This window comes from Alnus glutinosa, chromosome 4, assembly GCF_958979055.1.
Source record: "Alnus glutinosa chromosome 4, dhAlnGlut1.1, whole genome shotgun sequence".
Classification (NCBI taxonomy): domain Eukaryota; kingdom Viridiplantae; phylum Streptophyta; class Magnoliopsida; order Fagales; family Betulaceae; genus Alnus; species Alnus glutinosa.
Window position 1 is genome coordinate 34,792,755 of NC_084889.1, and position 72,089 is coordinate 34,864,843.

General features: G+C 35.1%; 5 protein-coding genes across 5 annotated transcripts; 2 read left to right on the forward strand and 3 right to left on the reverse strand.

The window, feature by feature from the left end:
* The first annotated feature begins 1,986 nt into the window (after positions 1 to 1,986).
* LOC133867369 (UPF0481 protein At3g47200-like) lies at positions 1,987 to 3,753 on the forward strand. The gene is made up of 2 exons (XM_062304107.1): positions 1,987 to 2,433; positions 2,538 to 3,753. The coding sequence occupies exons 1-2, from the start codon at positions 2,017 to 2,019 to the stop codon at positions 3,429 to 3,431; spliced, it is 1,311 nt and encodes a 436-aa protein (XP_062160091.1). The 5' UTR covers positions 1,987 to 2,016; the 3' UTR covers positions 3,432 to 3,753.
* A 25,492-nt stretch (positions 3,754 to 29,245) lies between these two features.
* Positions 29,246 to 32,874, reverse strand: LOC133866730 (putative UPF0481 protein At3g02645). The gene is made up of 3 exons (XM_062303352.1): positions 32,280 to 32,874; positions 30,400 to 30,749; positions 29,246 to 30,245 (listed from the first exon to the last, which is right to left on the reverse strand). The coding sequence occupies exons 1-3, from the start codon at positions 32,454 to 32,456 to the stop codon at positions 29,525 to 29,527; spliced, it is 1,248 nt and encodes a 415-aa protein (XP_062159336.1). The 5' UTR covers positions 32,457 to 32,874; the 3' UTR covers positions 29,246 to 29,524.
* Positions 32,875 to 40,562: 7,688 nt separating this feature from the next.
* On the reverse strand, positions 40,563 to 43,243 carry LOC133865559 (transmembrane 9 superfamily member 11). The gene is made up of 2 exons (XM_062301978.1): positions 43,100 to 43,243; positions 40,563 to 42,899 (listed from the first exon to the last, which is right to left on the reverse strand). Exon 2 carries the CDS (start codon positions 42,864 to 42,866, stop codon positions 40,893 to 40,895), a length of 1,974 nt encoding a protein of 657 aa, XP_062157962.1. The 5' UTR covers positions 42,867 to 42,899; positions 43,100 to 43,243; the 3' UTR covers positions 40,563 to 40,892.
* A 3,998-nt stretch (positions 43,244 to 47,241) lies between these two features.
* On the reverse strand, positions 47,242 to 52,380 carry LOC133866605 (uncharacterized). The gene is made up of 8 exons (XM_062303182.1): positions 52,042 to 52,380; positions 51,527 to 51,672; positions 50,188 to 51,118; positions 49,763 to 49,854; positions 49,216 to 49,290; positions 48,422 to 48,483; positions 48,201 to 48,270; positions 47,242 to 48,058 (listed from the first exon to the last, which is right to left on the reverse strand). Exons 1-8 carry the CDS (start codon positions 52,208 to 52,210, stop codon positions 47,378 to 47,380), a joined length of 2,226 nt encoding a protein of 741 aa, XP_062159166.1. The 5' UTR covers positions 52,211 to 52,380; the 3' UTR covers positions 47,242 to 47,377.
* A 6,135-nt stretch (positions 52,381 to 58,515) lies between these two features.
* On the forward strand, positions 58,516 to 59,170 carry LOC133867023 (uncharacterized). Its single transcript, XM_062303694.1, has one exon. The coding sequence runs from the start codon at positions 58,582 to 58,584 to the stop codon at positions 58,936 to 58,938; it is 357 nt and encodes a 118-aa protein (XP_062159678.1). The 5' UTR covers positions 58,516 to 58,581; the 3' UTR covers positions 58,939 to 59,170.
* Positions 59,171 to 72,089: the final 12,919 nt, after the last annotated feature.

Sequence of the window (72,089 nt, forward strand, 5' to 3'; positions counted from 1 at the left end):
AAGTTGTCATCATATATATATATATATATATATATATATATGCACGTTCCTCCAAAAGAATCTCGATCATGAGTTGGTAATAATACCGTAATATGTGTCCAAAATCATATTAATTCCAAGTTACCGAAATGCCAACCAAAATGCACCCCGGCCCCCACCCCACATCATTATTCACAGACACACTTCTCTCAATTATTCAACTAATTGAGACATTGATCAATTGGTCACAACCAACGGTCAACATCGCTTGTCCTTTTATATTTGAATGGTGTATAAGTGTTAAAGTATTGATTAAATAATTAAATTAATTTTTTTTATCAGCTTAAAATAAATAGTGATTTAATGTATATGTTATCAAAATTAAAAATTTAGAATTCAAATATTGACATTGTCATTTATTTCTTATTCTAATTAAATATTCCACGAGCCTACACTTGAGGGATAGTTTTCGATGTTAAATCGGGGGAAGACCCGCATCTGTAATTCCCTTTCTCCCTCTTCAATTTGAATAAAAAAAATTAAACAAATTAATATATATTACAACATGACCCATGCAATCAAGCTTTATTAACCCAAAATGCAAGAACTTACTTCTTTGCTTGTCCATTTTAAGATATTTATAAGATAAAAATGTAGTTTATAGAGTATTATTTTTTAACAATTGTTATTCTATTAACCATTCTGATTTTTTTTTTTTTTTTTGCTTATATTAGGTTCGTATTTGTAATATTTTAAATACATAATAATTTAAGTAAATAACAATAATTAAGATATGAAAAGAAATATAGACAGAATATATACTCTTAGTTATCATGTTTTGGGGACTGCATAGATATCGTGTGTTTTTTTTTTTTTTGTTTTTCTTTTCCAAAGCAGATTCTTTATCTTTAATGCTGATGTGTACATCTTCTATGGCCTATAAACGAGATTCCCCTTATCGTTATACGTACGTACGTCCTCTATTTTTTTTTTTTTTTTTTGGCTGCTGCCGCAGGAAAAAGATTCGGGACATGATTGGGGTACATTTCTATATGCGCGTATGGCCATACCATTATGAGTGGGTTGTGATAAAGTTGTGCAAAGAGGTTGGTTTTATCATTTCTCCAAAGATTCTCTTGATCGAATGGCTGTCAGGTGGATCGCATCAGGTAGATCTGACTCATTTATTTTTGTGATTTTTTTTTTTTTTTAAAAAAAAAAAAAGTATTTGTGCCTTTCAAATTACCGTCTAATTATTAATGCGTCACTAAACTATTAATTATCTTTCTAAATTATTAAACATTGTCAATATCCCCCAATCACAAAATATCATTTGTAAAATTATATAAAAACAAAATAAAAAAAAATGAAAAATGAAAAAAAAAAAAAAAAAAAACAAGGTTTTAAATTTTTTTGATTTTTTTTTTTTAAATTTTGTTTATATAATTTTCAGTTTGGGCCACCCTTAGATTTTCATTTTTCTTTTTTTAAAAAAAATATTTTTTTTTTTCAGTCTTTAAAAAAAAAAAAATTGTCTTTTTTATCAATTTTTTTTTTTTCGAATTTATTAGAATATATGTCTTATTGAAACTTTTTTACGGTTATTTTTGTCTTTCTATTGGCTTTAAAGGGGCATTGACATGTTTTGATAGTTTATGAGAGGATATTAACACATGCAGTTAATAGTTTGGAGAACAGATTGATAATGGAGTGATAATTTGAGATAGGTACGTGTACTTTTCTCAATTTTTTTTTTTTTTTTTTTTGTAAGATGTCTTTGCCTTCTCCAATAAACAAAAATTCTTTTGATTTTTCTTCAGAAGTTGCATTTAGAAAATCGTGATTTTCTCATAAATATGAAGAAAACCTTTTTCTTTTTTCAAAAGCAAAATCTTTACATATAGGCATATATGCATGGGTTTTTAATTGGTTCATTTTCCATGCATCTATTTATTTATGTATATATAGTACTGGTCTGAATCAAAGCAAAAAGTCTCAGAATTTACACAAGAAGAACTGAAAACAATATTAGGAGACATGGGTGGCGATACAACTGTTTCAGAATCTGCGGCGGCCCCAATCAAGAGGTCTGCTACACAAGAGGCTCTTATCGGCAGAGGATGGCCGATATTCAGGGTTCCACCACATGTACGTGAAGCTGAGAAGGGAGCCTACATCCCCAAGATCGTAAGCATTGGTCCATTACACTACCATGAACCCAGTCTCAGAGCCTTTGAAATTCAAAAAAACCGGTTTCTTACTCGCCTTCAAAACCGTATGAAGAACTGTGAAGTTCTTGAAAATGCCATAAAGGAAATGGAGGAAAAAACCAGAAAATGCTATTCGGATGACTTTCATGATCGTATAAACAGTGATGATTTTGTCCGGATGATGCTCCTCGACGGCTGCTTCGTTGTAGAGCTCCTCCGCCTGTACACCAAGAGTAATTACCAGGTACTAAGTTGCTCTCTCTGATCTCTATTTCAATTCTCTTTAGAAATCAGGAACATGCATGAAGACAATTATAATAATACTGCATGCTTGAATTTTTGGAGCAGGGAAATGATGTGAAGGAGCCCATTTTAGAAACACGTTGGATGGTGCCAAATATCGGTCGTGATTTACTTATGCTTGAGAACCAACTTCCTATGTTTCTGCTGCAGAAAATATTTGACATGACCACCGTCGAGAGCGAGGCAACTCCTCTCAACAAGCTTGCTCTCCGATTTTTTGAACCATTGAGACCCGGAAAGGACAAATTGGCAAAGAAAATATTGAACGCCGAAGGGGAGCATCCACATCTATTAGCTCAGTTTCAGTGTACCTTCATGAGTCCAAACGATAACCGGCGCCATTCATTTCCGAATTCTCCTGAAAGGGAGGACCAGAGCAGATATGAAAAAATTCCTGGCAAGGGTTGGATCCAAAATGCCACAACACTCACTTATGCTGGTATTCGATTCAAGAAAAAATCCGGCAAATTTCTTGACATAGTGTATAAGAACAAGAAATTGAAGATTCCTACACTATTCATCGATGATGGCACAAGCACTTTGTTGAGGAACTTGATAGCTTATGAGCAGAGCAATAGATGGGCAGCAGCGTATTTTTCTTGCCTTGCAGTATTCTTGGATAGCATAGTGGATACGGAGAATGATATCAACGTTCTTCGTCGGGCGGGGATAATCAAACAGGCAAAGGGTGGCGACCAGGAGGTGGTGACTCTTTTCAATAGTCTGACTAAAGGGCTTGAGATTGATATGGATGACTGCTACATAACAAAGCAAATAGAAGACATCAACCGTTGTTGTCGATCACATAAGGCCAGGGTTCGATTTCGCCGCATTCTCTCCAAGATAAACTTTAAGGGTTTGAACGACACATACGTATCCAGTATAATGACGTTGATCTATATCTGGTACTTCATTAAGGATAATGCCCCTGCTACTTAATTGATGTCATTCGATGATTTAATAAGCGGTGTGTTTGAGCATTCCGGCCAGTTTGTTTTTCAATTCCAGTTGACAAACGGTTGGATTTCCATGTCATAAATCTTCCTTTCAGAATGTGGATGCATGAATGCGGGATCAACCGACTGTCTTGTTCTGTTAATTAACTCTTTTTGTTTGTATTGCGTGTCCTAGTTGATTTAGTATTTTGTATTGTGTTAGTCTTTTTCTTTGTATTTTGTGTTAGCCATCTGCTCTTTCTTTTCCCCTCACGGGCCTCTGATTCGATCTGCTCTGTTCTTCGTAAAATCCTCCTGCATGGTGCTATGCCAAATTTTGGTATGAGAGACTAAAGATCCACTGCAAAAAAGAAAAAGAAAAAAGAAAAGGTTTTCTATAAACGCATTTTAAGAATTTTATTCAATTTCAGTGAAAACGTATATGCTTAATTGTTGTCAAACAAAAGAAAAGGAATGCATGGTAATTTCATTCTAATTAATTTCTTATATGTCCAGTAATACACATTTTTATTTATACCGATCTCATCGATTTTTCAAATTAAATCGCCATTAATCCACCCTTCACAAACAAAACAAATTACAAACTCTAGATCTGCAACAACTTCAGAGGGAACCCATGCATGCAGACAACCTCACACATGCATTATTTACAGAGAATATATACGATCCCTGCAAATTAAGTGCAAATTAATTAACCCCATTTGCAGCATAAAATTCTTGAACTTTCCTGCTCCCATAGCCCTAGTGCGTATCTCCCAATCAAGGGCCTCTTCAAAATCTGGTCTTCTGAACTGACCACATGCGCGCATTTACAGGTTGCTAAGTGGTACTTATCTCAGTATTTCTTTCTTTGTTCAAATTGATGAGTTGTCTTAAAGATCAGAATCATTAGGTGTTGTACACTATTTTTGATAAACTTCATGAGATGGTGACACGTTGCTTAAGAATCAACCTTTTAGAAAGAGAAAAAATTTGGAGGTGTATTATTTCATGTACACGCGCAACAACAGAACAAAAGAAAAGTTGGAGAGTGGAGGACCCCCAAAGGCATTAAAGGGGTCGATGATCTGCATGCATGGCCAAATATCTAGTTGATTTTGAACCACTTATATATATATATATATATGATCTATTTACCACAATATTGAACTTTTCAATTAATTGGGGCATATCATGACAATATCATAGGAGTGATAGAGGTCCGAGGAGAATGAAATGACCACATACCATGGGCAAAATTAAAGCAGCTAGACAGGATGATCTGAGTAGTGCGTTAATTAAACAGAAATGCAGTTCAGGATAAGTTCTGGTTTTGTCTGGGACAGATACGCACTTTTTTCAAGCGCTACACAACTCTTTTCATATGCGGTAGAATATGTGATGGTAGGCTCCACTTCATATAAGAGAGGTTATGTAAAAATATTGTGTTTGTATCATTACTCTTATCATTATTATTAGGGATAATTGCACCACTGATTCTTGAGGTTGACCTAAATTACGAATCATTCCCTGTGGTACTATAATTAAAACTCGTTTTTCGTCTACCAAGTAAATAAAGTCCGTTAGTAGACTACAATACAAATAATATTTAGAGATTGTCTCACTATTTATATAACGTAACAAACTAATAGATTCTGTTAACTTTGTTGACGAAAAACGACTTGATGGAGTGATTCGTAATTATAGTTTACCACAAGGACCCTCCATGAACTTTTTGTACCACATGGAGTAATTCGTAATTTAGGCCAATCTCAGAGACTAGTGGTGCAATTATCCTTTATTATTAGGGTTAGATTACACCCTAAATCAAAAGATCACCTTTTTTTTTTTTCTAAAAAAAATAAGTGTTACGGGTAGTACCTGTCTTTAATAAAAAAAAAAAATTAGTTGGTACTTTTGTTTGGTTTCCGTCTATTTTTTTAATGGTTGTCCATTCACCCCCACTAAAATGTTGATACATGTCCTGAATCTTACATGATGGTGTATCACATATGATACCCAACCCTCAATTGTTTTTCTGTCCATTGGTCTTTTGAGGGTGGTCGAGCCACCCCAGACCAGCCGGCATATAATTTTTTATTTTAAAAAAAAAATGTAACTTTTTAATAATTTCTTCGTCCTACGTGGCAATAAAGCATGTGTATCATTTGTGATACATTGCCACGTAGGATTTAGGACAAGTTTCAGCATTTTAAGGGGGTGAAGTGGACGATTATTAAAAAAATGGACAAAAGCCAGACAGAAGGATTAATTGAGTTTTTTCATTAAACCCAAGTACCAACCGAGACACTTTTTGAAATCGATGCGGCTTTTTTATTTCGGGTGTAGTCACAAATACCTGTGAGGTATTTAACCCTTATTATTATTTGCACTCTAATTATGTGATGTTGAAATTTGAATGCTCAAGCAACTCTATAATGTTTTCGTTTTTGCTAACGTACTCTAGAGAGAGAATGTCTACCTTCTCTCTAAGAGTAAGGCTTACCCCCTCCTAGTGAGCTTCTTTCTCAACTTCCAGTGGTTTTCCAAGGGATGAGTGATGGTTTTCTTTCCCTCACTCCTCCCTTCCCCCCCCCCCCCCCCCCTCTCCCTTTTTCCTTGTTTATTCTCTCTCCATGTGACTTCCCTCATTTTTTTGTTAGTTGCGATCTCTATTTTCTCCAAAAAAAACACTCTTGCAGCTCTGCCTCAACCATTGGCCTGTCGTGATGCTTTTCTCCTAAGCTTCTCTCCCCCAAACGACTTCAAAAGTTTGGAGTCGTTAACGACTCCAACAACTTGGAGAAGTTTTAAATGCAAAACTATTCAAAAAAAAAAAATCATTTTCTTCTTAGTAATACCTGACATAGCAAGAGTATTGTTTACATATTAATAAACTCATGAATGGTCACATACACTCATAATCTGAACAATATATACACACACTCATAAACGATCACTATGGCTTGATGTACACAAAGCCATAAAGAAAACAATACCAAATAAGATGACGTATCAACGTAACGTCACTCAACCCTAAACATATATAATACAAACCCTAAAGCATTCAAAGTAATTCCAAACATAATATATAAGTTATCTACAATCAAAAATCGATTAAGTCCAACCGATAAAACTATATAAACTATGTTTACATCATTTACAAACTTCGATATTCCACCTACATTCAAAAGAATACTAATACTATATGTTACGACTGCCAACATAACTTTATATCCTACGTACATAGTCACTCATGTGGATCATCGTCCTGGGATGATGGCGTGACACCTATATTAGTGATTCGGATGAAATGTGTTACGCATCTATATATGAGAAACTAGTAACGATGTACGTAACATTTTCAACCGTATAATGAAAAAAAATTACACTTTGTTAATTAGTTAATCATGTTGGGAGCTATCCTAGTCGACTGGCTACTAAAGATTTCTCCCTCACGGCACCAGGTGACTTAGTGTCTTGCTCAGCCAAAGTGTTGCTCGCTGCTACATTGGAGGCCACACTTTCGATAATCCTCTTGAAATCCATTATCATTTGCCTCAGTAAATACTTATATTATTTCAATATATATGGTAAATTCAACAACACACAAGCTAAATCATTAATTTAAGCACATACATTAACTGTCTCCAAAGATTGTTGAGTGATGGCCATCACATCCCTTCTTGTGTGGGTTGTCACAAAAACTTCAGTATGCATAGGTGGTGTCTATTTCAGTATCTTCTATGAAAACAAACAATATAAATTAACCGAAGTTAGCCATTAATGTTAGAAATTGAATATATATATATATATATATATATATATATATATATATATATATATATATATATATATATATATTCTTGTGAATGAAAGCAACATACAAGCTCTTTCGCAACTCTAGCGTACCTCTTCGAGCCAGATGTGTGAATGATCTTGTGACTTGTTTAGCATTATCTTCTTATTTTTTTATTTTTTTCCAGCCCTTGCCAACACAATTTTTGTTATAAACAAATAAAATATCATGCATTGCTGAAAGTTTAAAGATATACGATGTGTTGTACGTGACATTTGTTGATAAAATTACTTGATCTTCCACTGTCAATCATGTGTTGATGCTTGTATCTATGTCCTCAGCATCGAAAATCTCAATGTTTGACATCGCTTGTAGAATTGATTCGTAGTTATCATCGTCCTGTATATGAAGACCTCTCTTCACCCTATACTTTAAGTTTTTTCGCTTTACTCCGAAGTCCATGAATGCTATCCATTTGATCGCTTCTATTGGTGCATAAGGTAAGATGTAGAATTTTTTTTACAAATTAGTAAAAAAATAATTATATACTATGTGCATGTCGTAATATATGTTCAACGCAATAAACTCGTAACAAATTAAATTAATAACTTGTTTTACATACAATTAGTGTATTCCACAGATCTTCCTTTAGTTGAGATGATACATTTATCTAGTTTGGGGCGCTTATCCCCACTAACTTCTCGCTTCTGACATATTTCGCGTCTAGCCTTCAAAATCTCAGCTCGCTTGTGTCCGTGGACTGCTACGAGCATTATCTCTCCATGTAAACAGTGATGGAATTAGAGGGGCCCCTCTAGCAAATTTTTATTTTTATTTTTTGTCAAAAATATATTTTATTTTATTTTTTTAAGCTTTTAAATTTGTTTTAAAAAAAAACATATTTTGGGTCTTGTATTTCAACTTTGGCCCCCTAAGAAAATTTTACTACAATCTAGCCTCCCTAAAATCAATTTTCTAGTTCTGTTCCTATGAATCTATGATGTAAGTGAAATAGTAAAGCCATCGAATTGACTGTTCAAAATTTATTTTATTATTATTTTTATTATGTGACAATATATATCTGGACCATAAAATGCATCGTCTCCATTTAAGTAAAATTGAAAAGATCCTAATCCATATATAATGTTTAAAATTATAATTTATTTGTAATTTACTAATTTAGATATGTCATTCAATATCTGACATATAATGATTATAAAGAAAATTAAAGATCATAGGTGATGGATATTAAAATATCACAATAAGCTTTTTAATTAAAAAAAATTAGGAGTTTTTGTAAATTTATTTAAAATTATTTAAAAAACTTTAATTTTGACTTTTAAGAGCACTCTAGTGGGCTTCTCACTCTGTATATTTTTTTTTTTTGGGAGTCGACTCATTTGGGTTACAAATTGATTAATAAGATTGGTTTCATTTCAGATGGAAATGAAAATGAATAATTTTATGACTAAAATTTTATTTTGTTGTATCTATCGGGATATATGATTCGACTTGGTAAAGTTCGGCAGTTAAGTTGGAAAAAACCCATTAGCATATTTAGGATTTTTATTTATTTTTTAACTTTATTATGATGGCCCCTTTTTAAAAAAATAATAATAATACAGTCCAACCTCTTTAGAATTATCAGTGGCCTCCACCCTCTCCATGAGGGGTGGCCCTGGTGGGCTTGTGCTTCCCTTTTCTTTTCTCCGTAGCCAAGTAGGTGGGCTTGCGGCCCTTTTGCAGTTTTGTTTTCTTTATTTTTTATTTTTTCTGGCTCTCTATTCTCTATGTCAGCCTGTCAGGTGCCCTCTCTTTAGTTTTGTGGAGGCTTTCTCAACGGATGTTGTCCCTTGCACACCATCCTTTTAGGGGCCCTAGGCTTCAGCCCATTTCTAGTAAGCTTGTTTTTTTTTTTTTTTTTTTTTTTTTTTTTTTTTTTTTAAATTAATTAATTTATTTTAATAATAATAAAAAAAATTTGGTCATCAGCATTGGTTAGATTGGTTTGAGGAATTCTACCAGGCGAGTAGAAATTCATGAAGTGTTCATCTCCAACTGACGTGGCACCACACGTTAGCCGAATAATTCTATTAGGAGAAATGCTTGACATCCCAACCTGATGTGTCACGATCCTATAAAATTGTGGCACATTTCTCAAAATGATAGATTTGATGCGATTGTGACACATCAGGTTGGAATTAAATTATGAAAAAAAAAAAAAAATGTTTGGATGTCTAACATTCTTCTTTTATTCGTACATTAAGTGTACATCAAGTATCCATAAAAAAACGAGGTGGTTTTTAAAATCACCATTGGGTGTGTAATTGATCAAATAATGATTTTAAAAGCCACTTCATTTTTTGATAGACACTTAATGTACTAATAGAATTACTCACGTTGACCCTCATATAAAAAAAATAAAAAATAAAAAATTGATGGAGATGGATTTCTTCTTGCCAGATAGAATTACTTGGTTGGTCTAGTGTACGTCTTGTTAATGCAATTATAAGCAAGAAAAAACAAATCCTAACACCTTATTTTGCTATTTATTATTATTATTATTATTTAATTTTTAACTAGCCACCTATTATAGTAATTACACATTTGGAGAGAAACCTCTACTAGAGGATACTCAAGTTCGAAGTTCCCGAGATCTACTGATAACATACGCTAAAATTGGACAACTGAATTAAATAATTGTTTAAGAATGAGAGGCTGCAAAGAAAGGAAGAGAAGTACTTCAATATTGTTTCCCTAATATAACCTCTAATGAATGCATTATTTGTCTTTAAAGAATAATAGAAGGTTAACATAATAATTAATACATATATAAGAATATTTTATTCTATATTGTATGATTTACAAGTATACATTATGATTGTTTTATTCTATTTCAGATTTATACACAAATCCCAACATTCACTATCTCAACGGGATGCAGGCCAAGGTGGCCTGAACAGGAAGAAATCCACTCTCGTCGATAAACTCGTCCATGCAGGTGACGAACTTGTTATTCTCCCTCTAAATATTAATGGAGCTTCCCCTTGCCCAAAAGTTTGAGATGCCATTGGAGATGTACGATGTTATAATTTGACCATCTTTATGCTTACAAGGCCCTATGCACTTGTAGAAGGTTCTTGACAAAATTATGTGCAGGGCCTTCTTGACCACGCTAAAGGAATCTGCTTGGAGACAGATCAACATGACTGTCGACATAACTCTTGAGCGTTTAGTAGGGCACAAAATTCCTCTAAGCTAGGCTATATGACTCAGTTCAATTGGGAGGCGTTGTTTGTGGACAACTTAGATGAGAATGAGGCATTGATGGCCTTGATGGGAGGGCAACGACTGAGCTAACCTCACTAAGAATCCACACACATCTTGACGGAATTCATGACCAAGGCCCAAAGGTTCATGAACACAGAAAAAACCATGAGAGCCTTAAAGGCTCAATGGAAAGGGGAGAGTTGTATCATCCCCAACATAATAATTAACTGGTAATTAACAAGAGGTGTTACTATTATCTTTCCTTAGTGAGTTTTGCATTGAAAAACTGAAGTATATTTTTTTTTTGTGTAACTAGACAGCCAACACTCAACAGTATACACATCTCAAATATAAACCAAAACATGCATCTAGCAAATCCACCAACATATAAGTCTCACAATAAGCTAGCAAATCATAAATATAAGCTTACATAATAAGTCAATTAGGTCATAACTCAAGTACAGTTCCATTAAATATAGGAATTATTTGGCATGCTGGAGGACCCCCAAAGGCATCAAAGGGGTCGATGATCTGCACGGCCAAATATCGATCTAGTTGATTTTGAACCACTTTGATATATATATATATATATATATATATATATATATATATATATATATATATATATATATATATATATATATATATATATATATATATATATATATATGATCTATTTACCACAATATTGAACTTTTCAATTAATTGGGACATATCATGACAATGTCATAGGAGTGATAGAGGATCCGAGGAGAATGAAATGACCACATTCCTCAAAAAAAAGAAAGAAAAGAAAAGAAAGAAATGACCACATACCATGGGCAAAATTAAAGCAGCTAAACAGGATGATTCGAGTAGTACGTTAATTAAACAGAAAAGCAGTCCAGGACAAGTTTTGGTTGTCTCCGACAGGTACCTTTTTCAAGGGCTCCACAACCCTCTCACATAGATGGGATCTATGTGATGGTAGACCCCACCTTATATGAGATGAATTGTGTAAAAATAGTATTTGTAAAAATATTGTGGTTGTATAATTACTCTTATTATTATTATTAGGGATAAAATTACACCCTAAATCAAAAGGTCACAATTTTTTTTTTCTAAAAGTGTTACGGGTAGTACCTATCTTTAATAAAAAAATAAAATAAAATCGGTTGGTACTTTTGTTTGGTTTCTATCTATTTTTTTAATGATTGTCCATATCACCCCCCCTAAAATGTTGATACATGTCACGAATCTTACGTGGCGGTATATCACATATGATACCCAACCCTCAATTGTTTTTCTTTCCATTGGTCTTTTGGGGGGTGGCTGAGCCACCCCAGACCGGCCGGCATATAACTTTTTAATAATTTCTTCGTCCTATGTGGCAGTAAAGCATGTGTATCATTTGTGGTACACTGCCACATAGGATTCAAGACAAGTGTCAGCATTCTAAGGGGGTGAAGTAGACGACCGTTAAAAAAATTGGACGAAAGCCAACGAAAGAATCAACTGAGTTTTTTCATTAAAGATAGGTACCAGCCGAGACACTTTTTGAGACCAATGCAGCTTTTTTAGTTCGGGTGTAGTCATAGATACCTGTGAGGTATTTAACTCTTATTATTATTTGCACTCTAATTATGTGATGTTGAATGCTCAAGCAACTCTGTAATGTTTTCATTTTCGCTAATTTTCTCTAGAGAGAGAACATCTACCTTCTCTCTAAGAAAGAGTAAGGCTTACCCCTTCCTAGTGAGCTTCTTCCTCAACTTCCAATGTTTTTCCAAGGGAGGAGTAATGGTTTTCTTTCTTTCCCTCCCTCCTCCCTTCCCCCCTTTTTTTTCCTTGTTTATTCGCTTTCCATGTGACTTCCCTCGTTTTTTTGTTAGTTACTCTCTCTGTTTTCTCCAAAAAAAGACTCTTGCAGCTTCGCCTCCACCATTGGCACGCCGTGATGCTTTTTGCTTAAGCTTCTCTCCCCCAAACGACTTCAAAAGTTTGGAGTCGTTTTAAATGCAAAACGACACACAAAAAAAAAAAAAAATCAAAAAAATCATTTTTTTTTTCTAGTAATACTTGACATAGCAAGAGTATTGTTTATATATTCATGCACTTATAAACGGTCACATATACTCATAATCCAAACTCCATATATACACTAATAAACGAACACTATGGCTTGATGTACACCAAGTCATAAACAAAACAATAACAGATAAAATGACGTATTAACGTAATCTCACTCAACCCTAAACATATATAATACAAACCCCAAAACATTCAAAGTAATTTCAAACATAATATATAAGTTACCTACAATCAAAAATCGGTTAAGCCCAACCGATAAAACTATATAAACTGTATTTACATTATTTACAAACTTCGATATTCCATCTACATTCAAAAGAATACTAATACTGTATGTTACGATTGACAACATAACTTCATATCCTACATACATAGTCACCCATGCGGATCATTGTCCTGGGACGAGGGCGTGGCACCTACATTAGTGATTTGGATGAAATATGTTACGCAACTATATATGAGAAACTAGTAACGATGTATGTAACATTTTCAACTGTATAATGAAAAAAATAAACTTTGTTAATTAATTAATCATGTTGGGAGCTAACCTAGTTGACTGGCTACTAAAGATTTTGCCTTCATGACACCAGATGACTCAGTGTCTTGCTCAACCTCTTACTCAGTCAAAGTGTTGCTTGCTACTGCATTGGAGGCAACACTTTCGATAATCCTCTTCAAATACGCTATCATTTGATCATGTGTTGCCATCCATTCATTAGTGATTCTCTTCTCTTCTTGCAGTTCATGTAGCTGTGCCTTCATTGAACTCATTTGAGAGACATGCAGGGTCCTGGGACATGCGTGACGTTGATGTAGATGAGCAACACGAGGATCTAACTGGTAGTGGCCCAAGCCATGTTCCACGGATATAACCCGAGTATTCTGGTCTACCCATCACCCTTGCAAATGCATCACCAACAGCCCATAGTATTGAACCCTATGGAGATACCAGGTTCCTTCTTACACTGTCCTCGGCCATGAGCTCCTTAAGCTTGTCCTGACATATAGTAAATGTGTTAATTATTAAACACTTATTTGTCTTAGTAAATACTTATACTATTTCAATATATATGGTAAATTTGACAACACACAAGCTAAATCATTAAGTTAAGCACATACAATTGTCTTCGAAAACTGTTGAGTGATGGCCATCCCATCTCTTCTTGTGTGGGTTGCCACAAAAACTTCAGTATAGGTAGGTGGTTTCTGTTTCAGTATCTCCTATGAAAACAAACAATATAAATTAACCAAAGTTAGTCATTAATGTTAGAAACTGAATATCTATATATATATATATATATATATATATATATTCTTGTGAATGAAAGCAACATACAAGCTCTTTCGCAACTCTGGCGTAGCTCTTCGAGCCAGATGTGTGAATGATCTTATGACTTGTTTGGCATTATCTTCTTCTTCTTTATTATTATTTTTTTCTAGCCATTTCCTACACAATTTTTGTTATAAACAAATACGATATCATGCATTGTTGAAATTTTAAAGACATACGATATGTTGTATGTGACATTTGTTGATATAATTACTTGATCTTCCACAGTCAACCATGGGTCGATGCTTGTGTCTATGTCCTCAGCATCGAAAATCTAGATGTTTGGCGTCGCTTGTAGAATTGATTCGTAGGTATCACCGGCCTGTATATGATGACCTCTCTTCACCCCATACTTGTAAGTTTTTTCACTCTACTCCAAAGTTCATGAATGCTATCAATTTGATTGCTTCTATTGGTGCACCAGGTAAGATGTAGAATTGTTTCTATGACTTAGTAAAAAAATAATTATATACTATGTGCATGTCGTAATATATGTTCAACGCAATAAACCCGTAACAAATTAAATTAATAACTTGTTTTACATACCATTAGTGTATTCCACAAATCTTCCTTCAGTTGAGGTGATACATTCATCTAGTTTGGGGAGCTTATCCCTACAAACTTCTCGTTTCTAACATATTTCGCTTCTAGCCTTCGAAATTTCAGCCCACTTGTGCTCGTTGGCTGCCACGAGCATCATCTCTTCATGTAAACAGTGATGGAATTAGAGGGGGCCCTCTAGCAATGTTCTTTTTTGGTCAAAACTGTTTTTTTTTTTAAGCCTTTAAATTTGTTAAAAAAACATATTTCAGAGCCAACTTTTTAATAAAAATCTATTTTTTTATTAAAAAGAGGCTCACATGGGATGGATGAGTGTCCCTGTGTAGCAATGCTCGTTGAAAAAACCCCTTTGGCATATTTAGGATTTTTTATTTTTTATAACTTTATTATAACGGCCCCTTTTTTTAAAAAATTAATAATAATACAGTCCAACCTCTTTAGAATTATCAAAGGCCTCCACCCTCTCCATGAGTGGTGGGCTTGTGATTCCCTTTTCTTTTCTCCGTAGCCAAGTAGGTGGGCTTGCGGCCCTTTTGCAGTTTTGTTTTCTTTATTTATTTTCTGGCTCTCCATGTCAGGCCCCCCCTCTCTTTAGTTATATGGAGGCTTTCTCAACCGATGTCCCTTGCACACCAATACACTATCATTTTAGGGGCCCTAGGCTTCGGCCCATTTTTAGTTAGCTAGTTCCCTTTTTATTTTAAATGATAATAAAATTTGGTCATCAGCATTGGTTAAGTTGGTATGAGGAATTCTACCCAGTGAGAAAAAATCATCAAGTACGTGTCTATCTCTAGCTGATGTGGCACCATGCCACGGTAGTCGAGTAATTATATTAAGAGAAATGTTTGACATTTTAATACTTTTTTTCACAATTTAATTTCGATTTGATGTGTCACAATCCTATGAGACTGTGGCACATCCCTCAAAATGATAGATCTCATGGGATTGTGACACTTCAGGTTAGAACCAAATTATGAAAAACAGTATTTGGATGTCTAGCATTACTCTTCTATTAGTACATTAAGTATACATAAAGTGTCCATAAAAAAATGAGGTGGCTTTTAAAATCACCATTGGGCGTGTGATTGATCAAATGATAATTTTGATTAAATGGTGATTTTAAAAGCCACCACATTTTTTGAAGGACTCTTGATGGACACTTAGGCTACTTAAGTCTCGTTTGATTTACGGAATTAGAATTCCTTTAGGAAAATGAATAGTTATTCCCAAAAATAAAAGAGATCGAGTATAATGAAATTGTTAGGGATAAAATTAACCCTAGAGACACGTGGACTCAGAAACATCTCGGATCTATGTCTCGGACATTTATTTCGGCCAGCGAAGAAAAGATTGCCTAGGTATAAATAGATCTCGGAGGTATAACGACATCTCGGTACAAATACATCTCGGAGGCAAAACGACATCTCGGTCTTAACACTCCAGGTTACGGTATATGGAACGTCCCGAGATCTCCTAGTCTGAATAGAGCGAGCATATCTCGGATATTTGTGTCTCGGAGTAATAACGTCTCGGTATGATATCGAGTCGGTGTGGTATATTTTCGGGGTGATATCTATTGGATGTGTCAACATCTCGGACTTACATAACCCCGTTGTGGTACAGATATATCCCGAGATCTCCAGGTCGGAGCGAACACGTCTCGGATATCATCGCCTCGGAGGTTAGCTGAAATGTGCTACAGACTTCTAAAAGGTGCCATGCGCCACGTCCGTCTTAGAGTGAGATAAAGTTAGAATCTCAGAAGATCAGGGATAAACTACAGATCCATAATTTATGGGATAAAATGGTTATTGACATGGAATCAAGTTCAAAGAAGTACAAACGCGATCAACTACGGACTTCACACTCCTACTCGAATTCCCTGAAGATATAGTTAAAGTTCAACCAGGCTAGGACTCAAACTCCTAATCTAAGAAGGACCGGCCTATAAATAAAGACCGTCACACCAGGTATAAACACGAATTCTCGAAGCTCTTGAGATTAATATTCAGAATACTCTGCAGAAAACTTTTTAAACTGACTTAGGCATCGGAGTGGGCGTGGTCGGCACCCCCGACGAGTTGTTTGTTCCTTTTTGCAGGGTTGAGGTATTCGGTAGAAATCAACAGCGAATCTTCAGGCGACACGTCACCATACCGGAAACTGTACCAATAGAAATGATTATTCCTAATATTTAGTTTGGTAACAACTCATACACTTTAATTGAAATCCAATCAAAATTACTAAAAAAACCCACAATATATATATAATTGAAAAATGGTGGGTGGCCGCAACCACTCCGGGGGTGGCCACAACCACTCTCGGAATGGTCTTCGGGGTGGCTTGTGTCACTCCCAATTATCCATGTTAGCCCTCATGTTTTTTTTAAAAAAATAAAAAATAAAAAATAAAAAATAAAAAATAAAAAATAAAAAATAAAAAATAAAATAAATTGATGGAGATGGACACTTGATGGATTCCTTCTTGCCGGCCCGGATAGAATTACTTGGTTGGCTGGTGTACGTCTTGTTAATGCAATTATAAGCAAGAAAAAACAAATCCTAACACTGGCCTTATGTGTTCCTATTTTGCTATTTATTTTTATTTTTAATTTTTAACTAGCCACCTATTACAGTAATTACACGTTTGGAGAGAAACCTCTTCTAGAGGATGCTCGAGTTCCAAGTTCGTGAGACCTACTGATAACATACGCTAAAATTGGACAACTGAATTAAATAATTGTTTAAGAATGAGAGGCTGCAAAGAAAGGAAGAGAACTACTTCAATATTGTTTTCCTAATATAGTCGTTAATGTATTGAATAGATTATGAGAAAACTTTACTTATAACTCTTGATTTTTCATCTTTTTTTTAAAAAAAAAAAAATTACTCAAATTTTAAAAAGTGTCAATTTAGGGTATTCATATTTTATTTTATTTTTAATTTTAACCCTTTGTTAGAATTTTCTATTAAATTTGATCAAAATTTCTAAAATACCATTTATTTTTTTACGAAAAAATAAAATAAAATATTTAAAATTTAACAGAATTTGCAAAAATATTCATGCCTTGATCTTTGAAAATTTTTATTTTATTTTATTTAAAAAAAAAAACAAGCCCAATAATGTTTTGAAAATTTTGATAGGATTTAAAGAAAAATTATAACGGATCGGAAGGTTGAAATTGAAAAAAATTGAAAGATAAGCACCATAAATTGACATTTTTAAAAGTTTGGATACCTCTTTTAAAAAAATGATAAAAGATGAAGAGTTATAAGTAAAATTTTCGCATAAATTATTTTCCTTTAACGAATAATAGAATGAGAACTTAGTAGAAATGAATATTATATTCTATATTGGAAGATTTACAAGTATACAATATAATTGTTGATATACCGAGTATCCACAAAGACCAACCCATGTTGAGAATACACGTCTGTGCCCGAGAGGCAAGCCCAAATCCGAAGACCCATTGAGCCAATGTGCCAGCTAGGAAGTGGTGTAGAGAATAGTCCCACATTGCATTGTAATATTGTACTAGCTAGCTGTCCCATTATAATAATTGAGACATTGATCACAAGGTCACAACCAGCAGCCAACTTCCCTTGTCTCTTTGTATTTTATCCGAGTAAGTGTTAATTTAGTATTAATTAAATAAATAAATTTATTATTAATTTAAATTTTTAGGATAAATAATTATTTAACATGATGTTAGAACTAAAAATCTTAAATTTGAATCTTAATCCTATTGTTTAATTTATTTCTCATTTAAATTAAACATTTCATAACCTACAATTGAGGAAGAGTTTTTTATATTACAATCGAAAAATACTGTAATACCTTTTTCTCCTTCCTCCATTTGAATAAAAATAAACAAACAAATTAATATTACAGCATGACCCACGCAATCAAGCTTTATCAACCCAAAATGCAAAAACTTCTTTGCTTATTCGAGAAACTTATTTTTTTTTTTACTTCTTTGTTATATCTTTGGATCAATTCTTCTTAAAATAATAATAATAATAATAACAATAATAATTAATAGTTAGTTGAGACTCTTATGTTAATATTATGCATGTGATAATTATAAAATAAAAATGTAATACATAGTATTACTCTTTAAAAAATTGTTATTCTCATAACCATTTTGAAATAGACAGAAATTTCCTACAAACTGGTTTGTAAGAAATTTTTTACAATCCACATATAAAAAGGACATGTATCCTTTAAACATATAAGAATCACATATTTTTTTTATTAATGCTATTAAAAAAGCATATAAGAAGCACATGCTATTTAAATAACATGTGCTTCTCACATGCGAATGGACATATATCAATCTTATATGTAGGTTATAAGAAATTTCCTACAAACCGATTTATAAGAAATTTCTGTCTTCTGAAATTTGTTGCTTATATACATTAGGTTGGTATACGTCATTATCCAAAGGAGGCATACGTCTGCAATTAATTACATTCAGATGTTGGATTGTCTTATCAACACTGAAAAAGATGTGGATTTATTGGTTGAGAAAAGGTTATTGTGAACTAGCCAGCTTGGCAGCGATGAAGCAGTGGCGAGATTGGTTAACAAGCAATTTGATGGCCATCAAATTGTAGCAGAAGATTCATGCTCCTGTACGTGATCTCTGTAAAAGGCTTAATAAGCACTACGAAGGCTCCTGGAATTGAAATATGGCGACCTTAATAACAAAATATTTCCTCGACATTTGGAGAAATTAAGGCCGAGCAATCAACAATAAACACTAGAGAAATTAAGTAGACAACAAAAGACAATACATCAAATGAATGACGTGAGCTTATTGATTCTTAGTATGAATGCCAAGAACTAATGCTGCTAGTAAAAGCAATTAAAGGTGTGGATATGGTCTTGAAGAACCCTACCCAAAGACTTTTTGGGTAACTACTACAGGGAACACTGAGAAAAAGCATAAAAAAAAAAGCCCTAGAAACACAAAAATGGTAAAACAAAAACAGCATAGCAACGGCATGGGGGAGCTGATCAGGCTGGAAGTCGCCGACGACGGCGCATGAAGACCACGTGCTAGCACTTGAAGACCTCTCTAGTAGAGGACGTAGACAGATGTCACAAAGAATCGATAGCAAAAGCAGAGTGGGGTTGGAAGGAGGAACGTAGTCACCATGCATATCGGCGGGTGAGATTCACTCGTTGATGCGTGTAAGCCACGCTTCAGTGCGTAGATGTCTGGAGAGGTCGTTGTTGGTGTCGACGAATGTGGAAGACAATGAGGAACACAAAGGAGAGGCTCTTGTCGTGATGAATCTGGCGGAATAGCGTAAATCTAGCTTCGAAAATTTCAACTCAAGATCCTATATATAACCAAAATCAGCGGAAGACATGGTGGAGGAAGGAGATGGCCCATGAGAGCTGCATTGATGTTAAGGAAACCAAATAAAATGCTTTCAAAGAGGCAGATAAAGCTAGAGAAAACTCTAGTAAGATAGGAGCCTCAAAAGAGTTGTTAGCAGAGGGAAAAATTAAGGAGGAGAGAAGAAGAAAGGGGTGAGGGAGAGGGAAGCACACCTCCTATAATTTTTGGGTCTGGAAGCTTTTCAGAGAAAAGGTTTGGGACAGATGGAGAGCGTTTAAGAATAAGTGTCAACTTGTGTATGGGAGATCTAGACTTAATTAGATTGCAATTATCTTCCTGTTTTAAACTTTTTGGAATATCTTCCTCAGGAATTTCGTGAAAATGCCCCGCCGTGGTACTAATTGATGTTTACTTTGCTTTGAGTTGTTTTCTACTTGTGTTTTTCAAATTTTCAAAAGTTGAAACGTTTTTCCATACGCATCTATGGATCGATCGAGAGTCTGTTTTTTTTTCGTCTGTAGTTTGACATCATGTGTGGTGTTGATAAGGTGTTTAGAAATAAAACGCTCGTATGATTTAATTCATCTTTCATAAGCCAAAACAACCTTAAATTTGTTGTTTTCCTTGCGCATGCATATATAATTACTTTCTCCAAAAAGTGAAAGCAACTAATTATTTGGGAACTTTGTCATTTGGGTCAACAGCTAGCTAATTAGATAAGGTGCCTCTAGGGTAACTTTTTATTCTTTTTTTTTTTTTTTTATAAGGGAAAAACGACATTATCATAGCTGAATAAGACATAGACTTAAAAGCGGAATCTGCTAAGGTACCCTATCAAAATAATTATTGACTGGCCGATGTGGGACTAAATAAACTCATTTCTTTCTTTACGTACACAACATATATATTCTTGTTCTGAAATGGATATATATTATTATTTTCTTATATATCTTACATGTTTGCTCTCGTTTTTCTTTCTTTTTCCTCCTCTTTTTTTTTTTTTTGGGGAAATTTACGTATTCAGAATAAAAAAGAAAAAGAAAAAGAAAAATGTCTCTCTACTTAATAGAGGCATGCATGGTATTTCAACATCCATTTTTTAATTTAGGCTCAGCTTATTTTGACGTAAAATATTTTTAAAGAATTGAAATTAATTTTAAAAAAGTTATTTTCAGTTGAAAACATTTTATGTCGTTTGAAAATGGTCCGGCATAGGCCTGGCGTTATTTTGGCAAATTTTAACAATTTGAGAATGAAAAGCTCAACTCAAAAATAATAAAATAAAGAAAATAATAATTAAGATGCGAAAAAAAATATAGACAGAACACTTTCATGACGTTGAAGATCGAGTTTGGTGACCTGCGGCTATATAGCTCTATCATGTTTTTTTTTTTTTTGTTCAAAGCAGATTTTTTATCTTTAATGCTGAAGTGGACATCTTCTATTGGCTAAAAGGAGATTCCCCTCCGTTATACGTACTTACAGGGGAATCTCCTTCAGCCAGCCCCCAAGTCAAAGGTCTCCCAAAAAAAAAAAAAAAATCTTAAAAAAAAATTAATTAATTAATTAATTAATTTTTACTCCTATTTTTTAAAAAAATTATAGTTTTGGCCCTCCAAATTACTTTTTTTTTCAATTTGACCCCCCCAAAACCTAAAAGCTGGCTCCGCCCCTAGACTTATGCCCTTGCAACTTGTTTATTGCATGTGAAAGATATTCTTACGTATATATACCATAATATATACCAAGGTAACGTTCTGGCTGTCAGGTGCCTTGCGTAATCTTGAAAATGCCATGAAGGAAATGGAGGAAAAAACCAGAAACTGCTATTCGGACGACTTTTATGATCGTATAAACAGTGATGATCTGACCTAAAATGAGTTCGTCACCACAGTTCCATCAAAGTGTAAGCTAGTAAAGCCCATTTTTAGTAGTATCTAGTTCGTGAATTACTATCATAAGCGGGTTCGAATTCGTGACCCCTAAAAAGATAGGAGGAAAGAAATAATTAAGTTGGTGGCTATATAAGTAATGCATACGTTGTAGTTTAATTTATTTTTCTGTCATGTTTTTTAGTGTATTCTATTGGTTTAACTTTGCAGCATGCCTGATAGATTTTTAGATAAAAAATGGACTGTTATGGTTAGTTTAGGTCAGGTCTGCCCTCTCATCTTTTAGTGGAGCTCATGTGTAAAGAGAGGTTTTCAATGGTGTCCATATTTAAAACTTATATAGCTGCTTTCAAGTTAGAATTCAGTCTCTGACTTTATTTTTAGAGAGTTTTTGTATTTCTAATCACTATCACTGGCCCTTTGGGTCTTCATTATTATAATGAATAAATGGTTTCTTTGTTAAAAAAAATAATAATAATAATAATAAATTTTAATGAATGAATGAAGTATTTTTATTGAAGCTCTGGCTATATATATTGATATTAATTTCTCTGTTGTTCTTTATTATTCGTCTTGTGTTAAAAAAAAACGTCAGTGCAACATTATGCATGCCCTGATAAGTGACGTCAAGCTCCCATGAAAGCTGCTTGCGTAATGATGGGAGAAAGTTATTGGTAATTACTGTAAGAGCATTTCTTTTTGAGAGAAGAAAACGATCGAGGCTTAAAAGTTCTACTGCCACTGCCATGATTGTCATGATGCCCACTTGACCAACTTTTAATGAATCAATAATGTCGAGCTTTTTTCAATTCCCTCCTGGCCTGCATTTGTGCCCGCAAAGGACAAGCTTTTTGGCAACATCATTCTAATTTCTGACTTAGAATTGTAGCTGATCGATCGATAACAAGTTTTTGGGGACGACACCTTATATTATGTTGTTGTTGATAGCTTATTAATTATAACCAATGAAAGGGCTTGTTTGTCGAGGAACAATACATTATAGTACTGTTCATTGTAGTATTGTTTGTGTACTTTTTTTTTTTTTCATTTTTTTATATTTTTCACTACTAATCAATATCAAAACATTTTCACTTTTTTTACTTTTTTATATCACATCAATAATTTTTTATTACTATTCAAATAAAAAAAACTCACTACAATACAAAATTTTTTTACTTTTTTATACAAATTCTATTTATTTTATATCACATCATCACTTTTTACTAATTTCAAAAATTAACAACCCACTACTCTGTTCTGTTATGTTCTGTAATGTCACTTGCCAAACAAGCCCAATATTACATGTTGGTGTTTAGGTTATAGTGACGAACAATACTTTTCAGCGACGATAGAAGTGTTTGCCTATGCAACTGTAACTATTTAAACGTAGCTAATAGCTAATAGCGAATAGGCATGAATAATAACAAACAAAGTAGCAAGACTTAATTAGCAACAGCAAACACCATGAAGTCTTCAAATCACATCGATCAGCAAAAGCAAGAGCAAGATCATAAAACATGACTGATATGGAAATATGATAACCCATGCAGAGGCATCCAAAAATCAATTTGTCTGGATATATATCCAAATTAAAATAAGAAGCAATTGAGCAAAAGTCACAAAAGCAAATGGCTAATGTCTCCAAATCATCGTCAAAAGCAAAATCACGACAAAAGTGCCACCTCACAGGAAGAGAAAAAGGACCAAAAACAATAATTTTTTTTTAAAAAAATAATCAAAAACAATAATCAGTCGCTTAAAAGTTAAAACAGAGCCAAAAGTTTAAATGATGCAGCCAAAATTATATAAAAAGAAAACCTCACTTTCTCCTATACCATTATGATTTTATAAAAAATAATAATAATCATTCGCGAAATATTCCATTCATTAATAAAAATAAACTTGGCCAAAAACGTTCAGCAGTTATAATATTATTTGCCTTTTGTCTTACATAGAACACTTTCATTATGACTTTTTTAGTATCTCATCAAACTTTAATTATATATATTATCAATACTACTATTATTTGAGAGCCTTATTGGGCCTTATCAATACTACTATTATATATATTTTCAAAAAAAAAAAAATGCTACTATTATATATTATCAATACTACTATTAAAACGTCAGTGCAACGTCATGCATGCCTTGATAAGTGAAGTCAAGCTCCCATGAAATTAGCTGCTTACGTAACGTTGGGAGAAAGTTTTTGTTAATTAAGTTCATCTAATTACTGTAAGAGCATTTCTTTTTTACAAAATGATAGATAAACATCACAAACACAATAACTGCACTCACACAAGACACATTGAGGTAGGGCTCACACACTGACCCCACCTTAATGTGTCTTGTGTGAGTGTAATTGTTGTGCACAACAAGTATAAGTATCACTTCTCTTATTTTTTTAGAAGAAAACGAGGCTCAAAAGTACTACTGTCCACTTGGCTAACTTTTAATGAATCAATAATATGTCGATCGAGCTTTTTTTCCTCCTAGCGTGCATGGGATCCGGCTTCCATGCGGTACTAAAAAGTACCGCATGGATGTTGTAGTCTAAAACATCATCGTTTTGTTATAGACACACTTTCACAGATAATCAAATGACAGTTATGCCCTTCCTTCCACAAAGAACCACTGAACTTCTGCATTCAAATACTTGCACAACAAAAGGGTTCAAAATGAAGTTGAAGCTTAGACCGCCTCCGTTTCCTTTTGTCTAATCTTTCGTTATCTTTAGAAATAAATTTTGGAACAAGGAATTAAAGAAACACAAACAAACAAATAACGTATACAACTAACCAGATAAGCCCGGAAAGTGGAGTGTATCTTAACGGAAGCCAACTTCTTCGTCCATCGACACTGGGGCGCAGAGGGGACATGCGTCGCACCGGGACTGGTAAGCTCGACCACCTTGGCCGCCGCATGAAAAGTTGCGAGCGCTGCCTCCACCACCGCGACGGCTATGGCGTGCTTGTTGGGGTCCAGGTCATCAACGAGCCGGGACGACGTCGTTTGGGTATTGGCAGGGTCTGGTGGTATTTTTGGAGAGCCCCTGATCCCCAATTGTACCGAGTCTCGGTTGCGGCCGGGACTGGGAGTAGTTTGCCACGCTTCTCTCTGGGAAGAGGTTTCCAAGTCAGTCTACGAGCTTCAGCTTCACTTGCTAATGATTGTTCTATTGCTTTCGTTATCAAAACTTGCCCAGACAAAACATTTGAAGACTTTTATTGTGTTATTTTCGTCTGTTTTTGAATCCCATTTGCACTGAAGTGAACCATGGCATCCAGGTCTAGGTGTTAGCTAGGATTCCATTTTATGGAAGAAATGGCATATTTGTCATTTGATTATCCGGAAAAGTGTATTTATAACAAAACGGTGTTGTTTTAGACTACAGCATCTATGCGGTACTTTTTAGTACCGCATAGAAGCCTGATCCTTCTTTGCCTGCCGAGGACAAGCTTGATGCCTAACATCATTCTAACTCAGAATTAGGGCTGTGTTGGAGTCGAATATTGAATTTTTAAGTTTAGCCTGTTTAATTTTATTTCGAACACGAGTCGAGTTCGATTTTATTATGAGTTGCTCAATTAATTAATTAATTTTTTTATATAAATTAAATATCATGATTGTTTACATTTTTCATAAATCCATACTAAAAATTAATTAATTAAGTATTGTTAAAAGTTTATCATTTGAGTTCATTAAATAAATTAACTTGAATCTTAATTATAATATAATCTCGAGTTACGTTTATATGTATGTATATGAATTCATTATGCACATACACAAATTACACGCGTACATACACACATATAACTACATATACTCACAAACACACTCATGTACATACAAATTTATAAAATTAAACTCATAACAATTTTTCAAGTTATATCTATCATATTTGGAAGATAATTTATTTTTATTTAAGATATTCTTATTATAAAATTAAAATAATACGAAAAAAAATGTAAAAATAAAGTCATATGAGTTTATATAAGCTAATTACCCAAGACTCCGAGTCGAGTCGAGTTTAGTTTATACGAATATATCTCGTTTAATATTCGAACATATTATTATGTTCACGAACGACTTATTTATTATTCAAACTAAGACTAAATCGAGTTTAATTAATCGAATCGAACTGAACCGACAGAGTTCATCAAGCGGCTAGGATCATCTTACCACCCCAACTGTTGTAATTGATCAATCGATCACAAGTTTTTGACGATGACACCTTATATTATGTTGTACGTTATTGATAGTTTATTAATTAATTATAAGCAATGAATTTATATATATAACATGTCGGTTTAATTAGGTGTTTAGGTTAATTATAGTGACAAACAATATATACTTTTCAACGACGACAAAAGTGATCGATATATTATGAAACTGTAACAATTTTGACATAACTAGCTAATAGCAAATAGGTACGAATAATATATAAATATTATCTATATGCATGTATTTTTACCCCTAATAACAAACAAAGTAGCAAGACTTATAAAGTCTTCAAATCACATCATCAAAAGCAAGAGCATGATAAAACATGATAGATATGAAAATATGAAAACCCAGAGGCATCCAAAAATCAATTTGTCAGGATCTCTCCAAAAGTCCAAAAGCAAAGTTGCACAAATCGCAAAAGCAAAATCACGACAAAAGTGCCTCCTCACTGAGAAAATCAACCAAAAACAATAATCGGTAGCTTAAAAGTTGATGGATAAATGTATAATAAATGTTTGAAAATTTGAAAAAGTTCTTTAACTTTTTAATTTTTAATATTGACTCTTTGATTTTTCATGTTTTTGAATTGAGCCCTTTTGTCACTTTTTCATCCAATTTTACAAACTTTGTTAATGCTACACGTCCATTTTCGCCCCTGGAGTGGCTTTCAAGTCACCTCTAAATGGACTAGTGGTGGCCGCGCGACTACCCCCGGCCTCTAAGGGTGGCGCGCGCCCCTTAGGCCCTGGGGGTGGCTTTCGGGCCACCCCTAGATGGACCCCAATGATCGGGGGTAGCTACGCGCCACCCCCTAGAGCTGAGGTGGCTGCGCGCCACCCTCAGGGCAATGGGGGTAGCCCGAAAGATCCAAAGGTGACGCTAGTAGATAGATTTAATTTTGAAAAAATCAAATTCAAAAACTCCAAAAAGGTGACAGATTTGGGGCTAGGAGCGCCATGTGAAGGCTAAAATCGAACCTACCACTGAGGGGAGAAGCCATAGAGGGTGTTGAACTGGGATATTCGCTAAAGGCGATGGATAAGACCTCTTAAATGGCTAGTAAAGCCTAGGAGGAGGCTAGAAGGGGAGGGGAAGGAAGAGGAGGGGAGTTGGGGGGGAAAAAAATGGGGAGGAGGAGGGAGTGACTCCACTCCCTCCTCGGCAGCCCGGAAGGGGATGAGGTTTTCTGCAAGAGGAGAGAGGGTAGGTAGAGCAAAGTCGGGGAAAACGTCTTTAGGTATTTGTCCTCTAAAACAATCAAAAGTTTAAATGCATGATTCAGCCAAAATTATATAAAAGGAAAACTTCACTTATTGGCCTATACCATTATTACGTTTTTTTTTTAAAAAAAAAAAAAAAAAAATCATTCACACATTCCATTCATTAATGAAAATAAACTTGACTACAACGTTCAACAATTACAATATTATTCGCCTCTTGCCTTACATGGAACACTTCCATTATGAATTTTTTAGTATCTCTTCAAACTTTTTAATTATTTGTAGAATTATATATATATATATATATATATATATATATATATATATATATATATAAAACATCAAAGAATCAGTCAAAAACCCGTCTTTAATTTTGTTGAACCTTAGTTTTGGCAATAATTAAGGCTGAAAATACTGTAAGACAAATTTGTTTAGAATATTTAAAAATAACTGCTTCGAGAGAGCCGTAACCTTAATGATCACTACTTCAAGCTAGAGGAGCTGAAACCTTCGAAAACACACTAAATTGTATTGTAAAAAATAATAATCAACGTTGTCTACTTCATCGATAGCCATCATATATATAAGTACTACAAATTGACCCTACTAACTTAAATAACTGTCATAGATAGATAATTACTACTAGACTTTTACGTACCGACTGTCAACAAGAGAGTACTTTACTGCTACATAATTGTCCTCTCAAATTGAGAAGTCCTTTATTCTATCACTACTAATGCCCTCTGGGGGGGGGGGGGGGATCCGTTGAGGGGCAGCAGTACTATTGGTTGCTCCCTTGTGACCATCTTTACATTTGCAAACCCTAATGGCGGGCCAGATATAGATCAATGTCAGTAGTGTTTCGATAGAGAAGAAGGGTGCCGGAGGAAGAAGAGGTGGCGGGGGGCCGAAGAAAAAGTCGGTTTCTCGGTCGACGGTGGGGTCTTTGTCGATCGGTGTTGTTTCGTGTTTCTGGGTTTCGATGGGGGGTTTGGTGCGGCTGAAAGGCTGGATTGTGGATGGTGGTCACCAAAGCCGATTTTCGGTGGACAAAAAAAAAAATTATATTAAAAATAATAATTATTATAATTAAAAAAAAAATAACATTTTAAAAAAAATAACAAATTTTGGATGGTTTTGGGCAAAACCGTTTCAGAATTTTCTAGACGGTTTTGGGTAAAATTGTCCAGAATTTTTTTGGACGGTTTTACCCAAATTATCCATAACCTGTTTTGGACGGTTTGGGCAAAACCGTTTGTAATTGCGAACGGCTTTGCCCAAACCGTCCATAAATTCATTTAGTGACATTATATTCTAGATGGTTTTAAACCGTCTAGAAAAAATCGTCTAAAATTGATTCCAAACTGTTTTTCTGCATTTCTGGACGGTTTAAAATCGTCGCTATCGATCAACACTTCAAAACTTATGAACCCCAAACACCAATGACACCATCTCTATTCCTCTCTTCAATCTTCACGGCCTATTTGGTCACTTAACCTTTATTTTTTTTTAAAAAAATAATAATAAAAAAAATGCTTAGCCTTTAGCTTAGCTGACTTCTTCATTGGGATAAGTTTAGATGGGAGTCATGATACTTGTCTATGTCTGGCAAGTTAATTTTTTAAAAAAATAAAAATAAAAAACTAAGACTTAACTAACTTTCTTATGTAGTATATATTACATTTAAAATACCTTTTAACTTTATTTGTAGCCCTCAATGTCATATTTACGATTCTTCAAATTTTAACAATTCTACAATTTGAAATTTGTGATTGTCTGGTTATGTATATTGAGAATGATATATTTAAAACTATCAGTAATAAAAAAAATCATGCATGGATTTCAAGGTATGAAAACTCGTAAAGAGCAACTGAATAAATGAACACTAAGTGTGACAAAATCAATTGTAAGTTACATTATATATTTTAAGCGATAATTAAATTTTGTTGAATTATTTATTGATGTGTTAATTATATTTTTATTTATTTTTTGATTAACTTCATATTTTTTTTATTTATCAAATTGAAAAAAAAAAAAAAAAAAAAATTGATCCCCTCAACTAAAATTCTGACTCCACCACTACTTTAAAGAGAACCGTGACCTCCAAAACAAACATTGTATTGTAAAAAATAATAATCACCATCGACTACTTCATCAATAGCCATCATATATATAAGTACTACAAATGAACTTCCTGACGTAAATACCTATCATATATATACATAATTATTACTAGACTTCTACGTACCAACTCTCGATCAACAGGAGATCGAGTACTTTATTTAAATACCACTGCTACGTACTTATCCTCTCAAATTGAGAAGTCCTTTATTCTATTGCTACTGATGCCCTGATCAGCAGCACTGGCCTATTTCGTTAAGTTGGTCCCTTTTTACCGTCTTTGCATTTGCAAAACCTAATGGCGGACCAGATATAGATCAACGTCAGTAGAGTAGATATGTATGTTGTGACAATACGATTAAAGTTTACCATGGAGAGAATGCGGTAAAATCTAACCACAGCCTCATGTGTTCTATAATGACGGTTGATTTCTTTTATTTGCTTCATTATGTAGCAGTCATCCATATCAATCTCAACCTCTTTGGTGAGACTATTAAAAAGATCCACCACCTCTTGGTCGCCACCCTTTGCCTGTTTGATAATCCCCGCACGACGAAGAATGTTGATATCATCCACCGTATCCACTATGCTATCCAAGAATACTGCAAGACAAGAAAAATACGGCGTTGCAGATCTGCTGCTCTGCTCATAAGCTATCATGTTCCTCAGCAAAGTACTGGTGCCATCATCAATGAATAGAGTAGGAATCATCAAGAATGTGTTCTTATACTCTATGTCAAGAAAGCTACCGGATTTTGCTCTGAATCGAACGCCAGCATAAGTAAGTGTTGTGGCATTATGGACCCAACCCTTCCCTGGAATTTTGTCATATTTCCTCAGGTCATCCCTTTCGGGAGCTGACACGGCACTGGACCGGAAACTGTTGGATTCATCTTTTTCGGGAGCTAACACGTTATTGGACCATAAACTGTTCGATCGATCTTTTTCGAGAGCTGACATGTCACCAGGCCTGAAACTGTTGAAACAAGAAGAATGATCAAGACGTGAACGTCGGAAATCGTTTGGAGTAGTACTTTCTTAAAAAAAATATTTATATATTATAAGGTTGGAAAAATAAAAATTAAAAAAATATAAGGTAAAAAATAAAAATTTAGCCTATTGGACCCTACCAAAAATATTTTTTTGCCACCGGCCCCTGCCCATAAAAACTTCTGGTTTTGTCCTTGGTAGTACTAGTCACGAAGGTAGACTGAAACAGAGCTAACAGATGTGGATGCTGCTTCTCTTTGGTGTTCAGTACTATATCGTTTGCCAATTTGTCCTTTCCAGGCCTCAGTGGTTCAAAGAATCGGAGAGCAAGCTCGATGAGAGAAGCCTCGCTCTTGGAGGTGGACCAGGTGGTAATGTCAAATATTTTCTGCAGCAGAAACATGGGAAGTTGGTTCTCAAGCAACAGTAAATCACGACCGATATTTGGCACCATCCAACGTGTTTCTAAAATGGGCTCCGCATCATTTACCTGCTCCAAAAGAAATTAATATTATTATAAGCGCACGTCTTACTGATTTCTAAAGAAAAATAGCTTCAAATAGCATATCACTACAAAAATGGCTGATTCCAGTAGGGTTTTTTTTTTATATGATTTTCAAAACTGTCTTGAATTATAGTTTTACAGTCGACTTTAAATTTACAAGCAGTTTTAATCAAATTGTCTGAAAATTTTCAGACGGTTTCATTTAAATTGTCTAGAAATTCATTTCAAGATAGTTTTTTTAAAACCGTATGTATCATTTTTTTTTTTTTGTTTGTTTGTTTTTTTTTTTTTTTTCTGTCCCTGTTTCTTCCTTCTTAAAACAAAAGCTTGATAACTGAACCATCGTTCTTCTTTCTTCTTTTTTTCCCTGTTTGCACAACAAACCATCAAACTAAGCCGATCTCTCTCTCTCTCTCTCTCTCTGGCCGACGACTAAAGACGGGCGATGGGGTCTAGACAGTCGGCAGGATCGGTACAACGGGATCTCGCGATTGGAGAGATCCGGCCGAAACCCACGCTGACAGATCCGGCCAATACCCAGCCTCGGCCAGATAAAAAAACCGGATACAAAGATAGATCTGGCCGGAATACGTGGATTTCCGGCTAGCGACAGAGATAGGTGACAAGATCTGGACGGTCGACAGGATCGGGACAACGAGAACGGGAACGTTTTTACTACAATCTCCTCCTTATAAACCAACGGGAATTGAACGGGCTAAACAAGAAATCCTTTTTTTTTTTTTGGTAAGTAAAATTCTTGGGTTTGATTTACATTTTATGTTTGTTTTGAGTTTGGATTGTGATGATTCACAGATGAAAGAAGGGGTTGTGAAAATTTTTGGGTTTGATGTGTAGGTTCATGATGTTACTGATCCAACTATGAGAAAATTGGGAGTTGACGCACTTCCGGCTATAGTTGGTTGGCTATCAAATGAGGAGAAGCATGTCCTTAAAACAAGGATTTTTGTGAAAGATCTGAAATCTGCAGTTGATGATCTTAGCATGTTACTTGATGGTTTTGAGAAAAAGAACAAGATCGAAGGCAGGAGCCATGATGGCACAAACTAGTCGTGGGTTTGTGAAGCAGGATTTGTGAACAAATTTGGGTTTGATTTATAGACCAGTCGGATTTCCGGTAGATCAAATGCTGATTTTCGGTGGATTTAGGTGGATTTCTGGTAGAAGCTATGAACACAGGACAAAAAAATAATAATAATAATAATCTCATATTCAAACTCACGCATGATTAATAAAAAAAAGAAGTAACAATTAATTAATGATTCTGGACGGTTTGGGGAAAATCGTCTAGAATTCTTGACGATTTTTCTCAAACTGTCCAGAATTAATTTTCCTAACGCTTATTTCTAGACGATTTCAAACCGTCCAGAACCATCGGGACTTGATTCCATGAATGGTTTTTTACTTATTTTGGACAATTTAAAACCGTCCAGAAATATAAGAATTTTTTTAGTGTATGTGTGAATTGTGAATTGTACTATATATAGCTAGTAGTACCTGGTAACTCATGGTGTATAAGCGCAGGAGCTCTACAATGAAGCAACCGTCAAGGAGCATCATCCGGACAAAATCACCACTGTTTATACCTTCAAACTTCTCCTGATACCATTTTCGGGTTTGTTCCTCCATGTCTTTCATGGCATCTTCAACACGTTCGTAGTCGTCACTGCTCATTCGCTCTTGAAGGCGACTGAGAAACCGTTCTTTTTCAACTTCCAGCGCTCTCAGAGTGGCGTGTTTTTTTTTTTTTTATGAATGGAGAGTGGCGTGTTTATCATTATGATGAAATGGACCAATGCTTACAATCCTGGGGCTGTAAGCTCCCTTGTCAACTTCACGTACATGTGCTGGAACTCTGAATATCGACCATCCTGATCTGCCGATAAGAGGCTCTTGTACATGTGTAGCCGATTCTGAAAGAGTTTTTCCGACATTTTCGCTTGCTTCCTTTGATTCTGCCACTTTTTGGGAACCTGAGCGCTCATCCATTGTGATGTTAAACGAGTCTGACTTTTCGTCAACCATGGTCTCCCAACATGGTCTGTACAGCGTCTTCATGGAAATGCTGAGACAATAGCTCTGTAGTTGTCCTCTGTATTGCGCCAGAAGATTCACAACTCATGATATATATATATATATATATGACCAAAGGCTGATCAAGACCAGTGAGTTAAATTTACTTTTTTTCTATTAGCTTATATAAGCTTTTAAAATAAGTGGTCATTTAACATGGTATCAGAGCAGAAGTCTTGAGTTTGAACCTTGTCTCTTTCATTTACTTTCTATTTCAATTAAATATTCCAATCACTTATTAAAATGGAGTATGAGCTCACACGTGAAGGGGAGTGTTAAAGTGTTGATTAAATGATTACATTTACCTCTTTTTATTAACTTAAACTTTTAGAACAAGTGACGATTTCACATTAATGACGTGCCTCGTTTTCAGTTATTCGTTACAATTACAAATTTTAGGTTGGGATTTTGATGATTGCAAATCCATTTAATTTGCTTCTCTAAACTTTTGAGACTTTAATTTTGCATGCTTTTAGGCTTCTGTGTTATTTCTTCTATTCTATTAGGAATCAATACTGAATTTTAATTTTGGTCCTTGTGTTTCCATGTATATATATATATATATATATAAAATAACAACGTGTGTTAGAGAATATATTCTCTATATAATTGTTAGGAATTAACAGCAGTAAATTAATTTAACATTAATTGTTGAATTCAGCTCCTATGTATTCTCTGAAGAGGTTTGTTTTGTGGGGCTGCTATTATATATAATGGAGGTTAGGGCCCAGAAATGGACACTAACGTACATGCTATTATTAATGGATTATTGTTTTTGGTCGATTTTCTCATCCTGTGATGTGGCATTTTTGTCGTGATTTTGCTTTTGACAATGATTTGAAGACATAAGCAGTCTGCTTTTGTGACTTTTGCGCAGTTGGTTCTTAGTCTTGGAGATCCGGACAAATTGATTTTAAGATGCCCGGGTTCGATCAGGATTTTTTATATTTTTTTAAATTTTAAAAATTTTAAATTATATGAATTTAAGCCATTTCATACATTAAATTATATGAAAAATACTACATATTAAAAATGTGACATGTTAACAAATAAAAATTGAATATGTTTTTATCAAATTTTTAAATTTTATGTTGTAAAATAGTTTTGAACAAAAAACTGTATTTTGGTTTAATAAATAAGAAACATTTCTTAAAAAATGAAGAAAAAACTTTTTGTAATAATTTTTTTTTTGCCACCTCGATAACATGTCATATCTTTAACATATAGTATTTTTTATGCTGTTCGATGTAAAAAAAACTTACATTTTAAAAAATTTAAAAATTTTAAATTTTAAAAAAAATTATAAAGAATCCGAGCATATACCTTTCTATTTTTTCTTGTCATCAATTCTGAGCTTGTCCTTGGCAGGCACATGCACATGCAGAGGGAAAAAGCTCAACATTATTGATTCATATTAAAAGTTAGTCAGGTGGTCAGTCACTACGTAAGCAGCTTTCATGGGAGCTTGACGTCACTTATCAGGGCATGCATGATGTTGCACTGACGTATTTTATTTATTTATTCTTATTTTTTTACACAAGACGAATTATAAAGAACGACAGCGAAATTAATATCAATATAATTAAATAGTTAGAGTTCGAGATCGGAGTCAGAAGTTTTTATGAGTAGGGACCAACCATTAGGGCATAATCTGCGATTGAAGGTCCAATGTCTAAAGTGGTGTTGGACAATGTGCTAAAAATTAGTTTAAGAATTCTGGCTAGGCTACTGCGCTGGGAAGACTACCATTGTGTTTGGGCTAGTAATGAACCAGGTACAGCTCGACTATAGGTGAATCAGGATACCCTGATAAAAATAATAATAATAAAAAAATGATAAAAACCCCATTGTAAGATTAACGCAATCATGGGACTCGAATGATGTCGGAAAGGTGGTACATGTACATGTTTCACAGGGATTAGGATCCTCTATGTATAATTATTTGTCCAAATTTGAGAGAATTTAGGCAGGTGATTGTGAGAAACCACTTATGGGACTCACCTGACTAAATAAAAATTGGCTTGTCTAACCATTTATCCAATCAGGTGGGTCCCATAAGTAGTATCTCACAATCACTTGTCCGAATTCTCTTAAGTTCAGACAAATAATTGTAGAGAATCTTGATCCGTTTCACAGCTGCCATAATTCACATTCCGAGGACGATCAAGCAAGTACCAGCTTCTTCTCCTGGTTATTTTTCTTATTCATTGATGACGTGCCTCGTTTTCAGTTATTCGATCGTTACAATTACAAATTATAGGTTGGGATTTTGATTTTTTTTTTAAAAAAAAATTATAGGTTGGGATTTTGATCTTTTCAAAAAAAAAAAAAAAAAAAAAAAAAAAAAAAAAAGGATTTTGATGATTGCAAATCCATATAATTTGCTTCTCTAAACTTTTGAGACTTTGAATCCTTTTATATAGGGTTTTGTGTTATTTCTTCTATTCTATTAGGAATCACTAAATTTTAATTTTGGTCCTCGTGTTTCCATGTACATATATAAATACAGCATTAATTAGTTACAGAATATATTCTCTATATAATTGTTAGGAACATCAGTAAATTTAACATGGGAAATGCTCTAGTTCCCAACTTTTTATCCCAAAAAGTGGTTTCCAAATGATGTGTCATCATCCCATGAGATGATGACACATATCCCAAAATGATAAATCACATGAGATTGTGACACATCATTTGGGAACCAAATTTTGGGAAAAAAATTTGGGATGTGTAGCACTCCTCATTTAACATTGTTGATCGAATTCAGCCCCAATGTATTCTCTGAAGAGTACTTTTGAGTTTGTTGGGGGCTGCCTGGACTTGTACGTGGGAGATGAACAGCCCTTGAATAAGGAGAAGGGTAATGAAAATCTTTGACAGTTCCATTGTAACTGAGAATGGAGGTTAGGGCCCAGGAAAAAAAATTCATAATGGAGGTGAGGACCACGATTGAGGAAATTAAGAAAAAGAAGAATTCTTCTTTTGTGCCGTTGCCGTTGTCGTTAATTGTAATAGGGACATGATGTTTTCATATAAAAGCAAACCAAGTGGGTACGTTGAATGCTCTTATGGCTTTTGATAGAATATTATGAATAGTTATGGATATGTATTGACTTTTCTCCTACTTTTGATTGGACATAAATTTTTTATAAATTTGTTTGGAAGAAATTTCATACAAGTCTTGGATATAATATCTAAGATTAATATGTGTCATTTGACATGTGAAATGCACATTATATTTTAATAGCACCTACTTAATTCTTACATGCTTTTTTAATAGCATCGTAAGAAATTTATGTTTATTATGATTTACTTCCTGAATTTCTTGTTCTTTTATTTTTTTGCTTATTCGTGTATTGTTTATAAAATGATCTCACGCCAAGGACTAGAAACAAAGTTGATCAAACAAAGGATAGAGATTTTTAGTACGTAATTTTGCTATCAAGATTGTTAGTAATTTGAGCAGCAACAATGATAGAGTTTCTATGGGTTCCACCTACCTGGGTAAGTGACTGCGCAGTCCAAACTTTATTTGGACAAATAAATCTCATATGAGCTCACTCACACTTATTGGGTAAAAAATTGTTAGAAATCTCAATCCTAAAACAATGTACATACTGGCATAATAAGAAACATTGTCTTTAGAAACGACCAAAAATCATAGCTATAGGCTTTTATATTGTCGCTAATGACTATTAATGACAACATAAGCCATCGCTAAGGTCAATGGTCACATTTGTATTGTTGATAAAAACTCATTAGCGACGCTAACAATTACAATCAGTGATAAAAAAATTTCGTCACATAGCATTGCATGTTATTGCTAAAAATGCCTTATGTGAGGTGATTTGCTAAAAATGCATGGATCCGGCCGGAATACCACGTATTCTGGCCAGTTCTCTCTTCCTCTCTCTTTCTCCGTCACTGGCCGGTGTGCGTGGGTGATGGATCTCTCTTCCTCTCTCTCTTTCTCCATCGCCATCCAGATCTCTCTTCCTCTTTCCTTCTCTGTCGCCGAGCGTCATATATATGAAACATTCAGACCATATTAATATCAAAAAACTAATTAATATAAAATTTTTTAAAAAAAAAAAAAAAAAAAAAACTTGTTGTTTTAATAGCACGTACTTAATTCTTATATGCTTTTTTAATAGCATTGTAGGAAATTTCTGTCTATTATGATTTACTTCCTGAATTTTTTTTCCTTTTTCTGCTTAGCCTTGTATTGTTGATAAAATGATCTCACACCAAGGACTAGAAAGAAAGTTGATCAAACAAAGGGTAAAGATTTTCAGTAATTTTGCTGTCAAGATTGTTAGTACTTTGAGCAGCAATTGTGACAGAATCTTTATGGGTCATTCCACTTATCTGGGTAAATGACTGGGCAGCCCAAACTTTATTTGGACAAATGAGTCTCATATGATCTCACTCACACTTATTGGGTAGAAAATTGTTAGAGATCTTAATCCTAAAACAACGTACATACTGGCACAATAAGAAATATGGTCTTTAGCAACGACCAAAAATCATTGCTAAAGGCTTTTATGTTGTCGCTAATGACTATTAATGACAACATAAGTCATCGCGCTAAGGTCGATGGTCACATTTGCGTTGTTGATAAAAACTCATTAATTAGCGACGCTAATAATTACTATTAGCTACAACAAATATAGTCACTGTTAGCATTATATGTTATCGCTAAAAATGCCTCATGCGAAGTGACTTATCATCGCTAATATCACGGGGACATTGAGATTTTGTTGTAGTTTAGGGGGAAACTGACAATAGGGTGGATTTTGAGGGGGATACGTGTATTTTTTCTCTCTTTTTCTTTGTAATGTTATTAGCTTGTATAATTTTTATTGTGTAATTTTCTTGTTAGTGTAATTTTATTATTATTTTTTTTTTTTTAGTGGAGTCTTGGACAGTGGCTTAGAGTGGGAGTACTACTTCTAGTGGGCTTTTTTTTTTTTTTTTTTTGTGTGTGTGTATGTGTGAGAGTCTTGTAAACAATGGTTTTCTATTATGTTATTGTGAAAGAATGATGTTTATTCAATTATTCTAGTAATTTTCTCTAATTCTTACGTAATTTTTGTGTATGGTGATTTCTGCAGTGTTTGATTAATGATTATCAGATTATTTTCAAGCCTTAAAGGCTCAAAAACAAAATATCCAAAAAATTAAAAACGTTCAAGTTGATCAAACTAGGCCAGAGAAATACTTTAGATTGAGCCCAAAAGGAAAAAATGTCCAGAAAAAAAAGTGTCCCTAAAAAAGTTGAAAGCGAGCCCCAAAGAAATTCAAAATAAGCCCACTAGCCCAGTCTATTCAGTTCCGCCTTCTGCCTGTCACTGCCACCACCAAGTCGGTGGTTATACCGACTTTCTAACTTTGACGGTGGCAAAGGGTGCAAACCCTATTTTCACCGCCACATTATCCTATATCCGGTCTTAGAGAGAGTTGGAATAAATATTTTTGTTTCAGTGGCGGAGCCACAATAGAGTCAGTGGGCCACAGCCCCACAAACCCTTAAAAAATATATGTATAAGGAAAATTCTGAACCTAATCCCCATCCCTTTCATTTAAAAATAAAAAATAAAAGCTTTTAAGAGACTTTACTTTGTTCGTGAACAATCTTCTTTTTTCTGGTGAGTTATATGATTTTGGTTTCATTAAAGCATATTTGCTACTTAGAGAATAATATAAGATTCAAATAAAATTAGTTTCTATAAAATTTCAAGAGATATAAGTATATAAAAAAAAAAAAAAAGAAGTTGGAATGTAATGTTAGGTACTATATTTTTATTATACGATGATGATGTGATAACATCAACTAATCATTGAATTTATATATATTTTAATAAGGATTGATCCAATACTTAATTATTATATGATTTATTCCATGATTATTTCTATTTAGACTATTATATATATAATGATATGATGTGACAGTCTCAACCAACCTTTTTATGATTGTTCAATTATTGTTTATCAATCCTGATTATCTCTTATGGGGTTGTAATTTAATTTAAAATTTTAAGTTGATGAATCATGTCGAAATTAAAAACTATCTATTCAAAATAAAATAAAAAAAGTTGACAATCTATAAAGTATTACATCGTTAAATTTTAATGATGAAATTTCAAATCTCATAGCTTGTTCTCTTAAATCTCTAAGAGTTGGAGTTAAAGAACAGCATTTTAAAACTCTAATTGTAGAATCTCAGGGGTTGAAATTGAAAAACATTTATTTATTTATTTATTATTTTAAATTGCGTTTATCATATTCTTAATTGGCCCTGCAATGGTGAATTGCTAGCTCCACCATTAGTTTGTCTAAACCTATCGACTCATTCATGACATTGACATCAAATTTGCTATTGTTCCATCAAGCTGAACCGTAATCTTCACTACATCTCAATTAAGCATATATTCCCAAGCCCAAAACTTCTTTTATTTCCTCCGTAAATAGAGAAACAAAGGGAAGATGAGGTTCATAAGCTTAAGTCCAAGCTACTTGTGGCATGTCGAGTTCTTCCTCTCCTTGTGAGAGATCCCCCATTTTCCCAGTGAAAGTTCTCCCCTCTTCTCCTTGATAGCCTCCTTCCTCTCCCCTTGAGAGTCTCGGGGAGGAGGAGCCTCCCCGGTTTCCCCTTCTCTCCCCCCTCCTCTTTTCTCTTTCATTTTTTTTTCTCTTTCTCTCTCTCTCTCCTCTTTTTTTTTTTTTTTTTTCTTTTAGATTCCACCTCTCAGCTTACCATCCTCTTCCCACCGCCGCCACCTCCAGCTCCTCCACCGAACCCAACCTCCTCTTTCCCGTGTGTGCATCACACGCATGTAACCCTCGCTCCCTATACCCTCCACTTAACCATACTCCCTTTATGCCAAGCATCCCATTTTCCTTCCCGAGTAATGCTAGAAGTCTCTCTTGTGTCATTCTTGTATCTCTCCAAAAAAGATGTGATTTTAAAATCACAATTAAGCTTATGATTGATCACTATTAAATTTTGATCAAATGATAATTTTAAAAGTCACCTCACTTCTTAAGAGACATAAGAGTGACACATATAGGACTTACAGAATTACTCTTCCCTCCCTCCCTCCCTCATCTCTCTCTATCTTCCCTCCCTCCCTCCCTCCCTCATCTCTCTCTATCTCTCACAGCCTCCTTTACCCTCCCCTTTTTGCTAACGAGTAACGCTAAAAGTCACTCTTTTATCACTCGTGTCCCTTAAAAAATGATGACTTTTAAAATCACCATTGATCTTGTGATCGATCGCTATTGAATTTTGATCAAATGAAAATTTTAAAAGCTACTTCATTCTTGAAAAGACATAAAAGTGACAAAAGAGTGACTTATAGAATTACTCTCCTATCACCAGCACTACTCCTCTCATTCCATCCCCCACCAAGCGCGGGTCTCCTCTTACCCCTTCCCTACCCACAAGCCTTGCTGCTGGACAAGAAACAAGCTAGAGGATCCGTGAGCTTCCTTCCTTCTTCTGTGTTTGGAGGGTAGAAAGCCCGAAATCCCTTGCGCTTAGTTTGCAAAGATCTGCTATCGCGTAAAGCCCGCGATAGCAACAAAACCAGAAAAAGTACATAAAAAAGATAGTTATTTTCTATTATAATACAAATACGCGAAGGCATAAGCAAGACAAAAGAAGTCAAAATAATTCAAAGTGATCAAGAAAATAAGCAGAGCAGAAGCAGATAATTGTGACTGGCATTTCAAACCATACAGATCTGATTAGTCAAAAAAGTACACACTAGAACCCCATACTTACTGACATGACACCAACTACAAATGCCACATATCCGCCAGAGTGCAAGCAAACTATCATGCCATGATCTCCATATAATAAAGAATTTAAAGCAAAACTGGACGAATTATTATATTGTTAATACATTTTCTAAGTTCCCTAGCAAAATAAAACTGTAGAAAAGTAAAACATCATAGAAAAGTTCTTTGTCCCTTGAATGGTCTCCACCACCAATGCTCTTCAAAGTGCCCCATCTTTTGAGCTCAGAAAGTTCTTCAATCCAGCTTCACCGAAGAGAACAGGTAATGCACAAACCAGAATGATGAAAGGAACCCAACTGTGCCGGTTGCCAGCATGATTGCTAGAACCATGAAGAGTGAATATCCCAAGTAAAGAGTTGCAGAGACAGGTCCACTCAAACTCTTCAGGTCAAATACAAGATAGTTTACGGAGTACAAAAAGATGTAGATGGCAACGGAACCAGAAGCAAAGAATGACTTCCACCACCATTTCCAGTCCTCCACGCAGAGATGCATGTAGGTTAAAACCAAAGAAACCTCAGCACAAACCACCACGAGGAGGATCATAACAATAAAGAGGAACCCAAAGACATAGTATACACGGCCCATCCAAATGCTAGACATGATAAAGAAGAGCTCAATGAAGAGGGTACCAAAAGGCAGCGTGCCAGCTCCAAGAACAAGCAACCAAGACGGGTATTTCTGAGCCGGGATTTCCCGAGGAATCTGGTTCGTTCGAACAGGGTATTCAATATGAGGTGCCTTTGCCCCAAAGTATCCACCAACTAAGGTAAGGGGAACCGAGATACAGAACCAGAGGAGAAGCAGAATAACAAAAAGAGAGAATGGAATGGCTCCTGTGCTGTGACTTCCCCATAAAAGGAAATTCAAAGTGGTAAGGATCAAGAAGGCAATACCAGGGAAGAAACAAGCAACCTTCCATGAGACTGAAACCCATCCTTTGTAATCGCCACAGCCAATTGTCCTCCAGAGTCGAACTGCAACGTAACCGGCTGCAATACCAAGTATCATATAGAAAAATAGCATACCTGTAATAAGTGTTCCACGTGAAGCAGGTGACATGAATCCAAGAGCTGCAAACAATATGGTCACAACAGCCATTCCAAGAATCTGAACCCCATTTCCGACCATGATACACAGAAGGGCAGGATTGGTAGGGGCACGGAAAACATCGCCCACAACAAGCTTCCACCCAGATAATTCCTCATTCATCTGTGCTTGAGCCTCCTTGTCAAGTTCCTCATAACGGGTCAGATCCCGCCTGACAGTCCTCAGGAAGATGACAAGCACAATGCCAGCAAGGAAAGTAATCACCATCAGAGAATTCAAAATCGAGAACCAATGGACTTTCGATCCCTCCATCTTCAGATAAGCATCCCATCGCGATGGCCACTTGATGTCACTCTCCTCAAACGTAACCTCGTACGTGAAGACAAGCGGCTGCCCTTCCTTGATTGGCATAGACACCGTGTTGGGATCACATTTCACCTGATTTGGGTACTTTCCATAACTTTTCAAATTCTTCACCGAATCAACATTATGAATAACACTGCAAGGTACAACCTCAAACCCAACAACCATGTACCCAGGCACATCTGATCCCCCCTTCCCAACCGACGGGATCACCTCAGCCGCATCACCAGTCCCCATTACACGCGCCATATTGGCCTCCTCATACTTATGAACAAGCACATTAAACTTCAAATGGTTAAATATATAATAATCATCCTGAAGCTTAACTCCAACAGGGTAGCCCGTCCACCGCAAAAAAAAACCCTCCTTCTTCGTATAACGAATAGCCGGCAAATTATCGAGAATCAAATTTACCTGGTACATCTCATCAATTCTCTTCTTCAAGATCTTAAAATTGTCCGCCGACAATGGAGCCGACTTGCACAAAAAGATCTCAGACTCGTTGGTGTACATCTTAAACTGATACGGAGAGTTTTCAATCCGATCTCCCATGAGGAGCTCGCCAAGATTCTCAGCAACGTCCTTGACACCGCCTTCGGGCTTACAGAAGGGCAAACTGTAATAGCTAAAGGGCATTTCGGTATCGATGGAAGTGAGAGAATTCACTTTCACCGACAACTGGTCACCGACACCATACTTGTGGGGATAACTACCCGGAAGGTAAAACCCATACCCGGATTGGAATACCAAGCAAATGGTCAAGACCCAGATCCTAAATTGATTGAAAGACCACATTTTTGAAAGATTTGTGTTGGATTTGTGTCAGATCTGGAACACCCAGATCAGAAATGAGGGAAAAAAGCAAAAAGAAACGCAAATCTCACTTGGGTTTTGGAATTAATTTCAGATTCAGATATCAAAGATATGAAATTTAACACACTTCTAGCATTGTAAATCTAAAGAATTCGGCTAAATATAAGATAACAAAAACTGAAAATTCTTTGAGAGGAAGTACGGATCTAACTGACCTTCAGCGCAGAGAGAGAGAGAGAGAGAGAGAGAGATACACGAATATTGAGAGATGGGCGACTCTGTGTGAAGAGATTGTGCACCAATACAGACAGAAAGAGAGGAAGGGTGAGGAATTGAAGAGGAGCCTGTACCAGATTTATATCGTTGGTTTTTTCTTCGGGGAGGTGGCTAAGCCAAAGGAGTCCTGGCTTTATCGCTGATTGACCATAATGGCCCTATCAGTTTCTGAAATCAAATTGTCAGTGCCTGGCCTCAAGTGTAATTTACTATTTATTTAATTGTTAGTATTGAAAAATAGTTTGATCGTTACTTATTAAAGACAAATTTAATTTTTCAGAATTTTCGTTTCTTAAGGGTTTGAAATTGTGAGAGTTCAAATGCAAACAAGTATTTTCATTGTTTTTGTTGAAATGTGAATTCATCTAATAATTAGATAAATTATGTTTATTGAAAAGTTTAATTGATCCAAATGTTCTTATGTTTTAGTCATTCTTTATCTTTCAAGGATAAGTAATATTTTGATCGGTATGGAAATGATTCCTACACTCATTTCTCACAACAGCCCCACAACAAGCTGACATGGCTGGTAATATTTTATTATTTTTTTTGTTTTCTTTTCTTTTCTTTTTGTAAAAAAAAAATAAAATATTACCAGCCACGTCAGCTTGTTGTGGGGCTGTTGTGAGAAATGAATGTAGGAATCATTTCTCTAGTTTGAGATATGTTAGCGGCACACCTATTTTGCATAACAATTGCACAACAATGTTGATGTGTCCAGCATTGTTATGCAATTGTTGTGTGAGAATTGTGCAAATAACATATCTCAGGTAGTTTTTACCTGAAAAATTATAACTGATCAACATAATTTGATAAAAAAAGGGAAGAGAGGCAATAGTTGAAATTTTAGTATTTCTGTCATAGGACAACAACAAGAAGATTGTAATAGTTCAAAAACATGCCAAACAATTAATGTCGAAAACGTGTCCCGATTTCAACGGATCTAATTGCAACTAAAATTAAAAATTCCTTTTGATTTCTTGTGTAACCTAATGTTATAAGTTTGTAGACACCTTCTAGTATAATGTAGACATGGACGAAATTAAAATTTTAGGTTTTAGGAGGAGGGGGTCTTTTAAAGCTAACTTTGATGTAGCGATGCGTCCTCTTTTTAGTGTTGCCTCTACAATGCTCAATAATCACAATGGCTAAATCATGGTAGCATGTATCCACCAACTGTCTCACTTTGAAACTTCTTTTTGTGAGGCCTCTGCCCCACTGCTAGCAATCCATTTGGCTAGGTTTTTTGGTTGGTTGTTCCTCCATGCTTCTTGAAGGTAACTCCATCCTCTCTATCTTGGCCATCAACATAGGCTAACTTTTCTCGGACCGGCCGAGTGCTTTAGCTTGTTATTAACGATTATTGCTAGTAGTTCAACATATTCAGTGCTTGAACCGCCTCTAAAGTCTCTAGATGTGTCAATTCCCGAACACACTTTGTTGCAAAATAGGTTGCTTCTCACTTAGTGCTTAGAAGCATTCCCGAAAACTCCTATTTCCTTTCTTCTTTAAGAATTAAGAGTGACAAAAACCCTCCTATGTAATTGGTTTTTCCCTTTTTCCTCTTCTCCGGATTTGAATAGAAAAAAAGAAATAAATAGACTAATTCCTCCTTTTATAGTCATGAAAATGGGTGAAATGGAGAACATGGAGACCACCAATTAAAGTTGCATCAACGAAGTTAGGCATTACACACTATTTAACCAATACTTTGGTGGGTCAATACCTTAAGAAGTAAACAAACAGGGCTAGGTTCGCTGTAGCTTAGATCTATATCATTTTTTTTTTTAATCTAATAAAAAAAAATATAAACAGTAAAAATAAAATTATTAAATGAGCATGCATAAAATGTTGTTAGTTTAATCTTGATTCAGCCCATTGGATCATTGAATGCCGTGTGATTCACGGCTCAAAGTCTCAAACCTATGCAGATCCCACTGGGTGCTGATTTCTTCAATCGTACAGTACTTTTTTTTTTAAAAAAAAAAAAAAGGAAAAATACTTTTAAAGGTTATTACGATTTAATATCTTATCAAATCTCTTCATAAAGTTATGTTCCGTTATCAAATCTCAATAAATTAGCAATAAATAAATAAAAACTGAAAAAGTTAATATCCATCATTTTTTTCCCCATTTTTTGTTTTTTTTTTTTTTTTTTTTTCATGTGTCAAGTTGAAATGGCATTCTTATATACGTGGAACTAATTTATTGGGTCCGATGCAGTATTATTCGTACATGTCACAATTTTTATTAAAAATCGTAACAAAAAGAGTAATTTAAAAATAGAAGATATGTTAAAAAAGTGATTTAATCAATTTTAAAGTGCTTTTGTTATTAGAATATCACTTTCAGATTGTAACTTGAAAGATACGTCATACTGCACGTGATGAAGAGAGGAGACCAAATGCAATAATGATAAGTTTATTGTGATGGGGGTACTGATTTGATTATTCCACCACTGTTTAACACATTCTCCCTTTGCAACACTTGCAACTTGCAAGTCACAATAATAATAATAATAAAATAATAATAATAATAATAATAATAATAAATTATTGGTCCCGTCCAAATGTTAATTAAATAAATAATGGACATAAGTTTTTTCAAACCGGGTTAAAAAAATTTCTTATAAACTTAGTCTATAAATCTGTCATGTGTTCTTTGAGCATGTGCTTCTCATGAGCTAATTAAAAAATTACGTGTTTTTCAAATACTAAGGAGTAAGGAACATATGACAATTTTATAGACTAGATTATAGAAAATTTATTTGACCCAATTTTGAAAGAAATTTGTGTGAAAAAAAAAAAAAAAAAAACAATGCATATGAATATCCCTTTATTTATTTTTCAATTTTTGGCCGGAATGTTTTAAGACCATTTATTCATTTAATAATCAAATGTATCATGCAAATCAATGATTTTGGGTACGATAGTTAAGACTTTATATGCCTACAGGCTACAGTCTACAGTCTACAGGCATGGTTTTGTTTTTTTATCAAGCTGGCACAAATGGCCAGTAGAACAGATGACGACTATATTTTGGACAAAATTTTCTTTTAAATTGGGCAAGAAATTTTTTCTTAAATTTAATAAATCAAACTAACGTACTCAAAATGAACGTGAGAAAATCTCAATTTAGAGAAAAACTTTTTTGGTAAATAATAAATTGATTTTATTTAAAGCGGAAGAGAAAACACAACAAAAAAGCGAATAACGAACAAGAAAATCGCCAAAACTAAGCGACAAAGAGAACACGAGCACCATCGACCAAAGTACGAAAAAACGAAACTAAAATATTATCCAAAGACCTCTCCAAATCCTCAAAAAATTGTCATGATGCATTTACACTCGGTTAGTCAGGTTATTTTGGCTAGATGAGAGATACAAATTTGGATGAAAATGTAGCTGCATTTGACTAGCTACTTTAGTTCAAAAATTGTTGAGCACGGTAGCTCACCATAAAAATAAAAATAAAATAAAAACATTTTTTTGACTCCTAATAAGACATGCATGACTTTGAACCGTATGTGCTTTAAAAAATAAATAATATTTAAATGAAACAGAAAAATCAAATTGCTAAAATAGAAAAATAGTGATTTTTTAGCTAAAAAGGAGAGGAAATTTGCTGAGGGATATGTGAAGGCTAATTAAAAAATAAAAATAAAAAATAAAAAATTGAAACTCAGTTCCTATATCAACCCAACACAGCTTTTCTGGTATATAGCCTAACTTTATAACGTGGTTCAGCAAGATTGGTCACAAGACTCAAAAGATCGAATAATTGATCAGTTCTAAGTCATTTTCTGTCCCACCAAAAACAATAATAAATAGAATATTTGTAGGAGCTGTCAGTAATAGCCCTGAAGAAAATATTTATTGCCTCTGTTGCAACTTGCAAACTGCAGTGAGACTTACGATTGAGCAACCTACACTAGATTCCATGCCAATTTCCTAAGTTGTCAAAATCTGAGGTCCAATACTTTAATCAAAACGAATAATGTTAATGAAGTTTTTAGACAATTTACATTATTGAGCATCATCTTTCAAAGAACTTTATATATGTATAAGTAAGGGAAATATCATTAAAAGAAAAGATATGATAATCTTGAACATTGATGATAATGGAAGTATGAGGGCCATAATTAGCCAATTTACAAGGAATTAGAAATAAATCTGAGTGAGCTTAGAAATGTTAAATTTCAATGAATTAAATCATATCTAACCTTTGGCACCTAATCCTCGAGATTTTCGTAGCCTGACAGCAGCCAAAGGATTGACTATGCCTTGTGAACTCTTGCCCAAGCCCATGCCTTCCACAAAACCCATCTTTGCCATCATCTTTGATCCAAATCCCTTTGTATGCTTTTCAAAAGATCCAATCTTTTGGGACTTGTTCCTTATTGAGTCACCACTGGGGACTTCCATCTTTTGGGATTTAGTCCTTGCCGAGTCATCACCGGAGTTGGAGAATTCGACACCCAATCCAAGCGATTTCGGGCGTTGGATAACTTCAATGGGCTGTGCCATACCTTGACCATCCTTTCCTAACCCTCCACCTTCAATAAATCCCATTTTAGCCATCATTCTTGATCCAAATCCCTTAGTGTGTACCTCAAATGAAACATAGCTTCTGGAGCCCGCTATGCCTTTATTTTTATCATTTTCATCTGTCTCTTGTGAATCAACCGCTGTAATCTGAACAGCATCTGATTGCATTGCACCACTTGATACAAATGACACAGGTTGATTGGCATATGAACCCTTTTTTCCATTCTGTTTCTTCTCACTTGCTTCACCACTGCCCTTAGCAGTCTTCTTTACCCTGTTTCTATTTCCAGTTCTTAAGTTAGGGCCTTTAGTCACAGGAAAATCATCATCCTCATTGCCAGCACCTATCAGCTGAAACTCATGATGAAATAACTAAACTTAGGTTTGCCGGAGTGGCATACAGAGATTATTCAAGTATAAAAATAGAAATCTTCAGAGCATAAATGGAACAACTATGCTAGTTCTTATTGTGCAGTTTAATGAATGTTTGAACCTTTTCGAGGCGAAGTTTATCATTGGACGATGGCATGCATGTGTTTGGTGTTCGCATCACTGTTACAAATCTGAAAAAAAAAATATATATATATATATTAACAGCTAGTTTTGAACCAACTCTATGTTAACCACGTACAAAGTACATGTGTCTCTATATGTATGTCTGCTTGGAACCTAATGTATATGTATACACATACATCCGAACATTTGTTTACATACTTTTTCTTTCCAGAACTTTGGCAGCCACTTTGCAAGCGATATATTGCAGCTAACCGTTGTACCTAAAATATTAAAAAACAGTTGATTTCAATGAAAGATTCGAGACATTTGTTGGAGTTATTTTAAAGCACATTAAATATAATCCATTAGGGCACAAAAATCAGTAGTTGAGTAGCAGGATGCTGCTCAGAGTTCATGCCCGAGATTTTCAGCTTTCTAATTACTGAATCAGAATTTCATACCTCAGGTTGTTGTTGTTGTTGTTATTTCTTTCCAGAAAGCTTCAATAAAACTATTAATTTAGCCAAAGCTCTCAAACCTTCGGACTAAATCCCATCCCTCACCAAAATTAAGCAAAATTTTCCTTGCTAAAACCCATTCCCCACTCATTTTAAGTGCCTTATTAAACTTCTGGATTCAGCAGACTTCAATAGACTAGTCTCTGGACAATAACAACAATGTTTGAGAAAAAAGATTGAGAAAAGAACTCCTTTATAGTGATTGAGACGTCAACTTTATAAAAATCCAAAACTTCTAAAATCTATTTTTAAGCAACATAAGTCAATTGTCAATATACTACTGGAAATTCTGCTCTCAGGTTTGCATTAAACATTCTTCTCTAAGTAATAGACTTTGTTTAGGACGAAATAAAATTGACCAAAGCAACTCAATAGCACTTGACAGGTTTATATTCTAATCAACCATAGACTCAGATCGCTTGTGTCGATAGTGTGGTACTTGCGTTTTGGAGTGGGTTGGAGAGGGGGAAGGGGGATTAACAAAAGGTTTCTTACCTGGGAACAATCGCGGGAATGTATAGGTTGAAAAGAAAATATATCTACTCCATCCAACACAATCTGCTCTAGTTTCTACAGTTCAGAACAATGAAGCTGTTAGCACTACTGAAAAATAAAATGTATCAAATCAGCTTCAAAAAGCTCAGTATTAAATTAAGAAATCTCTATCTAACTTGAAGGTTAATATTCAGAAAAGAAAAAGGTTTATATCCAGTAATTGAATTGATGGATTAGCAAAGAAGGATTCTTGAACTTAAAGAACCGGTAATAATAGTAAAAATACTATATAAAGAATCTGCATTAAGATCTATAAGAAAACATCAAACAAAACTTATGGGGCATGCCCACAATCAAAAGCTAAATAACCACACCTTATAAACTACTAAGAAAATATTTATATAAATATCCAAATATTAACAACAATAACTTCTTCTTCTTTTTTGATAAGCAAATATTAAAAAACAATAACTATTCCATGATTTCATTGGAAATGAAAAACACAAAAGGAAATAATGCATCATTAAGTTTCTTGTTTTCCTTTTACCGTGTTTATTTGCTCCAAATCAACACCACGGAGCCGTATTCTCTCCCGACGCTTTACAGCAATCGTTTCTTTATGATGTTTCTTTTTGGCACCTGAATTTTAAGTGTATTAGAAGGATTTACAACATGAATTGAAGGCTGACCCCTGCGGCCTTTAGTTTAGCAGACCAGCCCAAATAACAGAGAAGAATAATTTATGTGACAGAAGAATAAATTCGAGCTTAAACATGTGAATGTGCATACAGACACAGTATCAGACATGTGTTCATGCTGCTCACCATATTCACACAGAACACCCCCCACACCCACAAACAAAGATAAGATTGGATGATTAACTCATCCCAATACTCTAACTAAAGCTAGCATTTAGACAAAGCACTATTAATGGCATGCATCACACAATTCACAGATTTGAGAAAGACTAACCAGGAAAGTTTCTGGAATATTTACTCATTTGATCCTCTATAGGCCAAGATCGAGGAAACCTAGCAACATGCTTCTTTTTTGCAGAACCAGATCTTGGATCCTTTACAAGCATAAGGTCATCTATAGTCGATGACCAATTATTTCTGGAAGCTAAAGAGTTTTTCTTCCTTGATTTGGGCTTCTTCATACCATATTCCCTGGATGCGTCCTGGAGAGCAATTCCACCAAACTTCTCTAAAGTCTCCTTCAAGCAACTGCTAGAAGAAATATCGTCACGCGACTCATTCAAAGCTGTTTTCATCAACCATTTGGATTCCAAAACATTGTCACTTCCACCAATTCCTTCTAAGTAATCCATTGCAATTTCTTCATCAATATCTGAATCACTATCAGATGAGTCTTCAGAACCATCACTTTCGGATGATCCCACCACTTCTCCAGGCTCAGATGCTTCTGTGCTTCCCTCATCTAGTGGCTCGCTATAGTCATCCTCACTACCTTCCTCACCAGATATATCTTGGGTGTACAATTTCATGCCTCCAATTGACAAAAACCCCGAATTTTTTTTTTTAGGTGACACCACATCCAAAACTTCTTCACACATCTGACCTACCTTACAATTAATACCCTCATCAGCATCCATTTCCTTCTCATAAGATGGTGAATCAGAAGATGGCAATTCTTGCTCTTCCATTTGCTTCAAGGACCCTCCAATTCCATTTGAGGTTCCTTCAGGTTCAGCATGGAATCCCAACCCTTGATGACTGTCATCACCCAAAACAAATTCTGAAGTGTATTCATAAGTATAATCCACATCATGGGGCTCTGAAAATGGTGTTTTGTCTACGTATGCAACAATTTGAGTCTCCTTTGAATCCACTAGAACAATGGGGTGCGACTCGTCTATTTCATTATCTCCATTATTGCCCTCCTGTTAAACACCATATTGTTCCAGGTAAATATTTCAGGAAGTAGAACTTCCAATGCTTCAATTAAATTGGAAAATATTTACAAGAAACTTTCCGTAGAAAGAAAATATTCGGGAAAATTTTCCATGTACAACTGAGGAGAGCTCATAAAACATCCCAAAAGATAAAAACATTTGGTTTAATTTCTCTAGGAATTAAGAACCATCTACAGCTAAGCCTCAGGAAAAATTTTCCAAGGAAATATTCCTGATATAATTGCGGCTTGCAGGATATAACAAAAATATGAACCCAAAATAAAAACCAAAATTCAAAATCATTTTGATTCAAATACACACCCACCTTAGGAAACCCGAGTTACTTCAAAAAAATGACAAAAGAAAAATAAGAAGCTTTTATCCAATGGGAAATACCTGATGCCCGAGCGCAGGGTATTCATATCCGATAGCATTTCCGTCCCATTTCCGAGAGTCACTTTTAGAACCAGAAGCTTTGCTTCGATAAAGCCTTCCAGATTTGGACCCAGACCCAGATTTGTCATTCGGATTAGCGTTTGTTCCTGCAAATTCAACACCAAAGAAAAATTTAAATTTTTCTTTTTTAAAGAAGAACCCAGAAATATAAACACAGATGATTACAGGCTCAACTCCGGTTGCCCCACGTTTGGTCACTCAGAAATTGCAGGAAAAAAAAAAAAAAAAACTCACAATTCCCATCATCACCCAGTTCAAGCCATAGAACCATATACCCAAATCGAGCATAAATTATACATTTATATCTCAAAGCTAAACGAAATTTTCGGTTTCTTTTTCACAAAACTTCTTATTTTCCTCTGTTTTCCCAGCAACCAAACACCGGTTTTCAGCCAATATATCACATAAGGTAAAAGAAAGACAATTTCTTGAGAGAAATAGAGAGGAAGAAGGACCTCGAGAAGTGCTAGCAGACGACGGATTTCGGGGCCACTCAGATAAGAATCCGCCCTCAACGAACAGAGCCGCTTTTTTGACAGAGCCTCTTTTTCTTATGCCCTTGTTGTTGCTACTACTGTTGTTGTGGTCGTCGGTGTTGTTGTTTCTTCTTCTACCTCCGGCCATGGCTACAGAGAAATTGCACTGTGATTGGATTCAGAGCCTCTTCAAAGGGCCTCTTGCCTTTGGCACATGCACGCGTGCAATTAGATCTGGACCGTTAGATTTGGTGGGGTCTACTTGATGAGATTGGGTGTCACTTCGTTGGAAGGTTTCGCCAAGCCCAAACCGAGTGGAATATCCGATGCAATCAATCTTTATGCTTTGGATAGGGGCTTGTGCTCTTATTTCGTGTCCCTTCTTCTTACGACCCATTAAAATAATTTATTAATTATTATTACAAAAATGCTATACCTATATATATAAAAAAAAAAAAATAAAAAAATAAAAAAAATTATAACTTTTTTTTTTTACATCATATTGACAATTATAAGGCTCTAATCAAGTTGAATCAAATTAAATATTGAATGTTTAGACTCGGTTAGGCTCAACCATATGCATGTTCAAACTCGAGCAGAACGTTGAACTTGTGTTCATACTCGGGCATAAAACTCTTAATCTATTATTTAATTAAGTGATTAAAATGACAGACTTGTTTATTTATCTTCTTAATCGTTTAGGGTTTTTATTTTTATTTTTTATTTTGCTTCGAGATTTCCACAAATCACTTTCTTTTTTTTAATATATCTATCCTATTTTTAGTAAGAGATATTCCTTTTTATGTCGTAAGGACAATAAATTTTACTTTTTACTTATGCTACACCCAAATTGATTCCCACGTCTAATTCAATATAGTTAGGAGAAAGTATTTTTCCTAACTATATTGAAATGATATATATAAATATATTTTTTACGTAGTCGGTTAAAGATTCGTTTGGGTTTACGATTTTAAAATAGCGATGTTAAAGCATGCGATTTAAAAAAATAATTTTTAAAAATACAGTTAAGTGTTTGGCAAAATTGTAGTTTGATCTTTAAAATTGCAAATTAGCCTTTAAAATTCTACGTTTAAAAAAAAAACACACTTTCCTGTGATTTGAAAAAACAGTTTTTTGCGTTTTCAAATCGCAATTTTTTAAAAACGCAATTTTCAAACGATTCATTTTCTATAATTTGATTTTAAATTGCACTTTTTATCTACGAAATTGCAATCTCAAACGCACCATAAACATATGTATATAAAATGTTTGTGACAAAAATCATATGCATTATGAACACATATTAACTAAACAGATTAGATTCGGAAAAATTTCTTCAATGTAGTTTAAAGCAGACCCTTTTTTTTTCTTTTTTCTTTTTTAATATATATATATGCCGGATTAATAGATTTAATTAAAGAAAATTCATTGAACGCAATTTAAATGAAAAACATCATTAACATTTATTCAAAGAAGTAAACTAATAGTTTGTTTAGATTTGTAATTTCAAAACGTGTGATTTGAAAACACGATTTTTAAAAATGCAGCTAAGCATTTAATAAAATTGTAGTTTAGCATTTAAAATTACAATTTAACCTTTAAAATCGTCTATTTCTAAAAACGCAACTCTTTACCTACAATATAAAAATTCAATTTCTTTTATGTTTTTAAATCGCAATATTTAAAAACATACACTTATAAATAATACATTTTTTACTATTTGATTTAAAAAGTCACATGCATGCAGCCTATCTTGAGCGTTCAACTTCAGCCTACCCAGATTGCCAGCCATAGAAGCAATGCATGCTTGGGAATCATCCTACCATGCTAGACAATTTTGTACCATTCCACCATTGGGCCTCTAGGCCGGATGCCTTCCCAAGTACTCTTTTACAGTGAACCTACCATTGGCCCATTGGATCTTTGTAACTCCAACCATACTGGGGATCGAGCTCGCTGTGTCAAACGTGTTCTTAAATCATAAGCTGAATTTGGCCCACTCTTAACTAGATACCAAACTGGACTTGGGCCCATGGGTCTCTTAGCTGGCGTAGGTGTGCAGTTTTATGGGCCAGGTCCAACAAGTAAGTGTCCACCAAAATATTATGTGGCTTTTAAAATTACCATTAGATCAAAATTATTATTTAATCAATTACATATCCAATTGTGATTTTAAAAACCATATTATTTTTTTATGGACACTTAGGCCTCGTTTGGTTTGCGAAATGACTATTTCATTAGGAAAATGAATAGTCATTCCTAGGAATAAAAGGTGGCGGAATGGAATGACTATTCATAATCTCTAGTTTGGTAAGAATACATATATTTTAATTGGAATTCAATTAAAATTACTAAAAAAAACCCCACATTTTTTTAAAAAGAAAATCAAATTATTAAAAAAACAAAAAAAAAAAATAGAAAAAAACCCATGGGTGACCTAGCCACCCCCAAAATACTCGTCGGGGGTGGCCGGCCACCCCCGAAGGCAACCCGGGGTGGCCACGGCCACCCCCAAAAGCGCCGGGGGTGGTCGCACCACCCCCAGCTGCATATACTGGCTAGCTGCTGGCCAGCCAATTAAGGGTTTGGTTTTTTGGTTTTTTCTAGAAAATATTGCATTTACCTCAAGAAATAACTATTCCTCTCATTTTTTAGACGAATAGGTATTCATCTTCGTAAATGAATGGGTATTCCAATGAGAATACCTATTTCAATAAATAGACTCCTACCAAACAAAAGAATGACTATTTCATAGGAATAGTCATTCCATTCCAAGGGTCTATTTCGCGAACCAAACAAGACCTTAATGTACATGTAGAATTACTCGGGTCCAACAGCTAACATGAATTTCAAGGAATTTCAGATAATTCATTGAAAGCAAAAAAGGTTCGAATCTTACCACATAAGCTACAGGTAAAGGAAGTGTTAAAATATAAAAAATTAGCATTTTTTTATTTATTAATAATTTATGCTTCCCTGGAAAAAAGGTTTCGTGATCTTATAAATCATATCATAGAACTCTATTTTTCTTTTTCTTTTTCTTTTTTGTTTAGTAATTAATGATCACTAAAAGGGCTTGAGACATTGAGTAACGAAAGCAAAGCTGATTGAGTCACTGCAATATTCACTATTTTCAATGGCCAATCCTTTTTAGGTATAGTTGGTATGGAATCTGGTAGTCACCCAAGAGCAAAGTTATATGTATTTTGGTATGCCTTTCCCTCTTAGGGCATATTTTCTTGTTTATAAGTCACCAATATCTCTCCAAGATCAGAAGTAACCCTATAAGAAGTTTATTTCTCTTAATTTCTTCTTGAGAAGCAATCCATACTATCCTAGCTTCATAATTCAGTATATGTAAATCCTATCACAAAAGAAATGTCATAAAATTCCCTTTCTTCTTTTGAAGTGTTGTCCTAGGAGATACGCCAGGTTATAGAGTAAACAAAAACTTCGAATTAAGATATCCCTCTTGAAATGTGTTAGGTAGTCCTCTTTCCATGGAGATCAATAGAAATACCATTTCTTAATATATCATGGTGTACCCGAGAATACTCTCTTAGGTAATGCACGCCCCCTAGGACCTAATTAGAATATATCAGGAGATTAAGAATCCAAGCTACAGTTGAAGACTGTAACATAACTACAATTGAAGTCTATTATTTAGTTACAGTTACCTAGTAATAGTTGAAGTCTATTTGTATTATTTAATTCTCGTATTTATAGGAGCTTGTTATATTGTAAACATCACTAAAAGAAATAAGAGAAAATGTAGCATGTAATTCTTTGTGTCTATTTATTTATATCCGCATTATCTTATCTTTCAAACCTAACAAGGCCCACCTTACAAGTAACACTACGAGCAAGCCAAACCCTAAACAACGAGTGTACCAATCCCCAAAAAAAGGTCTACAATATAAGGTCATAATTGGGCCACGTTTATTCTAACGTCCCGATATTCTCAAACTAATCACCTGACAAAGTGGGGTCCATGGAATCAAATTAGTTTATTCCTACCCCACCCCCGAAATGACTATTGCGCGAAAAACATTACGTAGAAGGAAGGGAAGATGGCCATTCACAAAAAACGTATCATTCTCTCTCCAAACAATTTTATGAATTTCCTTTTCTTTCTCACTAAAATATCGTTTGGTTTGCGGAATGAGTATTCCATTGGGAAATGGAATAATTATTACTAGGAATAAAAAAGAGTGGAATGGAATGATTATTCATAATATTTAGTTTGATAATAACTCATTTACTTTAATTGGAATCCAATCAAAATTACTAAAAAAAACCCTATATATTTTTCTAAAAAAAAAAAAAAAAAAAACTCAAATTATAAATTAAAAAAGAAAAAGAAAAAAAGAAAACTAAGTGGGTGGCCGGCCACCCCTGAAGCATGTTTGGCCAGCCATTGTAAAGGGGGTTGGAGTTTTTTCTTTTAATTTTTTTTTTGAAAAAATAAAATTAAAAGAAAAAAAATAAATAATAGTAATTGTTTCTGAAAAATATAGTATATTTTCATTGGAATATTTATTCTTATTATTTTTTAGAGAAATAAATATTTCTTCTAATAAGAAAATAGATTCTGGCCAAACAAAAGAATAAATATCTTATACTACGAAACACGGGACTTAAGAAAATTCTAATTTTAACAGGTGTTTTTCCAACCTGTCAACGCACCCGACAAGGTCATCCGTTTTTCTCCCGTATTGCAGACTCCAATACCCTCTGTCATTAAATCCAGAAGGACAGCTGGATAATTGGACTGGCAGGCTGCGGGTGGTGGGTTACTGTCTGAAGTTAATGACGGAGGGTATTGGAGATAAGATATTATTGTAGAGTTGGGTAGACAACTAACCTATATGGGTTTATTAATGCGAGAGGTGGCTAATTAATTAAGGATGCAGGTAATCTTGCTTTATTTGTGCACCAAATTTCTTTAGGTTAAATAGCACCATAATTTGGCACTTGACACTTTTGATTTTGGATGGTCCTGATCAATCGATCTAGTGGTTTAATCTAAACCATAGGATGCTTCTTAGGTAAATCCAGTGGTTGGATTTACTGGACAATCAAATAAATAAACTGTAAGGTCAAATCACATTTGATCTAATGGTTGAGATTAATAAATAACAATCTAATGGTTATTATTAATCAATCATAGACAGTTATTTGATCTGATGGTCAGATTTAAGTGTCTGTTAAAACAACAGTTTATGACTGTTACTTAAGCAGTTATGGACGGTTGGATTAGCAGTTATTTCAATATTATACAGAAGTAACTGTTGTCCAGTTATCAGAAATATACAGAAATAACTGTTGTACAATGTTTAATAAAAGAAATAATAAAATTTCTTTTATCTTCAATGCTTTTTTCTGATACCTTTTGTATTTAAAATTAAAAAGTCTCTGTCTGTCTCTTGATATAATAGAAAAATCTGAAAGTGTTCGGTTTTAATTTTTCGTAAGTGCAAAACGAGATTAAAACAAACAGAGGTTTCTGGGCTCCATTGTATCCTGGAGAAATATTTGTTATAACCTTTTTTGCATACCTTTCTGGTGAGGGCAAATAATTTCTTAAGGAAAGCGACGTTGTAACGCGCCTTAGGAGCATTTCGTTTTTCCGCTTTCGTTTATATTTTCTAACAGAAATAAATTACCGATCTTTATTTCATTTAAAATAGAAATGATATTGATCCATGTAACATCGTACACATAGATCGCGCCTGTTTAGATTTTTTTCACTTAATGTTCAAATAAATAAATTACTAATCTGTTTAGGACATTTCTCGCAATCTTCTTCCAAAAACATCCATAATTTTATGATTCCTTCTGATAATTGCAAGAACTATGAATAATTTATTCATGGGTCATGAGTTAGGAGTAACTTGTTCCCGTATATAGTGTCACATTCTCTCTAATTTTCGCATTTAGATTCTAAATTCTTTGTCCGAATTTGATCCAAAGAATTTGGACAAGAAATGGGAGTAGAGTTCACCTGCTCGAACACTCCGTACCCCCTTCGATCTCATTCTCTTTCTTCCTAAATTCTTTAAAAGTTGGCCATGGAATTTTCTCTCAGTTGAATGGCCTCATTTCCCACTAAAAAGTAAAAGAAGTTAACTCCCATCCTATAACTTCAAGAACATTATCACCATTTTATGCTAAAAAATTAGTCAAAAACGTGTTTGCTTTGGGGGCAACCTATGAGTATCGTGTTGGTAACTCCACACTTTTTTATCTCTCTCTCTCTCTCTCTCCCTCCAATTGGCATGATTGTTAATATATTTTACTTGGTCCATTACCAATGCACAGGCTACGGCTTTTACAACGCTTAATTGCCGCAAATTCCGCTAGCTTGTTCAAAACAAACGTTTGACCCCACCTCCTTAATTAAACTTTGTAGCACCTTTGTAACTACATATAACTACTTCTATAAATGCCGACCTTTAATTTGTCCCTTCGGCTCAGAGACTTTGAGCATCGAGAAGCTAGCTAGCAGGTGATCGGGACATGGCCAGTGGAGCAGCCGACGGGCTATTCAGATGTGTCTACGAGGGCTGCATTTCGGGCTGTGACACGGGGATTGAGCGCCGGCCATACCACCGTAACTGCGGCTGTGCACTCCATGACAAGTCACGTAAAGCTAGCTCGCATGCATTGCCGGCCAGGCCGTGCAAGAAGAACGTATCCTACCCAATAAGGCGGTCCTGGAGTGAGGGCTCCTTGGCCTTGCAGGCGGCTGCTGCGGCTAATTCTAACCATTCTTCCCCGTCTTCTTCGCCGGCTGTGGTGGGGGCTGCGGGGAGGCCGCCTCACCTGGGTTTTTGTGATGAGGAGGAAGAGTATGTTTCATTATTCAAGATTTGAACCTTTTCTTTAGTCATTCATAGATCTCTCTTGAATAATTCATAGACTGCATATCTTATGGATCAAAATGCATGGGTTTTGTATTTGATGAAATGTTTTTGAATGAAATCCTTTCATCAGTGTACGTTATTATATTGTGTAAATATATGTATATTGTGTCAAGAAAATTTCAAAAATTGATCTTTGGGCCCCATTTTCATTTCATGTGGAAAGAAACTAATTAAGTATCAAACTTATATGTTCTTAAAGTATGTGATTTTCACTGTATTTTTAAGTGGATTTGTTTTGCTTCGAATCTAGTTAATTTAAACGTTATGCGTATTCATACACGATTAATTAGTTGAAAAAAAAAATGGTGAACCCAAGTATTAAATTCTGTAAATTATGGATTCCTAACCTTGGATTAATTAGTTCCATTCAATTGCCAATCTTGATCAATATCTCCCATTGAAAAATTTCACAAATTGAATTTTCACCTTCATCTTTAATTTTCCACAGCCGTGCCCGTCTGGAATTGCTGTGGCCTGTGGATAAGAGAGCTTTTATGTGTAGAGGTTTGCCAAAGTTGTTTAGCTGGTTAGTAATTAGGCTTTGCTTGATAAAACTTTTCTTTTTACTCAATTATTATTATTTTTTAAACAAAAATATTAACAAACAACCAAAAACACAAAAAAAATTAAAATTATTTTTACTTTTATATAACTTCATAACACTTTCTTTTTTCTTTTTCTTTTTTTAAAAAAAAAACAAAAATACCGTTTAAAAAGCATTAACATGTTAGTTAGTTTACAATTAAAGGGCCCCCATAATTGTATAATCAGCCTGTCATGAACGCGTTTCCCAAATTAATGGCCAGCACATGCTTGCTGGATCTGATCATGGGCATGTCTGCTGGCGGCTCCCTTTGTTCCATCAATTAATGATAAACGGGAAAAAGAATAAACAAAATAAGATGAAATAAAAAAGATACAAAGAAAAAAAAAAGACGTTTGATTCCCGATCTGTCTTCTTAATTAAATATATAAAAAGATCTTTTATATATATGAATAAAGAAGTAGTCTTCTATCATGGTGTTGCTGAAGCTGGCCATATGGGACGGTGACAGAAGGACAAAATGGGCGTGACTGTGAAACTAATTTCTTGAAAATTCAATTATATATTATCATGTATATACATTAATTTCTAACCCATGTCGGCAAAGGATCTTATTATCAGTAAAAAAATAAAGGGAAATGTTAGATTTACAACACTAATACAACAACTGTACAATAATCTCTCATACTGGGGCCCACCCTCATGTGAGGGGTTGTTGCACAGTTGTTGTATTGGTGTTGTATAAGAATCAAATCCCAAAAATAAATAAAGAACTACAAGGTGGATAGAGATTTTCAACAATTTTGTTTATCAAATTATTAATGTTAGCGATTCAAGTTATAAATTTTAGAAAGCTTATATGGAACTCACTTTTCCGAACAAATATGACATAGAGTACGTGTTCTAACACATAAATGATAAATCTCATAAAAACTTTATTATATTTATTGTCTGAATTACTAACAATTTAGACAATAAATTGCTCGAAATACGGGCTCCTAAAAGGTTCTTGGTAGTACAAATAACTACAAGGTAATGCCAAATAAACTCAGATTGTGGAGCCAACATGTATAATCATAAATCATTGCAATAACCTTGTTAAGATAGTTTTTAGTACAGTGGCACAAGTTTTTGTAAAGTCCTTTTTTCATTCATGTAAAACAATAAATATTAGTAAATGAACTTGTCGGGGATGCCAGCCAAACCCACTCCGATGCTTAAGTTAGTCTTTTTAGGAGAATTCAAATTGAGTCTATATATTCAAAAATTCATCTAAAGAATATATGGTGGTGTGCATTTATTTATAGATGAGACTTCAACCGTTTACTCCGGATATAGTAGGAACTGATTCCCTGGCTTCGAGATTTCTTCCCGACCTACCCAGGATTCTGGCAATCTGAGTATCCCGAAATTTGATGCTTCCAAAATAATTCTGGCTTCTTATGAAATTCTTGACCGGCTTTAGCCTTTGCTTTTTTATAAGCCTTAGCCTTAATCTTCTAATGTAGCTGGTCTTTCAGGACTAATATAAGTAAATGGGCTTGTATGAATTAAATAAACTCATCTACTAACTATTGAGAATATTTCTCAACAAATCTGTTCGGGAATGTCAAAGAAAAAAGAGTTAATTAGGTGCTTCATCAAAAAAAAAAAAAAAAAAAATTATTGAACCTAAAGCTTATTTGAGGTGAAGATCTCAAGCAATGAAGCAGTACTCTTCGGTGGATTCCAAACTAAGAAAAGCAACTACATGCTTTTGTAATTAGGCCAGGACATTTCCCATGAGATAAACAATTCAAGTAGTGAGAGATGATGGAAATAAATACTAAAAATAATTGGTAATTGCTGAATTTGAGATTTCTCCTTTATTAGACAGCAAGAGGTCTAATTTCATTAGGCACCCAATGAAATTATGAATCCTTAATGCACTAGAAATGAGACTTTAGAGACAGAACCAAGTGGCTCTTGGGGCATGCTCCCCTCCAATTTTAAAATTTGTGTACTATTTGAGACAGAATTAAGAGACTGATCTCTTCAAAATTTGTGTATAATTTGAGACAAAATCAAGAGACTGATCTCATCACCATGCAAAGATGGATTTCTACATGTGGAGGGATCCAAAGTTTTGGCCTCATCACTCAATGGGGCTTATGTAGAAGACAGAATGCCAACCAAAACATTGTCGATCTTATTATATATGTTGCCAATCATTTAGACTAATCAGAACCTGACGTAGATCATTAAAATCATGAATGGAAAGCAAAACTAGACCTAGGTTTGGTACACTTGAATGGCGAGTTAATAAAAATAGGAAAATAGATATTACTAGAAATACAAGAAGCTGGAATCGAATAAACATTCCAATTCTTTTGAATGACCAAAATTTTTAATTGAAATTGAATTATATTTTTTTTCCAAATTATCTAAAATGCCATTTTCTTTTTTGGCAAAATAAAAAAGGAAATCGTCTCATGGGTGGCCAACAATCACAACCAAAAGCTTTGGGGGTGGTCGCGGCCACTCCTAGTGCTTAGCAGCTTATGGTTGGGTGGCCGGCCACCATAATACTATTTTTTAGGAAAACTATATTTAAGGCTATTTTGTTAGTAGGGAAATAGTTATATATTTCTCTCCTTGTTGAGAGAACCTTGGAATAGCTATTCATGGACCTTTTTCTATATACCAAACATGACCTAAAGAAAAATTAGTTGGAATTTCTTCTTGCATTAAACCAAGATCTTATGCTCCGTTTGTTTCGGCGTAAAATGATTTCTGAAAAACGATTTCAGCATTTTCCGGTGTTTGGTAGGGGCGAAAATAATGGTCAACGAAAATCATTTTCGGTTTGACCGTAAAAGCTTCTTTAATTTTCGGAAAACGATTTATGATTTTTAAAACTGTAAATCGTTTTCCGAAATGAAACTCTTCGTCCTTACACGCATGTTTGATATCCGATCATCAGAATTTAAAAATTATCGGTCGTCGAAATTCGGTCAGCGTCGGAGTCCAACAACATCCGGTCGTCGGAATCCAGTCGGCTCCGGAGTCCGAGAACATCCGATCGCCGGAATCCTACCGGTGCCGGAATCAGGTCACCGGAATTATACCGGCGTCGGAATCCGGCCACGGGATGACCAAATTCAGGCCGGAATTTACCGGTTTCAGGCCAAGCCGGCCGGATCTGGCCTAAACGGCCGGGATCCGGCCGGATCTGGACGGATCCAGTTATTGATCCAGTCGGATCTGGCCAAAACGGCCAGGATCCGGAAGATTCCGGCCGGAATCTGGCTATTTTGGTCAGATCCGGTCAAGCTTTTTCGCCGGAATCCGGCGACGGCGACCCGACGTTGCCGGATTCCGGCGACATTTGCCAAACTCTGATTTTTGCATTTCGTAATTTTTTCGTGCGAATCAAACACCGAAAAATATTTTCAAAAAAATTATTTTTTCTGAAAATAATTTCGCCGAAATCATTTTACGACGGAAATCATTTTACGTCGAAACAAATGGAGCATTAATTTGCAATCTTCTCAAAAAAAAAAAAAAAAAAAAAAAAAAACAAAAGATCTTAATTTGCTATGGGAAGGGTCACCGGTCACCCACCTAGCTACGTGTAAAGTTTGGTAAACCTCCACTCTGTAGAGTGTAGATCTTGTTGGTCATTGGTCAAAGGACTAGACAATTCTAGAACTTTTTTTAATTTTTTTGAACTGGACAATTCTTGAATCATACGTTGAAGCATCACCGCAATCACCTCTTCTCTATATTTTTCGAAATCAAAAGATATGACAATTTTACTCCGGCTGATCTGCTTGGTTTCATTATTATTAATTTGCTACATTGCATAATGTCTGTGTGTAATTTGGACTGCAACATAAATTGTAACAACCCCTCATTAGAATCGTTTATAAAGACCAATCTTATCTAATAAAGAATCAAAGCAAAACTTAATACCCATAAAATCCTTTATGATCCGCCAACGGTATGTGAACTAATCATCTTCTCAATTCACGACTGGAGTGTTACAATCTCTTTTAAATCTCAAACATCCTCGTCAAGATCATATGATCATGTGGTGGCATTACTAGGTTGTATATAATGAAACTAAGGTGTTACATGAAGCCTCACCGATTAATACCAAAACCTGCATCCTTATAATTCAAATTTATCAACCCCTGTTTCAACACCTTAAGCAGAATGAATTTGAATCTTAACAAAAATGAACTTTTGCATAAAAAGAGTCACCTGAGCACAGATAACAACAAAATGGGTATCCTCTAAACAAGTTATGTTCATGAAGTTTTTCGGAGTATTCTATGCTAGAAGCCTAAAATCCCACTACTACAATACATACAAAAGTCAAGCCAAACAAGAATAGTCTAAGCCAAACGATGCCTACTCTTTCTCTATGTGGAAAATTCAGAGAGCAATATTCGAGAACTGAAACTTGCCTTGAGGAAAACGTTTGTCTGAGTCGTGGAGCTACCTACCTTTTCTCTCGTGTTCAACGGTGCATCATGCATGAGCACAAAACTTTTCTCTCTAGAGTATCACCATCCCATGCATGCTATATCTATATAAACGCTAGCTTCAGAAAGCATGCAAAAGTTTCAACACACCTTCATCAATCATCACTGAGAGAGAATATTCAGAAGAAGGGAAGAGAAACAGAGAGAAACCGAGGATGGCCACTGGAGCAGTTGATATGATGCTTCGGTGTGTCTTTCAAGGAAGCTTATCAATGCACGACATGGAGATCGAGCGGAGGCCATATCACCGCAACTGTAGCTGCGCTCTGCATAAGTTGAAAGACGTTTCCTCCATTAATGCCTGTTCTTCTCATCAGAGGAATGTTTCATTCCCCAAGAAACATTCTTGGACAGATTGTTGTTCCTTGTCCATATCTGCTTCCAAATCCTCTTCTCAACGTTCTCTTCTCGGTGACTTGTCAAGCAGAAACAGAGAGGATGACAAATTTCTCCAGAGGCTTGACATGGCTCGGTTAGAAGAAAATTAAGGTTAGGAACTGAGAGGCTAAATTGTATCTCTGTTTCTCTGTTTCTAGTCCTCTGGCGCTTCTCAAGACAAAGCTCTTAGAAGTGAGTGCACCGGTTTCTTCTACCTTCAACCTTGTACATTCTGCCAAGTTTTATGTATAAATTGTTTTCTGGTACTTTTTTCCCTCATTAAAAAATGGGGTTATATATATATGTATGTATGTATTTGTATTAAATATCAAAGAGCTCTTTTTTTTTTTTTTGAAAACAAAATTAACTAGAAAAGGGGTTGCCATTTGCCAATAACTTCTCAATGAGAAGAACAAGAACAGGGTATATGCAGGGAACCTCCCTGTCTCTCTCTCTCTCTCTCTCTCTCTCTCTCTCTCTCTCTGTGTAAAATCACCTCGGTTCTCTCTTCATATTCCTACAAGGGTAATGCTTGGGTGAAGCAAAGCTTCCGGAATTCATCCGGAAGTTTTGCTTCACCATGGCATAGTTCTTTTTGGACTGATTTGACAACATTAAAAGATGTAAAACTGTGACAGAGTGAGCAAACATTTAATCAATGATGTGAATGCCTGTGTGAGAGATAATTGAATCCAAATTCGTAAGTTTAAATCTTGGATTAACTGGTAACGAGCATTGTATTAAATCATATTATTTGGAGACTCAGACATTATGAAAATCTCGGATAGAACAACATGGGTGAAGTAAAGCTTCGTTAGTGCGTCCTTCGATGCAAACACTTATTGAGAAGATGAATTTCTCTTTCAGAAAACACAAAGATAGTTTGTTTGGTAACGCTTTTTGCTTTCTACTAAAATAAACATAAATGGATAATTACACTTAATCCCCTGATTTATTCACGGTGTGGCGATTTACCCCTAAATGTATCAAAATTGGTACATGACCCCCTCGAATTTGCCAACGTGCGACAAAATCGACCTTCCATCCAATCGCCCGTTTGTTTGGACGGAAAGTCACTCACGTGACCGTTTAAGATAGAGACCCTCCCCAAGTCACGTGACTTGCACGTGACCGACTTTCCGTCCAAACGAACGGGCGGCTGGACGGAAGGTCGATTTTGTTACACGTTGACAAGTTCGGGGGGTTATGTACCAATTTTGGTACGTTGAGGGGTAAATCACCACACTGTGGATAAATCAGAAGGTTAAGTGTAATTATCCCAAACATAAACATTAACAAACAACTTAAAACACATAACATTGACAAGATACTCGAAAACTACTTCACTTTTGTGTTAAATCGAAACATATTTTCAAATAAAAAGCAAAAAGTGTTAATAATAAATGAAAATTCTATTTGATTATTAAATGAGACCCCAACACAAAATGCCAGTCTGTTTTATTAGAAACAGGGGAGGGTTTCTCCAAAAGACTTGGAAAGTTTATATTTGGTAATTATATGCGGTAGTAAATAATAAGAAAGCAACGAAAAGAAGACATACATGCCATGTGCTTTACTCTCAGAGACATCAATTAACTCTTTGTTTATTCTAACTTCAATGCAACCATGTAGTCCATGTAGACGTATAAAATAGAATCAGATTCCCTCGAAACTCCCCTACTTTATTTTCTATTCCTTTTTGAGTCAAAGATACTGCTCACTTGAAACAATGCTCACCATTAGCATTAAAAATGACCACCAACATCATGATCAAGGGAAAACATTGTTAAGATACATAATTATATATGTTTATGTCTTAAAAAGTGATTAGTGAGACAAAAGGGTCATTAAGTGACATCACACTTGACCAGATCCTTTGCTTAGAAATAAGCACCACAATTTTTCAGTCCTTCTTAACTTACAAGGCTGTTGAAAAGATACGGATCATATAGAGATTCCTCTCCGCTCTCAATTTTGCTGACTTGATTGCTAGCATTCGAACAATAAATATGAGAGAGTCTTTATAGAGATCACTTGTTCAAATAAATCTCGGACCACCCATCCTTTCGTTCAGGTAAGTGGTCTTACGGGAATTTTCTCACATTTGCTGACAACTTGAATAAAAAATTGCTGGGACTCCAAATCCGAAAGATACTCCGATCCGGAGTAATCTATGCTAAAACCCCACTCTAAAATGAGTTTTAAAGCAAGCAAAACAGAAGAATCCAAGCCAAATGAAGCCATTTGAGAGCCAAGCCTGAACAGGACAAGCCAAAGTGAAGCCAGCCAACTCTCTCCTCTCTCCCTCTCTCTCACAGAATCTGAAACTTCCTAGGGGATAACAATTGCCTTTGTTGGGTAACTGCTTTGGCAAGAAGCCTCCACACAATATTTCTCTCGACTTCCACGGTAGTGAACTACACGAACTCTTTTCCCTGCCTTGATTATACCCACATTCCAGCTCAGTCACCTTGCCCCTGTTCTATATAAATGCTTCAGAATCCATTCAATGGTTGCAAAAGAATCAACTTCACACATTCACAAGTCACAAACTCTCTCTCTCTATCGCCCCAGGTTCCCTTCCCAACAAACAATATAATCACTACTGTCACACTCACAGGGAACTCAGAAAGGGGTAAGAGGGAGGAGAGAATGGCCACTGTAGCAGCAGAGATGATGCTTCGCTGCGTCTTTGATGGATGCTTATCAATGCAGGACATGGAGATCGAGCGGAGGCCATACCATCGCAACTGCAGCTGTCAACTGCATAAGTTGAAAGGTTTTTCCTTCAATGCATGTCCTCATCAAAGAAATGTTTCATTCCCCAAGAAACATTCATGGACAGATTGTTGTCCCTTGTCCATAGCAGCTTCAAAATCCTCTTCTCAACGTTCTCTTCTCGGTGACTTGTCAAGCAGAAATAGAGACGATGGCAAATTTCTCCAGAGGCTTGACATGGCTCGGTTAGAAGAAAATTAAGGTTAGGAACTGAGAAGCTATTTTATATCTTTGTTTCTCTGTTTCTAGTCCTCCGGCGCTCCTCAAGACAAAGCTCTGAGAAGTGAGTGCACCGGTTTCTTCTAGCTTCAACTCTGTACATTCTGCCAACTTATATGTAAAAGTTTTCTTTTACTGTTTTTTTCTTGAAAAAAAGACAAGAAGAAGAATTGAGGGTGCCAAATCTGCATTGAACGTACCAATTTAACTTTAAGACCACATGCCACTTCCTGATTTTATAGCTCATTTTGTTTGCAATGACAGAGCAATTAACATGGAATAGAACTTGCATGCATTTGTGTGACACCTTATGTTAGCTTATTTCTCTCGAAAAAAGGAAAAAAAACAAAAAAAGGGTTGTCTTGTATATGTCACCAGATTTCATCTCCCTGTACTGCATTTTTCACTGTGCTCTCTGCTGCACTATATGCACTACATAGACCTTTTATCCCCAGTTTCACTTCTTGTTTGTTGTTCTACTTAATTTTCTCCCTTTTGGGAAAATTTTCACTTGGTTGAGTTCTGAAATTCAAGGCTGCATGGGGCTTTGGTTAATTCTTGGTACGAGTGTAACTCTAAAAGTTTCTTAAGTTTTTCCCTAATCTACTTTTCACATTTTTGGTTTCCAAACATGCCTTGGACTCCTATTGGCTACAAGGTAGTTAAGGTCAAATTTGTCATTCACAAATTTTGTGTAGGACAACGTTAAAGCCAAAGAAACTCTAGGCAGCATAATGTACACATTAACATTATAAAAATAGGTTTATATCCAATGACATGTATGTTTGTGTATGTATCTATCACAACTTCACAAGGAAGATAGAGAAAAGAGACAGAAAAAGTATAATTGAAAAAGCAATTGCCATTTTCCAATATCATCTCAATGAGAAGAACAAGAACAAGGTATATGCAGGTACCTCTCTCTAATCACCTGGGTTGTTCTCTTTCATATTCTTACAATTTTTAAGTCAGATGGAAAGAGGTATTGGTTTCCACCTTGTTACATTTCTTTTTTCCTTCTCAATGGAGCCACGTGGCATTTCTTCGCCTGGCCATTGCCAAGAAATCATTGGTGATGTCACTGGTATTGGCCTCTACACCATGTAGGCATCAGGATCACGACAGAATATATATATATATATAAAGGAGAAAAAAACAGATCAAGCTCATTTTTTATCTATGCAAGATGCACCTGAGAACCCAACTTGATGACCCAAGAAAAAAACATACACATACAGACACATGCACAAACTCACAGAGAGAAAAAAAATTGGAGTGACCAAATGAAACCATTCTCAAGTACTCGCTTTGTGCTATGTTGGAATCCCTAGCCAATTAACCAGGCTGCTAATGTGACACCAAGAGAGTTAATCTACATTGGGTGAGTGAGCTGCTCACATAGAGTTGGTGGATTATAAAAGTATTCATGAGTGCTAAGTCCTGCATTGGTTTCTTACTAGGTAAGACTGGACTTGATAAACAATTCTAGAGAGCTCCAAGTGTAACTTGACTAGTCATTTTGAATCAAATTAATTAAGTTCTACACCCTGAGATACCTGGATAATATCCTTTAAGAGGTGGATTTTTTTACCTTCTGCATATATGGCATTGGATCAAAACCATTACCTGCATGAATCACTCAGTAACGTCCAAACTCATTTTCCCCACATTCAGAATTACAAAACTAATTGTCAACTTAGTTCACAATTAAATTTGAATGCAGCAAATCCCCATTTTATCACTTGACCGAAGGTAATATGCTCCCAACAGCATTGGCAGCCAAAAAATGTATACATCATTTTCTTTGCTTTCTGTTAGAAAGTTATTTGACAACATTAAAAGATGCAGATTAAGACAACAAACAAAGGAATTGATAATTGCCCTAAAATGACAGTAATATCAATTCCATGCAAAAAAAGAAAAAAAACAGAAAGACGTTTAATTACAGCTTTATATGACATGTGATGCAAGATGACTGAAGTCTCAAGTGTAGGATGAGGTCAATAAAATAAAGTATATAAAAGAAAGCATGTTCTAAAGGCAAATACTGACTGAGTAGGCCAAGTTCTCTTTAGTAACACTAAGAGAGATACAGAAGCTTCTACCTAGACTTGAGGTGCAACAGAATGCAGTTTTTGGCACCATTCTGTAATATTGTATGTCAAACATATTGACTCAACCTTCATAATTTATTTTATTTTTTTCAAAAATTAATCTTTAATACATGGAAATGCTATTTGACTACCAAAATGAAACACATCCAGCTGGTCGAGGCTGCCAAATTAGTGAAACCCCAATAGAAAATACCAGTCTGCTCCAACTCTCATCTTCACATTTTCTTCTTGAGTCAAAGTTAAATTTTACTTGAAACAGTTCACACCCTTAGAGATATGCCTATTATATGCTCAATTACTCACCTAGATTTGAAACCTCATAATACAAAGGGATTACGCATAAAGTGCCTGCACTACCAACATTTGCTCAGCACAAAGAAGAACAAACAACAGCAATAATGATGACAAAATAAAATGACCACCAACATGATGATCAAGTGAAAACATAGTTGAGAGACAGAATTATATGTTTTGTCTTAAAATTTATTAGTAGGACAAAAGGATCACTAAGTGACATCACACTTGACCCAGATCGTTTGCTGCATTGAAATAAGCACCTGCATGATCACATATAACAATAAAATTGTTGTCCTTCTAACTTACAAGGTAGTTGGAAAGAGACTCCGGAGTAATCTATGCTAAAAAAACCCCAAATAACAAAATGAGTTCCAAAGCAAGCAAAATAGAATACACCAGGCCAAATGAAGCCATTTACTAGCCAAGCCAGAACAGGACAAGCCTAGTGAAGCCAACCTACTCCTCTCTCTCTCTCTTGGAGCTTAACTTAGGTCCCAGAATCAGAATCTGAAACTCCTAGGGGAAAACATTTGTCTTTGCATGACTGCTTAGTCTGCTTTGGCAAGAACCCTCCAGACTAAACCTCCCTCGACTTCCACGGGGGTGAACTACACAAACCATTTTTCCCTCTTGATTACACCCACATTTTCTTTCAGGAACCTCGCCCCTTCTCTATATAAATGCTTCAGAGAAATGGTTCAAAATATTCGAATTCACACATTCACAACCTATTCCTCCCCCTCACTCCTGGGTCCCCTTCCCAACAAAGGCACATAATCAATATTCACACACTCACTGGGGACTCAGAAAAGGGTGAGAGAGAGAGAGAGAGAGAGAGAGAGAGAGAGAGAATGGCCACAGGAGCAGCAGAGATGATACTTCGAGGTGTCTTTGATGGGTGCTTATCCATGCAGGACATGGAGATAGAGCGGAGGCCATACCACCGCAACTGCAGCTGTGCACTGCACAATTTAAAGGGTGTTTGCTCCAATACTTGTTCTCAACAAAGCAAAATTTCTTTTCCCCTGAAACAGTCATGGACATGTTATTCTTTGTCCACAACACCATCCTAAGCCTCTTCTCAAAACCTTCTCTCCTTGACAAATCTTTAGTCAGGAACAAATACGATGCAAACGAGGTCTTGTCTTATAGACAACAGAGTTCTTCAGAGGCTTGATACAGAAAGTTAAAGTAAAAAGGTTAGGAACTGAGTTTTTTTTTTTTTTTTCTCTCTTTTTGTAGTCTTCCTATACATCCTCCTCCAGAAATTGCAGATTGCACAGATTTCTTCTCCAGTAAACCCTGTACATTTTTCTGAGTTTTATGTAAACAGTCTGTCCAGTTAGTTTTACTTGCCAGAACAAAAAAATCTGTATACTTTCATTTTGTCTGCCAGAATGCTGCTGGTGAACATACACTATACATATGATAATTTGAAGTTCAAATTGCCCTGAAAGATAGCAAATTCATTTTGTTTGCAGTGATAGCTCAATCTAATTCTAGGATGCAAGACATAGGGACATAGTCATAAATACGATTAAAATATTTGGTAATTGTTTGCAGAACAAAATTTTTGGTTGTTATATATCTATTGAAATTCCTATAGCTTGGCTAGCTCACAAATCATATCATAGTTTATGGCTTAAGCTTGGAATTGTATAGGTTACATATTAGCCGGGCTATTGTGAGGTACAAAACTTTGGTTGTTAGGCAAGAAAAGCAGTAATGGTGCAGCACATTAAGGCAACAGGTCCATCTCTCTCTCTCAGCTCCTCATTTTCCTTGTTCCATTATAAGGGCAAAATGTGGGAATTCCCCTTTCAGAATATTCTTTTATTTCTTTATCTCAAATAAGAGAGAAAAGAGAGCCCCAATGTCAGGATTTTTGTCTATATTTACACTCGTTAACCAATGGCAACCATCAGTACAACATAGTGAAATAAAAGGAGACTACTCTGCGTTGTTCACTTAATAACCTGTTTCATGAAATCAAAAGATATGTTATGGACCAGGTTTCTAAGATCATTTACTTAAATTGGAAAAAGTTCACTCTGAAATGACCTGGGTAGCATATTTTGTGACTCTCCTCAGTGGGTCTGAATCATTACCTGCATGATGTACTCAGGATATTTATCCAATTCAAACTCCCATTTCTAATATAACATGAGTTAGTATATTGTTCAAGATGAATTGTAAAGTAGTCATCACATCCCTATGCACTTACTCTCCAAGCATGAATAAT

Bases quoted from the DNA above. Each gene is read 5' to 3' on its own strand.
- LOC133867369 (XM_062304107.1), top strand. From the start codon at position 2,017: ATGGGTGGCGATACAACTGTTTCAGAATCTGCGGCGGCCCCAATCAAG. The intron at 2,434-2,537 runs GTACTAAGTTGC...TTTTTGGAGCAG, and splicing joins ACACCAAGAGTAATTACCAG to GGAAATGATGTGAAGGAGCC.
- LOC133866730 (XM_062303352.1), bottom strand. From the start codon at position 32,456: ATGAGCAGTGACGACTACGAACGTGTTGAAGATGCCATGAAAGACATG. The intron at 30,750-32,279 runs GTACTACTAGCT...CTTTTGGAGCAG, and splicing joins TATACACCATGAGTTACCAG to GTAAATGATGCGGAGCCCAT. The intron at 30,246-30,399 runs GTAGGGTCCAAT...TTGTTTCAACAG, and splicing joins GTGGCAAAAAAATATTTTTG to TTTCAGGCCTGGTGACATGT.
- LOC133865559 (XM_062301978.1), bottom strand. From the start codon at position 42,866: ATGTGGTCTTTCAATCAATTTAGGATCTGGGTCTTGACCATTTGCTTG.
- LOC133866605 (XM_062303182.1), bottom strand. From the start codon at position 52,210: ATGGCCGGAGGTAGAAGAAGAAACAACAACACCGACGACCACAACAAC. The intron at 51,119-51,526 runs GTATTTCCCATT...GGTGTTTAACAG, and splicing joins ACCCTGCGCTCGGGCATCAG to GAGGGCAATAATGGAGATAA. The intron at 48,059-48,200 runs GTTCAAACATTC...CATGAGTTTCAG, and splicing joins ATAAACTTCGCCTCGAAAAG to CTGATAGGTGCTGGCAATGA.
- LOC133867023 (XM_062303694.1), top strand. From the start codon at position 58,582: ATGGCCAGTGGAGCAGCCGACGGGCTATTCAGATGTGTCTACGAGGGC.